Source organism: Rattus rattus, chromosome 12 (genome assembly GCF_011064425.1).
Source record: "Rattus rattus isolate New Zealand chromosome 12, Rrattus_CSIRO_v1, whole genome shotgun sequence".
Lineage (NCBI taxonomy): Eukaryota > Metazoa > Chordata > Mammalia > Rodentia > Muridae > Rattus > Rattus rattus.
Window position 1 is genome coordinate 48,192,018 of NC_046165.1, and position 72,089 is coordinate 48,264,106.

The 72,089-nt window shown below is 46.8% G+C and overlaps 1 non-coding gene and 1 pseudogene across 1 annotated transcript; one reads left to right on the plus strand and one right to left on the minus strand.

The window, feature by feature from the left end:
* The first annotated feature begins 49,381 nt into the window (after positions 1 to 49,381).
* LOC116914096 lies at positions 49,382 to 49,603 on the plus strand (annotated as a pseudogene).
* Positions 49,604 to 59,739: 10,136 nt separating this feature from the next.
* On the minus strand, positions 59,740 to 59,811 carry Trnae-uuc. The gene has a single exon. It is a non-coding gene; the product is annotated as a tRNA-Glu (tRNA).
* Positions 59,812 to 72,089: the final 12,278 nt, after the last annotated feature.

Below are 72,089 nucleotides of genomic sequence, written 5' to 3' on the forward strand. Positions count from 1 at the left end.
TATCTGGGACTTAGTTCCTTGAGAGGTGAGTCTTGTTTTTATATTGGAAGGTATTTCTGTTGAAGAAAAAGTCTGCTTCTCATCAAATGCAGGTTGAGCATCTCTGACCACAACATCATCCAAAATGCTCCAAAATCCAAAACACTTTTTTGAGCATTGATACCACACTATGAATGGGAAATTCCACAGCATGAAACTTTATTTCATGAATAAATGAATGCTAAAGCAATGTGTAGGACTGACACACAGGTAAACTCGCCGAGACGGAGGCAGCAGGCTCGGGGCATTCACAGATCTGTACAGATAGAGCTGAAAGGAGAAGCGGACCCTTGCACCCATCCCTAACCCAGAACTAGCTCCAACCAATAACCACTTGCAAATGAAAATTCAGTTTTCCCAAAGGGAGCCTCCCTGGGGAAACAAACTACTCTTAAGAGTAAACGGCCAACAGAAAACAAACTCAACAGCATCTTTGAAGGTCCCTTGTCACATAATGTCATGTAAAGGCTTTTTTGCTCTTCTTAATTTTTAGAAAACCCTACAGGTCCTTTGAGTATATATTATGGATTCCAGGTTTGTGTGTTTATGGACTTCCTGAGTGTGCACACGAGTGGGTCTCCGTGGTTGTCTGTCTCTCGTGAGGTTTCTTGGGCTCCTTTCCTTCTCTTTGGTTGTTTTGTCCTATTCTGCGGTGCTGGTATCTGTTTTATCTCATTATACTTTATTTTACTTTTGTCCCGTAGAAGCCTGTTTGTCTCCTACAGAGAGACAGAAAGTGGGCGGACCCAGATGGAAGGGGAGGGGCGAGAAGCTGGGAGGAGTTTAGAAGCAGGGGAAATCATGATCAGGCTATGTTCTATAGAGGGAAAAAAAATCTCTTTTCAATCGAAGAAAAACGAACGCTACGCAAACCCATCTTCAGGCTGCATGTATACGTGGTCAATATGAGGTATAAAGAATTTCACATTTACACTTGGATCCTACCCCCAAGATATCATTGTGGATATACTGTGTACATATCTACATGTTCCAAAATCAATAGAAGTCCAAAATGCAAATGCTTCAGATTCCAAACATTTTTAAATAACAGATGGTCGCTCAGTCTTTGCATTAAAGTTTAGAGCCAGTCCCCACTGCTCCATGGGGAAAGTGATGACCACAAGACTGAGAGAAGAACAAACACAAATTCCTGGATCTCTAACTTCATGCAGCACCTTGGGACTCTCAGGGCTTTGTTTCCAAGGCTTCCGGATGCTTAGAATGCTAAGTTTATGAGCCCCACCCTCACTGTAGCTCAAGAAAACAGATTCCCCACCTGCAACCCGCCGGTGCTGATGCGTCCCACTGGGATGATCCCTTGCTCCTCAACCTAATTCAGCCCTTGCAACAGATATGCAGAGTCCCTCTTCTCACAGCCCCAGCCAGCTGACCATGAGCTGGCTCAGTGGCCTGTCTATGACTCTGTTCATCCAACAGATGTGTGAATGGGAGGAGGATGGCCTGGCAGAGGCTGTGCCCAGCCCAGGCGACCCCTCCCCATAGATTTGCCACAATTTCAGGGATATGTTCCAAGGGAGCAAGGATACATTCGAACCTGTCATATTTTTTTTTTTACCCCTTTTGTTATTTCTAAATGTATCTGGAAGCTATTAAAAGGTTTGAAAACATCTAAATATTTCAAGGTAGCTATTACAAATGGAAATGGAAACTGCCCCTGCCCCCCTTCTTTCTGTTTCTTTTTTAATGATTTGGGAGGTGGGACGTGCATGCTGAGGAGTGCACGTGGAGGTCAGAGGTCAACTCACTTTGTGGAATCACTCTTCTCCTTCCACTTTTAAATGTTTCCACCCATGTTGGAATTTCCTGTTGGTTTCCTCTTTGAATATTTTTCCTTATAGTTGCCTGATGTTCAATTGATTTTATATTTAGTAGTGATTCCCAGAAGACCTAGGACAATAGGCATTTTACCAGGAAAAAATAAAGAAAACAAGAGATGACTAACCAGATACTTAAACGGGGAGTCACGGCCATGGGGCAGATTTGGTCCACTGTGACGTCACTCGAAGGACAACATTACATGCTTCCTACAGGGTGGGGCAAGTGACAAGTTTCGTGGGGACTCCAGAATGAAAGTGAAAAGCCGCCTCTAACTGCCAGAGCGAAACAGCACCTTTTGTATCTGAAGTACTTGTGGCCCCGGGATCTTGCGTGGACCCACAGGCTACAGCCCAGTGGTCAGGGTCCTTGGCGCTCACCGTCTCAGAGTTTCTGCAGCCTGCCTTCAGGCAACCGGTAAAAGGTCGCTAGCTGTTCCTGACCACATTCTTACGTAGCCATTCTAGCAGTATCTCTCCTAAAATATGAATGAATCACTTTTCAGAACATCCTGATTTTGTTGCTTCCTTGGCAACAGCGTTACCTTCCCACATGGCAGTAGGGTTCCATGACAGAGTGGAAGGGGCCACAGGTACAGACATGTAAGGCAGGCAGGAAGTTGTGTTTATAAGAAGGAGAGTGGAGGACACGCACTGCAGCAGCTACACAAAGGATGCCACGCAGGAACCGGTGAATTCCCGTGCTCACGTTTCAGATGTAGCTTCTGGGCTGGCGAGGTGGCTCAGAGGGCGAATGGTGCTTGCAGTTTATCTATCCCTGCTGCAGCGCCTCAGGCTCAGCACAAAGTGAGGGGCAGGACACCATTCTAAAGACCCACTTCACTGGCGGGCCCTCCTCTCCTCCAGCAACAGCTCTCCAATCTTCTAAATCCACAGTGGACATGGAATCTCAGCGTGAGTTCCTGTGGATTGCACAACAAACTACCAGCCAGAAGCATTTGCTCATGACACGAGAGGCCAGAAGTCAAAAGTCAAAGTGCTGCTCAGCTGCGTTCCTCAGAATCCCCAGGAGGAGGATTGCTTTCCTTACCCCCCTGCTAGCCCCAGACAGTGCAAATAAACCAGGATTACCACTGAACTGTATGATATAGGAAATGTGCTTTGAAATATTCTAGTATAGACTTTTGGGTGGAATACGGGCAGAATCAGAAGAGTCAGGATGTATATATAAAGAATTGACTGCTCCAAGGAGAGGAAGAAGCAAAGCACCCTAAATCTTAGCAAGGTGGCCAACGCGCAGGAGCGCACAGCCGCAGCTCCAGCCTCACAGCTTCCTCGTCCAGGGACGGGTCGGACCTGCCGACTGTAACACAAAATGAGAGACGCGAAAAGCAGAGTCGCCGGACTTCTCCGAAGGAGCACAATTTCTCAATTACCAGATCCAAAGATTGTGAAATAGGTCAAATATCAGATGAAGAATGCAAAGGTTTACTTGTAAGAATGATAAATTAGTTTCAATTATTTGTATCAATTGTTGATAAACAAATCAAATTGATATAAATAAGCTGATCACTACAGAACACGGAAGTCAATCCAGGACCTAGGTGAGAAAGTCAGGAGCATGCATGAGAGAATCAGCAACATGGATGGTACAGTCAGTAACATGAATGAGACCATCAGTACCACGGGTGAGAGAGGCAACGACATCAGTAACGGATAAGATAACAGAATCAGTGACATGGATAATACAGTCAGTGACATGAATATATATATATATATATATATATACATACATGGATGGATAGATACATAGATAGATGATAGATAAGTAGATGATGGATGGATGGATATATATATACACATACATGGGTGGATGGATGATAGATATTTACATAGATAGATGATGGATGGATATATGTATATATACATGGATGGATGGATGGATAGATACATAGATGATAGTTAAGTAGATAGATAATACATAGATACATAAATAGGCATGTCCACAGCTTCTCTATCATATGATCAAGATACTGTACTTTTCCATAAAGTAAAGTGAGCTGAGATTAAAAACTAAAGGCATAGAAAGTTTATTCTGTGAAATTAAAGCTAAAAACCCCTTCAATTTAGGAAAAGAAATGGATACCCAAGCATTAGAAGCATTTAAAGCCTCAGAATATAAGACTATAGGAAAACTCTGGGACTTATTATAGTCAAGGTGTCAAAGCATAAAACAAACAAGTAAATAATAGGAACCTGGGCATGATGGTGCACAGCACCTGGGGGGGTGTGTGTGATGGTACAAAGCTGTGATCCCAGCATCTGGGGGTGTGTGTGTGATGGTGCACAGCCGTGATCCCAGCATCTGGGAGGTAGAGGCAGGAAAATAAGCAGTTCAGGGTTAACCTGGGCTACATGAGGCATTGACTCAATAAAACAAAACAAAACCAGACACGTTAGAGTAGCATCCAATCTACCAACAGAAACCCCAAAGTCAAGAAAGCTTAGAAAGATATATTTCAAATCTTGAAAGTAAGTATCTGCTAATATTGGTATATCCAGCAAACTTATGGACTTGGCATTAGTGCAGCAGGGAACAGGAGGCACAGAATGCAGAAGGCAGAAAGATTGTAAGAGCCAAAGGGTTTTGCTGTGAGCTTGTGTCTTCTAGTAGCGTCAGAAGCTATCCCACAAGCTCTCATCGGTATGACTGTGCAAGCATGAGCTGAACAAGGGCAACAATAGACAGGCCAACGTGAATGGGAGAAAGCCCACGGGCTGAACCTTCCTGAAGAACTAAGTGACTAAGGAATGCTGGGATTGGAGGAAATAGACTTCCCCAGGGAAAGCACACCAATCGGCTGTCCAATACCAAACGCTCAGCTCTGAAACACACACCGGTAACATTTTATAGACTGAGCAGACTGTATTTATGTATTTAGGAATTTGAGAGAGAGCAAGAGGGGTACACGGCAGAGTTTGGAGGGAGGAAAGAGAGGGGGATATTGTATAATTATATTATAAACTCAAAAATAAAAGAAAATAAAAATATCTGAGGTCAAGCAAAACCTCGGCAGCCCAAAGGAGCTGAAAAATCCGAAAGGATAGGCTTTGCCCTGAGAGTCCCAGGGAGAACACAGACTCACTGACACCCTGATTGCGACTCACTTTGTCACACACACATATTTTCAAAGTAAATATAGAGTGTAAATGGAGCATATAGTGTAGAAAAGTATGCATGAGATGGGTAGAGCTAGAAACAGGGATACATAGATCCGCTTGTCGGAGTTTGCTTCTCTGTTGGGAGAAACGCTAAAACCAAAGTGCAGGGAAGTCAAGGCAGAATGTCAAGACAGAAACCTGGAGCAGAAATTGAAGAATACTGTTTACGAGCCTAGCAGCTCCCTTAGATTGTCCCCCTACCCCACTCCACCTGGCCCTGGAGCTGAGGCTTGAACCTCAAGCCTGGGGCTTGCTAGGCAAACGCTCTACTACTAAGCCAAGTCCCCACACCCTAAGCTTGCTTTCTTATACTACTCAGGACCACCTGCTTAGAGGAAATACCAACCACACTGAGCTAGACCCTCCCACATCATCAATCAATCAAATAAATAAGTACCCCACAGGCGTGCCCACGGGCCAATCTGACGGAGGACATTCTTCAATTGAGATTCCCTCTTCCCAGATATTTTCAGTGTATGTCCAATTGACGGAAAGTAACCAGAAGGTAAGTTTTTATTCTCTGCGGATTTCATACAAGTATACAAGGAAATATCGTATCTACCCTTCATTTCCCCCTCCCAACTCAAACATACCTATAACACACAACTCTCTCCCAATTTCATATCTTATTTTTTTTTAAATAACCTATTAAGTCCAACTCCAATAGCTCCTTAACTAGAGGTTAAGGGCTTCTGAGCTCCTCTCGCCCTGGCTGGACTTTTGGCTGGCTCGATCTCATGTGTGCAACTACGGTTCCGAAGAATTCGTGAATGCAATTTCTGCCCTTGATGAAAGCAAACCTCTGCTGCTTTAAGCACTATCTTTGTGATCATTTGTTATAGCAACCACAGGAAACTAGTCCAGATATATCCATTAGAAACCTCGGTCGGAGAGCCCTTGCCATGGGCACTGACCGAGGCCACTCCTAGCCACTGTGTAACAAGACCAGAGAGGAAGAGGACGGCACCACCCACTTACCCAGCTCTGTGGACTCTTCGCAGCCTGTGTTGGTTAGTATTTTGTCAACTTGTCAGAAGCTAGAGTCTTCTGGAAGAAGGAGACATTGGCTGAGAGACTGTCTCCGTCGGACAGCCTGTAGGCAAACTGCGGCACTGCCTTGATTAATGATTGGTTGGGAGGGCCCAGCCCACGGTGGGCGGTGCCACCTCTGATCACCACGTGGTCCTGTAAGGTATAAGAAAGGTAACAAATGTGAGTATAGAGAGAAAGTCTGTAAGCAGCTTGCTTTCACGGTTCCCATCTCTGCTTCTGAGTTCCACTCTGACTTTCCTCAGTGATGGACTGCGATCAGGACTCGTAAGCCAAAGAGAGAACAGCAGGAGAAAGCAAATGAGAGCAGACCCATCCAGCTCTTGAGGTAGGGCCTTGAACAGGAGCTGGAGGTGGGGCAGGGCACAAATGCTACAAACAAACAAACAAACAAACAAACAAACAAAAAAACTGCCTTGCTTTAGCAGACTGAGCATTCTTTTAGGAGCATTCATACTGCTCTGAATTAAATGTCTGGATTTCGATCAATAAGCAGTTCTCAACCTATGGGTTGTGACCCCTTTGGCAACCCTCTATCTCCAAAAATATTTACATTAAAATTTGTAATGGTAGCAAAATGACAGTTATGAGTTAGCAGTGAAATAATGTTATGGGGGTGGGGGTCACCGCAACCTGAGGATCTGCATTAAAGGGTCATAGCATTAGGAAGGCTGAGAACCACTGCAATAAATTGTGAGGACCCCTGATGTTTTATGAAGAAACCGCATTCCCACGGCAAACCCAGTGTGATGTGAATAAATTATGAGGTGCCATTGTGGTTCTCACCAGAGGTGACATTACAGATTGAGCCTGAAGCAAGGGAAGAAACAAAAATGCAAGGACCTCAGTCTCCCCTCACCCAACCCAGCAGGGTGAGTTGGCTACTCATTCTCATAGCCACCTCCCTCAGAGTCAAGGCTACAACAACCTAAAGCATTAGGGACTATGTTAATCCCACACATGAGGCGAGAAGGACGATGGATCCAAGATGGCTAAACCGATTATGGTTTGTACATGGGCTGTCTCTTCCTAAGGTGGGGTTCAAGAGATCAGCACAGGATGTGAGAAGGATTAGGGGTTTTATAACTCAGGAGAAGGGGGCTCCCAAATGGTTGGCAGGCAAGTAGGCAGGGTTACAGAAGCAGAACATAGGCATAGCAAGTTGGTCATAGCAACCTCCTGAAACAAAGGCATAGTGGCAAGGTGGTCATAGCATGGTGGTTATAACAAGGCAATCATGACAAGGTAGACATGGCAAGGCAGTCATGGCAAGGTGGTCACAGCATGGCGGTTATAACAAGGCAATCATGACAAGGTGGTCATGGCAAGGTGGTCACAGCAACCTCTTAACACAAAGGCATGGTTGTCGGTTCCCAGAACAGGCAGTACAGAACCATTTGTAATTAAGGTTACAGGTGGGACATAGCCCAAATCCTTGAGAAAAATAGGTTTAATCATAAACAGGAATGAACCTAGTTTGTTTTTACTATAATACGGCTTGTATGTTTGAGATAGGGGCAGGCTGATTAATCAGTGACTAGGAACCCTCTTCATAGTATTCAGGAAAGACTCTGATGTTTAAGTTCTCCAAGCATCTGTTCTTTTCTTTTCTGTTTTTTGTTTGTTTTTGTTTTGTTTTGTTTTGTTGTTTTAAATCAAGGTCTGTTTGTATGCCCAGGCTGGTTTAGAATTCATAATCTTACTTCTTCTTCCTCCCCAGTGAGGATTACAGTGTATGCCACTATTCTAGCCCTCAGCATAGTTCTTGATTTAGAATTGTCTTTCCCTCTTTCAATCTATCCCTCCTTCCTTCATTACCCCAAACCTATAGTGTGGCCAAAATCAATTTCTACTGTAAAAATGGGGGTTATCTGAAGAGGTGGTAGAAGGTTAAATTACAGTCTAGTCCAAAAATGTGGTGTCTTAGTTAGGGTTGACTGCCGTGAACAGACACCGTGACCAAGGCAACTCTTATAAGGACAACATTTAATTGGGGCTGGCTTACAGGTTCAGAGATTCAGTCCAGTATCATCAAGGCAGGAGCATGGCAACATCTAAGTAGGCATGGTGCAGGCAGAGCTGAGAGTTCTAAATCTTCATTTGAAGGCTGTTAGGAGAAGACTGGCTTCCAGGCAACTAGGATGGGGGTCTTAAAGCCCATGCCCACAGTAACACATCTACTCCAAAAGGCCACACCAACTCCAATAGGGTCACACCTTCTAATCGTGCCACTCCCGGGGCCAAGCATATACAAACCATCAACTGTAGTTAAAGCTGTTTCTAGCAAGTTCTTTTAAGAAAAGAAAAACTTCTCAACTTGTGAGTCATTGCATATCTTTTGCAATAGGCTACATCCAAGTTGAGTGGAGTTGAGGAGCCTTTAGTTACAGGCTGAGAACTTTCAGAATAGAGTGTTAGAAGCCATCAGACATTTTGTCTCTACTCCTGTTGACGTTCACAAGTTGTCTGAAGTCCCGATGATAGTTTGAATTGTAAACTAAACAACTAAGAATCACTTGAGAGGTGTCTCAGGGGGAGCTGTCTACACTGGGTTGGCCTATGAGGCAGCCACTGGGAGACTGTCTTATGTTAATTAAGGTAGGAAGACATGTCCACTGTGGGCAAGTGTTCATCTAGTTTGTTTCTTGACTACAGATATATTGTGACAATCTCCCACAAGTTCTGCTGCTGTGAATCCCCACAATGATGAGCTATAACTTGGAGCTGTAAGTTAAAATAAACCCTTTCTCCCCTAAATTGCTTTTGTCCGGGTATTTTAACCTCCCACATGACCTATTGCAAATCATTTAAGTTCTGAGTGCCTTTAGCTAAATGGACTGTATACTTCCATTTGAAAGCAAAGGAGCCATCCTCGGAGACACCGTGGGGTCACAGGGTTTGATGTATTATTAAAAATCCAATCCAAAGTCCCATCATTCAGGGACCAAATGGTCTTCTTACCTAGAAAGACTTTCCACATTTTAATTATAGGAGGACAAAGTGAGGGCTTGGTACTCAGGCTTCTACATAATGCACAGTGAAAGAGAAGCCTCGAAGTGTGGAAAGCCAGTGCTTCAGGCGGAAGGAAAGAACACTGAGGTGCACATACAAGCTTCCCTGAGAGGCACTCTTGTGGTAGGTCATGACCCAAGCCAGAGGGCAGGTAAGAATCTGGGGCTCAATACTCAGTTTTATATTTAACAACAAAAAATGATTTATAAGATTCAACAGCACTGTGAGATCTCTTTCTTCAGGCTAGGCAGCCTGGGGCCTCTGGTAGGGGGAGGTCTCCAGAAAATGCTCACATTAATCCCTCACAGTGTGTTCCACCCATTGCTTTGGTAATACAACCTGGAGTGTATCACATAGTACATCGCTTGAAAATCCATGAAGCTTAGTGCTGGAAGGGTCTGCCCACGATTAAGTATAAGTGGGGAGAAGCATATGCAAATATATATGTATATTTCTAATTTTAATTAGAGCTGACATGCATATGTGCTTTATATACCACTATGATGTTAGAAGAAACTACACAAGAATCTTAGAGCACGAAGCTCACACATAACTTTTCAAAACATATTTCCATATACTTTTCTGTACTTTCTAATTTTTCTGCAATCCCTTTGCTTTGATTATCTTAGAAACAAAGATTAAAGCAAAATACCATGTATAACTCTTGCAAGGAAGATCGATGTCAAAATTCCACCTCCTACTTCTTCAGAATGCGATCCTCTCTTCTAACAATAAAAATCAAATGATGTAGAAAAGAAGAGCACAAAGACTCGTGGATAAATTCTGGGGTCGCAGTAGCCAAAGTGTAAGTGTAGTCAATCTGCTCTGGGCCACCATTTTATCCCACTTCCTTCTTTGGGCGTGTGAGCACTCCCCCCACAGTCCTTTGCTGGACAGAGTAGTTATCATCATCAAGGTCTGGATGACCTAGAAGAGTTGACCATAGGGTAGAGAGCCCAAGACCCTAGGTTGGCCAAGTAGGACATGCTAACTATTGTGTACGAAGCATAGACAGGGAGGAGGCTACGGATTATGTTTCCCCAGAGTAGCTGGTTCTATTTAATGGACAAGTGTGGAAGACAGAATGTCCACAGTCACTGGGAACACAGCAAGCTGGGCCATCCAGGTGGCTCCTCCAATGTTCTCCTTCCAAAGACAACACTCCACCCAATCTAAGGATTACTGGATGCCCAACTGCCACCGCAGGTACAGTATAACAGGAACACACTCAAGTCTGACGAGTTAATGTATTTATTGTTCACTATGATGGATGGAGTGGGGTTGTTCACTGGATTTACCTTCAAGATTTTGGGGTTTGGGGCTTTGTTTTTTAGGTTGCTGTTGTTGACTTGACACAATATTGGGACATTCAGGAAGAGGAATCGACAACTGAGAAAATACCGCCATCAAATTGGCCTGTAAACGAACCTGTGGGACATTTTCTTGATTAATGATTGATGTCAGGGGGTTGGGGATTTAGGTCAGTGGTAGAGCGCTTGCCTAGCAAGCGCAAGGCCCTGGGTTCGGACCCCAGCTCCGAAAAAAAGAAAAAAGAAAAAAAAATGATTGATGTCAGGTGTAGCACTAACTGTGGGTCATACTATCCCTGGGCAGATGGTCCTGAGTTGTATAAGAAAGCAGGCTGAGCCATTCACGGTGAAAGAGAAGCCAGTAAGTTTCCTCCATAGCCTCTGCTTCGTTCCTACATTCCTATTCCTGCTTCCCTCAGTGATGGACTGTGATTGGGATGTGTAAAGTTGCTTTTAGACATGGTGTTTATCATTGCAATGGAAAGAAAATGAAGTCATTTACCTTTTAGCTGTGTGATCGGAGTTATTGTTAAGGGGCCCACTTATTTCCAACACAACTCAAACACCAGGTCAATGCAGATGACAACAGTTTATTTTAATCAAGCTACTATTGATCAGTCAAGGACACAAAACAGACTTGAGGGCTGACCTGTGACCTCCAGCCAGAGTGTTTGGAGCTTTTAAGCTTGAAAACCACAAACCTCTATGCCCAGTTATAGTTACATTTTTCCACCAATCAGGATTTAAGGATAGACTCTTTCCTTACACGGTTGATCAACTGATACAGAATGTGGGTTTTGGGCTGGAGAGATGGCCCAGCGGTTAAGAGCACTGACTGCTCTTCCAGAGGTCCTGAGTTCAATTCCCAGCAACCACATGGTGGCTCACAACCATCTGTAATGGGATGCCTCTTCTGAAGAGTCTGAAGAGAATTACAGTGAACTAACATAAATAAAATAAATACATCTTTAAAAAAAGAATGTGAGTTTTACAGACCAACCAATAAAATCCATCTGTTCCCTTGTAGTTAAGGACAGTCATTATGTTTCGGGAAACAAAAGATGAATAATGGTTAGCTATTGAGGGGTCTTCAGTGCCCCAGTTCCCCTAGGGGTTGGGAACTAGAACCTAGTTTCACCCTATAATTAAAATGGAGTCTAGAAACAAAATGGCAGTACTTAGGACAAGTTTCTTTGGCTTGTTCCCAACATTATCACTCCATTTTCCAGGCCTGTGTTCATGTCTGTAAAACCAGGAACCACATAGTTATTCCACTGAGTAGCCTTGAGTGTTAAGTCAGGGTCTGTATGTTAAAGCTGTTTTATAATTTATAGTCACGTGCCATTTTCACTGAAGATGGGAGCCTGTCTGCTATTGAAGCAAGAGTCAGTGCTGTAAGCCACCTGGGTAAGGAGTGCTCTGGCCACTTTTGCATCCTGTCTGCCACCTCTCCCTCCATCCTGCCATCTTCTAGTGACCACCCACTCCCAGTCCTCCTTACTAGTGACGGTGGCTGACAAGTGTGGGGGAGGGTAGGTGAGAAGGCAGAGCTCCGATGCTGTCTTAGTCCCTGCTCTGTTGCCGTGAAGAGCAACTTAGAACAGAAAGCATTTAACTGGGGGCCTTGCTTACAGATTCAGAGGGTGAGACCTTGGCGATCGTGGTGAAGAGTGTGGTGGCAGGCAGTAGCTGAGAGATCATATCTGATCCATACATTGAAGACAAAGACAGAGGGAATGTGCAAGACTGGGCCCGGCATGGGTTTTTGGAACCTCAAACCCACCCCCAGCAACTCGTCTCCGCTACACCTCCTAATCCTTCCCAAAACAGTTCAACCAATTAAGGACCAAGCATTCAAACAGGAACCTAGAGGGCAATTCTCATTCAAACCACCAAAGACACTGAGTTCAACCTGGAGACTTGGATAAGAGTGAGACACCTAGGGCTCTTGGAAGACTTGCTGCCTCTGCATACAGGGTGTTGGGAGAGCTATGGGAAGAGGTAGCTTGGAATATCACTGGTTTTCTGAATCAGTCCCCTTTAAAGAGGAAGAACCAAGGATGGGTCTCCCTTTACCTCCAGAGAGCAAAGAGAGCTTTAAGATCCCTTGAAGGTGAATGTGAGCTCAGTACAGTTGGGAGACAGAGCTGGGACAGGCTCTTGGCAGTCTTCAGATGGGAAACCCGAAGAGTGGAGGAAACCTGTCTGGGAGCTGGTAAGCCTGGAAGAGGAACCTGCCTTGGGAAAGGGCTGCCCTTCCAGAGTTGGTAAAGCACCTTGTCAGGACGGGTAGAATGACAAGAAAAGGTCAATAGGGGAGGGGGTGTCTCCAGATGCTCTCCACCAAGCCGGTCAAGTGGGCTGCTTGACCACCAGGATCCTTCAAGGGGAGAGCACAGATGCCTTCTCCAGCTCCAGGGGAAAGCAGGAAAGAATGCCTGGAGATACAGTGGTGAGCAGGAGGGAGATTTCTGAAGAACCTACAAGAACACGCATGCCAGCAAGCCAGGTCTGGTGTCTGCCAGCACAGAACACAGAGCTAGCTATGACAATGACAGATGAGTCTTAAGAATATTCTACTGTCCCGGGGTTGGGGATTTAGCTCAGTGGTAGAGCGCTTGCCTAGGAAGCGCAAGGCCCTGGGTTCAGTCCTCAGCTCCGGGGGAAAAAAAAAAAAAAAAGAAAAGAAAAGAATATTCTACTGTCCCATCCCTCCCTCCCCATACTCATCCCTGGGAAGAAACAACAGCTCAGGAGAGCATCAAAGAGAATGCAGGTGGCAGCCTCCCCCCCCTCCCCCCTCACTAGGGGGAGGTGCTGTCCAGTACATAGGTACAGATCTTCCAGTTTCTGACCATGAACTTGACTTTACAATTCCATGTTTCCTCTCTTACAACGTTGAACGCTTACAACCTTAGGTTGCTTAGCCAGCATCTGAATGTGAGCAGAACTTGGTCACAATAAATCAGAGATCAGTCTGTCTTCCAGGTCTTACCCTCCTCTCCGTCTCTCAATGTGGTCCGACTGGATATCTGCTTTATGCAACCATAAAGGAAACAGCAGATGCACCCACTCGACTCACCCCGTCCACTGACCCCAACATCCAACATGGCCATCTGTGCAAAAACATACCATGCTGTGTCTCCACAAAACTCACGCCTGCCTGTCCCACACCCAGCCATTTGAATGACCGCAGAGGCCTGCTGGGTAACTCCCTGGTCCCAGCAAAGGCTTCGACCAACAGGCACCTCTCTGTCTTCCTCTCTCTTGCTCCTGACTTGCTGCTTGAGCTTGCCTATCCCAGGTGGCTCCTGCCTCATCCCACAGGCCCTGAAGGATGCTCTGCCTGCCCTCCCTGGTACATCTATAGGAAACACGATGTTCCTGTTATTTTGTGCAGTTTGTTGGGCCACCTCCTCTCTATCTACATGACCCACCACAAACCCTAGATTCTTTGCTGGTCAGGAAAGGTCAGCTCATAGCAATAAACTGGACGCAAGGCAACTGGGATGTAAAATAAAAAAAAGTATTGGTGTCTTTTACCTCGCTAGGTCCAGCACTGCAGTGTCCCAAGATATCTGCTAGATATCTTGGTGGAAACACATCCCAACTTTGCCAGTGTCCCCTGCTGCCGCACACTTTCTTACACTCAAACCCTCACATAAAAGAACACACAACACAATAATCTTTGACCCAATTGGTAAGATATAATTGCCCACCTAAACATACAAAGCCAGGTACCATCCATCCCTTAAGAACATTGATAACAACCTGTAAATACACAGAGCGAGATCTTTACGTCAGCCTTCATTGTCCTGCCACAGCTTCTCTCTCCCTCTCCTCTCCTCTCCTCTCCTCTCCTCTCCTCTCCTCTCCTCTCCTCTCCTCTCCTCTCTGTTCTAGTCTCCTCCCCTTCCTTCAAACTTCTCTCCCACCCGTCCTTCCTTCTCCTCCAATGACAGGCTTCCTTCTATCCTGTACCTGCCCCTCACCTGTATTTTACAAATTCAGTGGGGAGAAGTCTCTGGTGCAGTCACCTGATTCTTGAATAAGTGACTAGGCAGCTGTCCTTGGGGCAGTGGAATTAGCATCGGAATACAGATAACTTCTGGGCAAACCACAACTCCTCCCGGAGGCACAAGGGAGTCTCCTGCTATCAGCTAGCTTTCTAGGGTAGGGGCATCCAGTCATGGATCAGAGCCTTCAGCCTACTGCAGTGTTCAGGATAAAAGAAAGATCCCATGTGGAGTATGCTTTCAACTCCCATAGGCACCTCCCTAGGAGCTCCAAAAGGGCAGGCCTAGAGCTTAGAGTCCTCCCCTGAGACAGGCCTCAAAGCCAGGTTTGAAGAAAATCTAGCATCTTGAGTGAGCCTGGAAATTCTGCGACTCCATCCAGCATCGGAAGTGAGAGGAAAGGCAAGGTGCTTTCTGACTCCACCTCCAGAAGGTGCTCATCAAATCACGCCCGTGCCTCACACACAGTGTGAGCATACTGCCGAGCATGCGGTGAGCCCTGCTCTCAGAACCCGATTCCATTAACCATCGAGCCTTTACCAAGACAGCATAATGTGGCACTCTCGTGTTACAATTGAGAAACTGGGCAGAGAGAAATGTAATCACTGGCCTCAAAATTCTTACGTGTAGAAAGCTTTCAGGAGACCTCCGCTTCAGTTCTCTGGCCTGGGCAGGCTCTCACTCACTTATACAGAGTCCTATGGCAGCTCTCCTCTTGCCGTAGCTTTCTATTCAAATGACAAACAGCACTGAAACGTCTTGTTAGACAGTGATCTGTGAAGGAAGAGGACACCCTCAGAGGCTCAGGAGTAGCAACCCCATAATTCCAGTACTTGAGAGGATGAGGCAAAAGACCACGTGCATGTTTCTGGCTAGCCTGGGCTACGGAGTGAGAGTGTGTCTGAACGTGAAAGATGCTACCCCAGCTCATGTCTATATCTCCCCACAAAAGAGAGCCCTCGCTCTGCATGAGCTGGCTTGACCCTGCCCCGGCTGACTCTCCTGAGAGAGGGAAGGTACAGTCCTGAGAAGTGAGGAGGTGAAGAGAGGTGAGATGCTTCAAGAGGAAGGATGGTATTCCACTCAGAGCGTTTACAGTGGTGGCGACAGTGGTAATCTTTTCCCTTCCACCTGGGCTTCTAGGCTGACCTGAGTCTTGGCTTCTCAACATGGCTCCATCTATAGTCCTAGGACATAGTGCCTGGCTTAGCTATTGGTGTTTAGTTGGTGAACATTTGTGGAAATGAACATTTTTTAGAGTGTTATTACATGTGAACACGCACCATGGAGCATGTGTTAAGGTCACAGGTCAGGTCTCTCCTTCCATATGAAGGTCCAAACGATTAAACCCAGGGTGTCAGTCTTCCCCTGCTGAGTCATCTCACTGATCCTGTTGAGATGAATTTAAGCACCACGCAACAGGAAGCCTGGCTCTTTGCTTCACGATAGAGGAGAGGCAAAGCAATGCTGGGAGCCACACTCAGAAGTCGCTTTTGGGTGCCCTGATCCTGTTAGGAACCCAGGAAGGAACTGGTGTGTGGTTCGCACTTGGGTTGAGGTAAATCAACTGAGACCTAGGCTAGTGCTCAAAGACTCAGAGCCTGAGCGCAGTGGGCAAGTGTAAGGCACCCATGGACCCCAGCCTAGGGTTCAGATTGCTCCTTTGGGTGGTGTGAGTTGGAACCAGGGTGGGAGGTTTGACCTCCCAACAATCCTGGCTTTGTCTTTCACATTCTCTTGGTAGGAATGTGTCCTAACTTATATTTATCTTTCTCCTCTTTTAGCTGACCTTTGATAGTCCCCACTCCTTGAAATGATCTGTCCACATGTTCTCTTGAGTATTTCACAAAAGAACCTTTCTTTCCACATGTGCCACCCAGATGGGTGCAGGAATTTCGCTAGAGGAGCCGACCTCAAAATATCAAGATGACATATAATCAAGACAAGACCGCCGTTCAATCTTCTCCCACTTGATGGGACAGTTTTTCAGACCCTGGAGCACAGAAGAGGGCCTGGCAAAGAGACGGTGCCCTTTACCAGGAGTTCAGTCCAAGGTCTTATCACTGCCAGACTCGAACATAGAGCCGGTCTCCTAGCTGGCCTGGGACAATTGTACCACTAAGGACAGATATGTATTAGCCAGAACTCTCTGACAAGGACCACAGATGGTATCCTAAGACCATGTGAGGGAGTGCTCAACAGAGAATTGAGGAAAACTCCTGAGAGACTTCAAGCCACCCCGACATCATCAGCTCCAGAACAAACTCCCTTTTTGAGAGTGATCAATAGCTCAGAGAAGACAAACATGATGGAGGCGAGGAAGACATTAGACCCAGGCTCCCCTTGCCTCCTGAGAACATTTTCTCTCCTGCATATTCTCAGGGATCCCAGGACTTATAATTACACCAACAAGGGGCTCACTGCAATCCCAAAGGTAAGAAAAACACTGTCTTGGAGAGGCATTTTGCTGGCCTTTATTAAATGGTTTGCCATGTTTGATAGAGGGAGGTGATAAGTCTTTGCTCTCTACTTGGCGTACGTCCGACAGGAGGTTTGTATCTATTTTTCCACTTAATCTGGTTCTTAGCACAACACAGTGTATTTTGAGGAAAGAATATGTCCCTTCTGAAAAAGACACTTGTGAAAAGGCCAGCCCATGCCTGGAAGGTCTCAGACACACTTAAGGGGTGGTCCCTTAAGAATCATATCTCATGTCTCTTAGAAGATAGATAGAGCCCACAGAAGTTGTATAGGACAAGTTCTGTCCAGAGGGAAAGAGACAGTGGAACCATATATGGCCAGTCATACACAAAGCCCTGAGCACTAAGTTTGCCTTATATGTTGGTCAGTTTTCCATTCCTGTGATAAAGTGCCCAAGATAATCAGCTTACCAAAAGGGAATATTTATGTTGGCTAGTAGTTCTGGAAGTTTCCATGCATAGTCACTTGGCTCTATTGACTTTGGACCTGTGGCAAGCCAGAGAGTCAAAGCAGGGGTGTGTAATGGAGCATAGGTGTTCATCACATGGCTCCCAGGAAGAAAAGAAACAGGAAGGGATCAGGGCCCCAAGACCCCCTTCAAGGATGTCCCCCCAGAGATAGAACTTCCTCCTACTAGACCCTCACCTCTTAAAGGTTTCACTACCTCCTAGAAGAACCACAGGGTAGGCTCCATGCATTGAACAGACGGTCCTCTGGGGGCCGTTTCCACACCACAGCATCTCAGTCTTCCCAACAGTTCTCTAGAAACAAACGAACGGGTTCCTGTGACAGTGATTATCATACCAATCATGGCATAGCTCAAATGCGGTTCCTGTGACAGTGCATATCATACCAATCATGGCATAGCTCAAATGCGGCTCAGCAGAAAATCCAGGAAAAGCTGTGTGTAGACCTGTGTCAGTGGGAAGACAGAGAGGTGCGCAGGTCAGGCATGTAGCATCATGGCGTGTCTGTGGGCATGATTAAGTATGGACAAGGCTAGGCAATCCGTGTGAAGTACCTTGGTGGAGCTTGATACTGAACAAGGACTGAGCCTGTCACTTGTCACATGCCCACTGATGCCCCAGCAGTATCTTGACTGATTGGGTAGTCATTTCATGGAGGATCGATGTGTGCAACATGAATCCTGTGCCTCTGACAGGAACACCAAGTAGCAGCTGTGAGTGACTGACTGAGGCTCTGATCAGCTGATACAGAAAAGCTGAATCCCCCTGCTAAGTAAAGCATCCACACAGTGGCCCATCCCAGTTACATCCGTCCCAGTTACATCCATCCCAGGGCCAGCTCTCACGGTTACTATGTGACCATGTGACCAGCTGTGTGAAGGCTCTGGACTGGGTTGATTGGCAGGTTACTTAGTATCTCTAAATTTCTACCCTCCCAGTAAAAGCTGAACTCTCCTCAGGTGGCCTAGTGAGTATAGAACAGGAAGTCTCCCTGGGGAAGCTAGAGCAACAGTGTACACACTGCTAGGGAAAGCTACAGTGTACACACTGCTGGGGAAGCAACACCTACCCCCACCAAGCTGACAAAGGACCCAGTGTCATCAGGAGCCAACTGACTGCTGTATAACTTCTGCCCACAGTAGTAAAACGCTGTGACCCCTAACTGCACACTTAGTCCAGCACCCCCTCTCTTCCTTCCCTGATTCTCAGAGGACTTAAACAACATTCTCATGCATTTCTCTTGGGATGGGAGTTTTATTTCCTGTGCAAAAAGAGCAGGGCACTCACAGGTCCAGGAAAGCACAGCATGGTTCCAGTGGGTGACAGTCGGGTAAGCATAGTGACAAATGTCACACATCTCTTTTTCCTGTAAAGTAGGAAAAAAGCACCCAAAAGGAAACCAAGAGGGCCGGGGTCATGTCAGTCACAAAAAGAAGCCCACTTTGAAGGGTGCTCTGAAGAGAGAAGTGGGCCTGTGAGAATGAAATGGGAAAGGATTTGAAGTAATACAGGCCTCCTGGCTTCCAGCTCTGTAGAGAGAATATTGTGTGTATCGTATGGATACATCACCTGTCAATCAAAAAAACAGTGGCCTATAGGGAAAGGTAGAATAGAAGGTGGGACATGTGAGGAGTCACCAGGGAAGTGGGAGGAGGGCAGACCTTTGGTAGCTGAACAGAGGTAACCAGTCATGTGGCAGAATGTAGATTAGTATAAATGGGTTGTTTTAAATTATCAGCTAGTCAGGGAATGAACGGCCTAGGTATTTGTAAATAGATGTTGAGTCTGAGTCATTATTCTGGGAGCCTGGGGCTGGGAGGGAAAACAGCCGCTCATACAACTCCACTCCATCTCAGTGACTTGCCTTTAACCCAAATGTGCAAAGTATTTGTTGGTGCAGGGGCTGGGCTATCTCGGAACATTATGAATGGCTGTCATGTTGTGCTTTCTCCCCGTGTGCCTTCACCTGAACCTCCCGAAGGCAGATCTGAAGCAGAGGCCTGTAGCCTTGAAAGCCAGTCAAGTAGGAAACAGAAGCAGAAGGAAGCAGAAGAAGGAGGAGGAGTGCCGTAAGGAGGCCAGTTACTGAGCAGCTTCCACCGCTGAGTGCCAAGGATGCGCTTCGGACACGCATGCAAGATGGATTCTCCAAGCGCTTGTTCTGTGCTCTAACTGCCAGGCTTGACAGAGGAATCATGGCAATGTCATCTGAAGTCGGCTCCCGCACGTAGGAGGAATTTCTCATCAACCTGCTTCTACTGGTCACAGGTTCACCCAAAACACCCTAATCCACATCCACACACACACACACACACACACACACACACACACACACACACACACACACCCCTGTGGGTGTTAGGTGGGTCGCAAGGAAGCAATGACAGCTGTCTTGGTGGGGCATTAAAAAGGTGACTAGTACCTAGGCAAAGCCTGTCCCACCGTGCACAGGCAACTGGAGCCTGGGACTTGGGGCTGGAGAGGCCAGAGAATCATCCATAGGAAGAGTTAGAAGAACAGGAGCACAGCAGAAGTCCGTATCTGCATGTCTAAGCAGCAGTTAGCCTAGTGCAAGGGACCTAGAGAAACTAAAGTGTCAGCCAACATTTGCTCAGGTGATCCGCAGATGGGAGTTCAAAGTCCCCTGTGGACTGCCCTAATTCATACTCCATCCACTCATTCAGCCTTGCAAATCCCAACCCTTCTCCCAGAGAGGCAGTCACCATCAAGGTGATAGATACACAGTGGTCAGCCTGTGTCCGAGTCCTAAGGCTGCCACCTACTGGCTATGTTAGCTCCTGCAAGATTCCTAAACTTACTGTGCCTTGGTGTGCTATTCTGTAAAATGGGAATGTGATATCACAGGCGAGCACAGATATCATGTTTAACCTGTTGTCTGGAACCCGATGATTCTGACAGGTAGAAGCCGTGGTGAGGATTGTGCCAGCAGACCCCATGCCTCCCTGGAGAGTGCTAGAATAATATGATACTAAATAAAGCATTATGCATCTATTTTAACACCCCCTATGAGCAAACTGGAAGCTTGGTGGTAGAAAAATAGCCTAAAACAGAAATAAAAGCAGATGGCAAAATTAGCTTCATGTTCTCCTGTCTTTGCTCTACGTGCCAGGTTAGGAGTGGGTCGGCTCAGGCAGAAGGGAAGTGAGCGCTGGTGTGCTCTGCCCTGCTGCCCCATTCGTGGGGACCAGAGAGGATACCTAGGGGAAATGCCCCAGATGTGTGAGAGCCCCTCAGACAGATCCTTCAGCAGCCAGTCCTCACTTGACAAGAGGCCCTGCTGTTACTGCTGCTGCTGCTGCTTCCTCTTCTTCCTCCTCCTCGTCTTCCTCTTCCTCTTCCTCCTCCATGTGTATTACTGTTGTGGTTGTTATTTTAAGACAAGATCCAAGGCTAGTCTGGCACTCGTGATGCCCCTACCTCAGCCTCCAGATGTATTGAGCCCTACACTGACCTTGAGGAGTAATCGCTGAACCTCACAGGGAAAGCTGCTCGTAAGGGACACACATCCCTAGGCGAAGGCACAGTGGTTCAGGCATCTGCTCAGCAAACACTGAATACTTCCTAGGTCTAAGCACTGGGCCAAAGTCAAAGGCTTTGTATATATGTGAGATGTCATTGTCTCCCTCTTGGTTGACTATGGAAAGGACTTCCCATTCTTTTGGTAGTTCAGTAGACTGATCTATATAACTGCTGTCCACCTCTCCCTCAACTGTCTTCCACAGCTTCTCTTCTCTCTCTCTCTCTCTCTCTCTCTCTCTCTCTCTCTCTCACACTCTCTCTCTCTCTCTCTCTCTCTATCTCTCTCTCTCTCTCTCTGTCTCTCTCTACTCAATATCTCTCTCTCTCTCTCTCTATATCTACACTCTCTCTCACACACACACACACACACACACACACACACACACACACACACCAGTTCTGAAAGCCCCCTTCGAGGGTAGTAGCACCGAGATGACCTTTGACCATTCTACAAACGGGATTCGGAGAGCTATAGCTGCACACTACTTTCCTTCTACAGCCCTGAAAAGAAGACTGCATCCTGGTTGATTGGATGTCAGCTTGACACAAGCGGGAAGAGGAGGCTGAATTGAGAAAATGCCCCTGTCAGATTGCCAGTAGAACATTTTCCTAATTAATGATTGATGTGGGAGGGCCCGCCCATGGGGACAGACAGACACCTAAGCAGGTTGCTCTGAGTTGGGTAAAACAGCAGGCTGAGCCATCCAGCAAACAGTGCTCCGTCCACGGCCTCTGTTTCAGTTCCTGCCCTGCGTTCCTGCCCTGCCCTCCCTGGAAGACAGATTTATAATCTGTAAGACGAATGAACCCTTTTTGGCCGTGTTTTATCACAGCACTAGAAACCCTAAGACGAGCTACTTCTCCCTTACACAGTGACCTAGGCCAGGGGCTTGGCAAGGGCTGGGGGTGACAGAAGTCATTCCATTGTGCTGTGAGACTCCCTGTGTCTCCAGCCCACGGCCAGTGAAGTCCCATCTCTACTAAGCCTTTTGCATGCACTCCAAGGGCCTCGTTTTGGTCTTTGTCGTGTATTTTCTCATAGACCACCGCCCTGTACTGGCCCTGGTGCCCTGTGATCATCTATGATTCAGACAAAATGACTGCACGGATTTCTTCAGTACCAAACCCAGCGATAGGGGATACAGCCATCAGTGACAGATAGCTATTCGCCTAATGTTCCCTCCCTCTTCTTAAAGTTACCAGGAGCTTCGTCTCCTAGTCTCTCAGTGACAGGTACATGAGATGGGGCCATGTGACCGTTTCTTAACAACAGCAAATAAACACGACGAACGTCCCATAGGAGGCTAAATTTTCAGAAGCATGGAGTTCTGGCTCTCTTCTCCCTTAACCACAGGCTAATTCAGAGGACTCCACGGTCGTAAGCATGGAAAAACCACACAATGAAGAAGTCTATTTCTAGTGTGGAAAGCCGCTAAAGATGGCAGATCACAAGAGACTAGCACTACTCTTAACTGTTCTGAAATTGTCTCAGTCACTGAGAAGGGAATGTATAGAAAACAGACTGAAGGGATACCTCTTCAAAGTGTACGTGTGTGTGTGTGTGTGTGTGTGTGTGTGTGTGTGTGTGTGTGTGTGCGCGCTCACTCATGTTCTATTGCTGAGGAGAGACACCATGACCAAGGCAACTTTAAAAAATAAAGCATTTGGGTTGGGGATTTAGCTCAGCGGTAGAGCGCTTGCCTAGCGAGCGCATAAGGCCCTGGGTTGGGTCCCCAGCTCGGAAAAAAAAAAATTTTTAAAAAAAAATAAAATAAAGCATTTAATTTGGTTGTGGTGGCACACACCTTTAATCCCAACACTTGAGAAGCAGAGGAAGGTGCATCTCTGATTTCAAGGCCAGCCTAACCTACAAAGTGAGTTCCAGGACAGCCAGGGCTACACAGAGAAATTCTGTCTCAGAAAAACAAAAACAAACCAAATCAAAAACAAAAGAGCACTGAATTAGGGACTTGCTTACAGTTTTAAAGGGATAGTCCATGATCACCACTGCGGGAAGAGGAAGCAGACAGAAACGGCACTGGAGTAGTAGCTGAGACCTTTACATTCTGCTCCTCAGGTAGAGAGAGAAATGCTGGGCTTAGACTGGGCTTTTGCCCACCCCCAGTGGTACACCTCCTCGGAAAAGACCACACCTCCTGATCCCTCCCGAACAGTTCCACTAACGAAGTACCAAGATTTTAAATATGTGAACCTGTGAGGGCCATTCTCATTCAAATGCCCACAGCATGCATGCTATTAACTTGTTTTTCTAAACCAGGACTAGTTCAAGCTACACTGGTTCTCTTCCTGAAAGACTGAAAGAGGGAGACAGTCTCTTCTTCTGGGTGAATTACTGAGGAAACAGTGTGACTACAGCTCACAGAAGACTAATACTGAAGGAAGAATGAAGGAGGAAAGGGTCCTCGTGGCTCGTCTGTGGCCCACTCCCTCCTGGTCAGGGCCATCCCGGGGGAAGTAGGAGGTAAGTGATCTGATCTGATCTCTGTAAATTTGATATTGACTGACATTCTAACAACTGGCTGTCAAACTTACAGGAAGGAAAATCTTAGTTCAGACAAAATGTCCCTGATTGGATCCAACACATCCAGAATTTATAGGTGTTGAGAACCACAGCTCCTTTGAGGATATGACTTAAGCTTGGTACATCAATTACTTCCATGTCGTGTGTGGTAGCCAACAAGAATACAGAGAAGACAAGACTGAACTATAGGTGGATATGATGTTTGAAAGCCACCCCTAAGGATAATCTACTTCTACAAGTATGGCTACATAATCTTAAGTCAGTATAACCTTCCAAATAGCACCACACACTGGGCTAAGCCTTCCAAACAAGGGCTTACTGAGGGAGGGTTTCAGATCCAAATGATAAGGCTAGGTAAAAATCTTCCTAGAAAATGGAAGGACTTCAGAGCATAAGGATTCTCTACCGTGCCAGATGACTACAAGCATTTCCTAGGGGTCTCCTCTCACTACCCTGGACCAGAAAGCTTGTCCTATGCACAGGAAGGACCTGAGGGGCCACAGCAGATGCCCCACAGCCCTCTCTGTATCCTGTTTTCTATTACTGCACAATAATTTTCTTCATTGGCTTAAGCAACATGGTTTCCCGGACAGCCAGGGCTACATGAAGAAACACTGTTTCAAAAACAAAAACAAAAAAACCCAAAAGAACAGAGTGAGTGCCTCCTGAGGGGAAATGTGTGGACTGCAGTGTACAGTGCTTTGTAAAGCATTGCTTAAGTTTTTCTGTCTTTTATAAGCCTCCTCTCTCTCTCTCTCTCTCTCTCTCTCTCTCTCTCTCTCTCTCTCTCTCTCTCTCTCTCCCCCCCCCCCCCCCCTCTCTTCTCTCTTCTCTCTTCTCTCTTCTCTCTCCGAAATAATTCTGAGACTTACTGCCTCATCTAAGCTGTGGGTGGAGACATTTTCCACCTGAGTGCGTTTGAATGGCCCGGCTTGTACCATGCCAAGCCCCTGGGGGCCAAGGTGTGCACCTTGGAAGCTTTTGTCCTCAGATCCCTTCCCACAGCAAGTCACTAGGTCAAACTTTCCCTCAGCCAAAGCATTGTGTGTGTCTTGGGACATGAAGGGAAATGGTATTTCCTTCTCCCCAAACCCTGTTGTTCCTTTGCTCAGTTGCTCTCACAGAACAGTTCTGATCTGCAAGTTAGAATCAAGGTTTCCAAGGTTATTAACAGAGAATATAACCCAGCCAAGCCCAGACCCCAGATCTGGTGAACTCTGACAGGCAATAGAACTGAGATCAAAAACACTCACTGGATTATGGTGAGGGTGTCTGTCTGTCCAGCCCTTATGTCACACAGACAGAACAAAGATTCAGAGACTCTCCAAAAGCATGTCCAAGTACACAGCTGGCTGATGGCAGTGCTAAGGTTGGATCCAAAAATCCACATCCCCAGACCTTGAATCCTAACACACATCCAAGCTGTCCTCTCAGACTGAGTCATCTATGTAAGGCAAGGGTAAGTGGGACACACGATTTAAGCAATGCTGCAGAGGGACCAAGAACAGCCTGGCTTTGGGGACTGGCACGGATGGGTACATAAACATCTCTGTGGCATCCTAACCAACATTTCCCTATGGGCTAAGTTTTGAATCGCCATGCCTAATGGCGTATTTGCGAGACATTTCACACTCATAGCCAACACTCTTTGCAGGACCTACAGGCCACTGTCCTCCTTGACGTCTGCCATTTTACCAGGAACAGAAAAAGAAATATCCTTAACGAATGCAAAAAATAAACAAAAACGAAAAAATAATAACCTTAAAGTGATCACTTCCGTCTGTTTGCCTCCCGCCTGAAGACTTAATCCTTTTGTGACAGGATAATTAATCCTTTCCAGTGGCGACTAAATCTGACTGGATAAACAAAGGATTACCACAGTAGCCAAGGAATAAACAGTGGGGAGTGGGGAAAGACCCTGTTTTCTCTGTGAAAGTTTCTAGAAACTTCTTTTTAGGGAAGGCACAAGAGAGAAAATTAGGAATAAGAATAGGAAGAATCTCTGATGTCTCTAAGAGACGGTCAACTACTTTGTCACATGTGTGAGCCCAGTTAATGAGTATAAGGACCCTTCAGAAGAGGAATTATTCACAAGTTACCAAAATGGTAAAGCCAATTTAGAAAGGTTAAGTAATTTGCCCTCAGTCTTTATAGGCATTGAGTGACAGAACCGGACGTTCTTACAAGGAAAGTGAAGGACGAAATCAAATATTCAAAGTGTGTGATAAACCGTGAGATAAGAACAGGGGACATCAGAGACCCTGGAGTTCAAAAAAAGCAAATCTGCAAATGGCAGAGAAAAGCACTGTGAGTGAGGGGTGAGCGGGGGGGGGTGTCGGTGCCCCATGCCCAAATCCAATAAGGCTCCCTACATGGGGGTGCACATGGGTAGGGGTGGAGCTGGTGGCACAGCGGCGTGGCGGTCAGTGGGCTCTGGTGATGCACAGCTACACTGCAGCTACCACAGATCCTGAGGAAAGTGAATCAGAAGCTTGGAGCCTGCCCGGGCTATGGGGTGAGCGCAGGGCCAGCCCGAGCATCTTACTGAGAGCCAACTGGATATAAAAAGTCAAAGTAAAGGTTGGGGTGCAGCTCAGTGGATGGATGTTTGCCGAGCAAGCAGAGGACCTAGCGTCAAACCTAGTGCTACAAAAAGAAAGGAGGGGAGTGTGGGTCGAGAGAAAGAGGGAGAAAGAGAGAACTATGGGTCCTCTGGCCCTGCTGTGAGCCTCCTGAGGCCCGAGCCTTGGGCACCTGCTCTCTCCTGTAACTGCATGCAGGCATTGGGCATGCAAGGCTCACAGTCCATACCTAACGCACCCTGCAGGCATCGGGCACGCAAGGCTCACAGCCTATGCCTAACACACACTCTTTCTTTCACTCAAGTCAACACTGCAGCGTGAGGGCCACTTAATGAGGTGAAAAACCGAAGCTCTCAGAAATAAAGCCTTTTTAAGTGTTTTCTCTCATTCTTTCCCACATACTCTACATAGTCTGGTTTAATTCCTTTATCTCTACAGGCCGAAAAGAAGAGAGGACTCTAAATAGTAAGTACCACTATCACACCGCCCCAACTCTCCTCAGTATTTCTCCTGGAGCGAGGGACAGGCCAGTGAATTATTTCATGCACTGGTTTAGAATCATGAGGTTTAGTTTTATTATTTGTGTATAGCTATGGCATATGTCCGTGTTCTTGTGTTTGGTATACGGTATGTGAGTATATGCGGTGTGGGAGCCAGAGTTAACTTTTGAGTGTCTTCTCCCATTAGGCTGCACTTTGAGCTCATAACGATGCCTGGAGCTCACTGATTGGCTAGGCCAACTGCCAGGGAGCTCCAGGGACACTCCTGCCTCCACTTCCCAAAGCTAGGGTTACAGACTCTTATGAGCACCATGCACCTGGTTTTTTACAGAGGTGCTGAGGATTCGAACTCAAGTCCTCACATCTGTATGACAGCTTTGCTGATCTCCCCAATCCTAGAATGAGGAGGCTCCCTTTAAAAAAGATTTATTTTTATTTTATGAGACGTTTTGCCTGCATATCTGTGCACCACATATGTCTCTGGTACTCAGGGAGGACAGAAGAGGGTATTGGATCTCCTGGAACTGGATTTACAGACTGTTGTGAGCCCCTATGTGGATGCTGGAAATTGAAACTGGGTCCTCAGAAAGAATAACAAGGCCTCTTAACTGCTAAGCCATTTCTCCGGCCCTGAATTATGAGATTTAAATAAAGCATTTCAGAGTCATCCACCTACAATGCAGGAGCATATACCTGAGACAGAGAAGACCCGTGTTGTTTTCATTTAGTCCTGTTACAGACTTGCTGTGTGACCTTGAGGAGATGATTTTCATATCTCTGAGTCTTAGTTTTCAATTATAAAATTGGAGTCTGGACTTAAAACTGTATAGGAACTCTTAATCACGTAATGAAGGCACTCAGCCTAAAATTAATTCCAGACTATTTTTAAATGCTTTGAAATATTTAAGAGTTGGTTTCAAATAAGTGGCAAGTGCAGCTTTGCAGGGAGGAGCTAGAATAACAGCTCACGACTGAGTGTGGATGCGGCCAGGAGGCCAGAGCAGGGGGCAGGGCTATGTCACCTGACTCTTGATCTACATGTAAATTAAAAATGCATGCCCGGCTGCAGGAGGACACCTGGTGAATTAGTGATGGCCCTCAATGTCTTCATTGCAGAGTGGACAGGGATCTGGGCAGGGGGAGGGGCCGGGTAGTGAGGCCCCAGTGAGGAACAGCGTAACCAGAACCCGGTTAGAAGTGGGAGCACACCCGACAGTGGGCGTCACCATGGCACAGCGGTCTGCGGCCGATTATTGGATAAGCATGTTTCATTTAGCAGATGTGGGGGCTGAGGCTGTGTCTCTCACACCACCAGAGCATAGGGAGGCCAAGCCCTGGCCTTCTGACTCACTGTTTCTCACAGAAAACAGAAACTCAATGGCCAGCAAGGGCAGACCCAACCAGGGAACCTCTACAGGCAGAAAGGAGAATGGAGGAGGGGTATCTCCCTCCCCTCTCTCCCTCTTTCCCTCTGTCCACCTCTCCCCACCCCAGAATAACCTGACTGACTGTGTTGTCTTGAGTCCTCCAGGGATGACTCTGATGGATCCCCATGATTTGAGAACTAGAAGTGTAGCCTAGGAGGAGACACCTCAGCTTGATGGTGAAGTGGCTGAAGAAAGCCCACAGGGAGAAGCCTCTTCCTGCCCCTTCCTACCCTTTCCAGCCCCTGCCCTTTGCCGCATTACTTCTCTTCCTGCCTCTTGTCCACAGAGTCCATGTGAGACTGCAGTGGCTTCCTGCTCTGCTCCTCAGAGTCCTAGAGAAATACCAAGTCTCAGCTAGATGAGGACAGGCCTTGGCACTTGTCCTATCGATGGGGACGCAGCCCTGATTGGTGGAGACACTGAGATGACTTGGCTTGAGGAGGTATGTGCAAAATGGACAAGGTGGAGAGAGAGTTGTAGCTTAGCAGCCATGGATAAAGAGGCTAGTTAGTTTTTGTCAACACAAACTAGAGCCGCCTTTGAAGGGGGAGCCTCAGTAGAAGAATTTCCCCTATAGAAGATTAGTCTATAGACAGGTCTATGGAACATTTTCTTAATTAATGAGTGGTGTAGGAGGGCTCAGGCCACTGCGGGCAGCACCATCCCCTAGGCAGTGGCTCTAGGTTGTATAAAAAAGCAAGCTGAGCAACCCATAAAAAGTGAGCACTAAAGCAGCATCACTCCACAGTCTCGGCTTCAGTGTCTGCCTCCGGGTGCCTGCCCTGACCTCCCTCAGCCATAGACCACGACCTGGGCCCTGTAACATAAAATAAACCCTTTCTCTCCAAGTTGCTATTTGGTTATGGTGTTTCTCACCACATCAGAACACGAACTAGAGGGGACACTGCAGAAAGAACTAGAAACTTTGAGAGCACATGACTAAGAAGTCTAACAAAACCTGTCATTTTATCATTTAAAATGGCTCTGCCAGGCCAGCTCACTTTCAGAACACAGCAACAATGACTGTCACATATAAAGTTCCCCAACATTTAAAGAAACGGCTTGATCAACTGTTGGTAGGATGAAGCAAGTTCCACCCGAGTGACCCAGTCCTCCTATGTTATAACCGTGGAGGATGGAAATCTTCATTCACTTGCCTTTTCTTTTGCCTGTGTGCACATGTATTTGCATGATCATATATGTGCAGTTGCCTGTGGGTACATGTTTGATTGGGCTCAGTCTCACCAAGTAGGCCGAGACGCCTGGCCCTTGATCCCAGGGAACCGCTGTCTCCACGTCTGCAGTGCTGAGGTCTCAAGTGGCTCTACCTCGTCTGCTTTTTGACCCCTCTAGGGTCACACTTAGGTCTGCATCCCTGCATGGCAAGCACTTGACTGACCAAGCCATCCCCATAGCCTCATGGTCTCCAGCACATGAGAAAGACTTGGTGACTATTTGATGAATGAGTGAGCGAAGGCACTGATTAAATCGCCAGCCTTCCTATTGAACAGTAATAGATCCTTTCTAAAAAAAAATAATTTCCAGAGCAGGTAAGAAGACTCAGCAGGTAAAAGTGCTTGCTGCTAAATCTGGTGACTGTAGTTTGATCCCAGGGTTCTCGTGGTGGAAGAGAGAATGACTCCTAAAAGTTATCCTCTAACCTCCAAAAATACACACACACACGGACACGGACACATACCAAAAAAAAAAAAAAAAAAACAAAAAAAAAAAACCCCAAAAAATTAAGAGATGGATTGTCCTAGCCACTTGCCTAATCTTAAAAAAACTTACTTCCATCTCCCCGCCTGCCCCATGGTAGGTCCTGGATAAAGGCTTATTGAGCAAAGCAAACATATCCCAAGGAGCTGCAGGCTGTGTTTGCTCTCTGGCTGCCCCAGAGATAGTTTGCTCTAACCCCCACCCTCTCCAACCTCCCAGTCCTTGCCTGAAACCTAAATGAATTTCTCAGTTGTTCTCTTGACAAGCAATACATTTTCTTCTTTCCCTTCCCAAATCATGGGTACAAATCCTTTGTTTTGGCCAAAGTTCAAGCCAGGCAAGTGTCCAGCCCTCTCCGGCAGCACAAAAATAAACATGGGACGGAGGAAAAAGAGGGCTTAAGGAAAGAGAAAATGTCCACCTCTTCCAGTCAAGCTGAGGAACTTTTTTGTAAGAGGCAGAGGATTTATAGGCTCATAAGTGAGACTTCCCAGCCCTCCCAGCTCCCTGTTCATTCCTAGAGAGGACATGGCTGGCAGGACTGATGACCATGACCACCGCATCTGCATAATAAGCCTAATTAGTATCTTTAGGGAGACAGGGGCACTATCATTAAAAATGTCGCATAAGTTTACTCTCCTGTTTTTGCCTGTGGTAAATTAAGGTTGTCTCTACATCTTTGTGAGGTTTTGACCTCCATATCTACGTTAGAGAGAATTTCTATTTGTAGCCTTAGGGGTGAATACAAACTGTAAATGTAAGTTTCTCATTGCTTTAACTTTAAAACATTGGTTGATTTGTGTATGAAAGGATTCAGCTGTCCAGCCTCCAGCCTTCCTCCCTCTCTCTCTCTCTCTCTCTCTGTCTCTCTCTCTACCTCTCTCTCTCTCCCTCTCTCTCTGGTCTCCTCCGTCCACTCCCCTGCCCTCCCTTCTTTCTGCTTCCATTTGTAATCCCAGCACTCAAGAGACTAAGGCAGAAGCATTGCCAGGAGTTCAAGGCCAGCTCTGGCTCCAGACCAGCCTGGACAATAGTATTCGACCTTGTCTCAAATTAAGCAAGCAAAATACATACAAATTAAATATATATGTATAATTTATTATTGCTAACCCTTGATCCTTCTTCTAGCAAAGTTTTTAGGGGCTTCTTTTTCTTTTTGTTTTTTTAAATGTGACTTCATCCAGTTAGTTCCTCTGCAGAGACCTGTCAGTCAGCCGTCTCTCTGTCTCTGGATTTTGCTCCCCCAGGGTTCACAGAAGAGCTCCCACTATTTTTCAGCCTTTGCCATGATGTCCTCCAGTCTGTTGAAGAGGTACTCTTCTACTTTGTCCCTGTTCCTCTCTCTCTCTCTCTCTCTCTCTCTCTCTCTCTCTCTCTCTCTCTCTCTCTCTCCCCCCTTTCCTCTCTTTCCTCCACTCCCCTGCCCCCCCTTCTTTCTGCTTCCATTTCCATAAACACCACAACCAAACACAGCTTGGGGGCGGGAAGGCTTTGTCTGGCTTACAGGCTACATTGCATCATCAAGGGAAGTCGGGGCAGGAACTCAAGGAAGGATCTGGAGTGGGGAACGGAGGCAGCCACTGTGAAAGACGCTGCTCTTCATCTCTGGCTTGCTCAGCTACTTCACTTAGACGCCCAAGTCCACCTGCCCAGGAATGGCACTGCCCACAGTGGGCCAGGCACTTCTGCACAAACTAATAATTAAGAAAATTGTCGAGCAATGTTGGACCTTGCCTTTAATCCATGTACTTCAGAGGCAGAGGCAGTCCCATCTCTGAACTGGAGGCCAGTCTGGTCTACAGAACAAGTTCCAGGACAGCCAGGGCTACAGAGAGAAACCCTTCTCAAAAAACAAAATAATAATAAGGGGACAAAGTATGGAACAGAGCCTGAAGGAAAGGCCATCCAGAGACTGCCCCACTTGGGGATCCATCCCATATACAGACATCAAAACCAGACAATATTTCGAAGGCCAAGACAGGAGCCTGATATAGCTGTGTCCAGAGAGGCTCTGCCAGAGCCTGACAAATACAGATGTGGATGCTTGCAGCCAACCATTGAGCATGGGGACCTCAATAAAGGAGTTAGAGAAAGGATTGAAGGAGCTGAGGGGGTTTGCAACCTCATAGGAAGAACAACAATATCAACCAACCAGACCCCCCAGAGCTCCCAGGGACTAAACCACCAACCAAAGAGTATACATGGAGGGATCAATGGCTCCAGCCCCATATCTAGCAGAGGATGGCATTGTCTGGCATCAATAGGAGAAGCCCTTGGTCCTGTGAAGACTCAATACCTCAGTGTAAGGGAATACCAGGGCGGTGAGGTGGGAGTGGGTGGGTGAATGGGGGAGCACCCTCATAGAAGCAGGGGGAAGGGATATGGGAGAGGGGGGTCCTGGAGGGGAAACCACAAAAGGGAATAACATTTGAAATGTAAATAAAGAAAATATCCACTAAAAAGCAAAATAATAAAAATAATTAAGAAAATGCCTCGTAGATGTGGCCACAGGCCAATCTGATCTTGAGTTGAGGTTTCTTCTTCCCAAGTGGCTGTAAGTTTGTAGCAAGTTGATGGCTGAAGCTCACCGTGACAGGAGCTGTCTCCTGGTACATTCCCGGTCTTAGTTCCATGGTTGTAGAATTTGATCCAATTAAAGGCCACATCACCCAGATGCCTTTACAACTTATGTGTGACCATCAGACAAAGTTCTGGACAACAGGAAGTGAACCAAAGTTATGTTTTCCACTTCCCAAGAATGAGCTTGAACAATGGCAACCCTTTCCCTTTCAGCTCTCCAGAGCCAAACGCCAGCACTGAGATGCCCACCATGCAGATGAGAACAATGTCCAACAATGGCAGAAGCAGAAGGCATCAGGCAACATTGGCATAGCTGCCATGAGTTCAGAGGAGGGCAGGAGAAGGCTCCACCTCTTCCCACCTTTTCCTTCTCCATGTTGCCAAACTGAGGTTTGGAAAGAAGGAGTTTGTCCACTCTCTTCTGTAAAACCCCTAGGAATATGGAGGCTAAGCCAGTACCTCCTGGGACCATTTCCCTCTGCCTCTTCTGCCAGCCAAGTTTCTTTGTATCCACCTGCCTTCTCTCCAATCCAGCCTTGACCGGGTCATGGACACCAATCAGGCAACAACATCGCCTGGGTAATAGCCATTTTGTAGCAATAGCTATATCAGAGGCCCTGTGCAGGCTTATCTGGCTCCAGTAGCGCCTTTTCACATTCCCAGAGGGAACTTACCGGGCTTCTTTTTCTCAGCTTTCCCTGGGGTGTCATTTACTGCACCAAGATGGAAGCCCGGCTTTAGAGATGTCTCCAGAACCTGTGATCTGGGCTGCTCACCGACTTGTTTTCAGGTCACTAGCGTCCCCCTGAAACATTAATACTCTTTGCTGATATCAAAGCCCTTTGAAGTCATCTCGGTTTGCTCGCGACTAGTCCCCATTTGTTGTAAACAGATGATTTTCGTGTCCCTAAGTAGCCTGAGCCAAGGCAGCCAAAAAAGCAAGCTAGCAGTCACCAGCTCAAGCAACAGATGCTTAGAGCCCGCTCAGGTTCCCCGAGGCACAGGGGATACACAGGAGACTGACAGAGAAGGACATGGCTGTCCTACTTTAGTTGGAGGGAGACATACAGGAGAAGGGAAGGGAGAACAGAGAAAATCACCCACCTCAGACTGTGATGTGTACTGTATAAGAAAACACAATCTGGGCTGGAGAAATGGCTCAGCGGTTAAGAGCACTAACTGCTCTTTCAGAGGCCCTGAGCTCGATTCCCAGCAACCACATGGTGGCTCACAACCATCTGGGATCCAGTGCCCTCTTCTGGTGTCTGAAGACAGCTACAGTGTACTCATATACATAAAGTGAACAAATTTAAAAATAAAAGAAAGAAAACACAATCTTCAGGGCTGGGGAGATGGCTCTGCCACACAAGTCTGAGGGCCTGAGTTTGATTCCCAGAACCCACGGAAAAGACTGGAGCAGTGGTGCACATCCATACTCCCCAGCACTGGGGAAGCAGAATAAGAGGATGACCCCTGGGGCTTGCTGGCTAACAAGTCTAGACAGATCAATGAGTTCCAGGTTTTGTGAAAGACTTTAGGTCAAAAAAAATAAGCTGGTTACAGCACTTGTTGTGCAACAGAAAAGACCAGGGCTCAGATTCCTAGAACCTGGGTAAATTCTGGCCAGGCGTGGCAGCCTTCCACTCCATGGAATCCCCGCAGAGGCCAAGGATTGCTGGACAAAGAGCTGAGGATGGGCTTGCTGAATCAGCAGTCGCTGGCTTCAAGTGAGAAACCTCGCCTCAATGTATAGTGTGGAGAACAATCCAGAAAAACAACTGATGTCAACCTCTGGCCCCCACATGCATGCACATGCATACGTATACAAATGCACCTTCACATGTATAAACACACACACACACACACACACACACACACACAAATGAAACCATAGTCTTCCACAGCCAGGGAGACTCTCCAGAGACACTCACTGTTCTGTACAGAGGCTCTGCTAACACAAGGCCAATCCTTGTGATGGCCTGGGGCAAGGAGCAGATGCCGATGTCCTAAGTAATACTGAGGGACAAATAGAAAATACAAGACTACAGTGAAGTAACTATAAGGAAAGAGCATAAGACCCTCAAGAATACATACAGAAATAAAAAGGCTGCCTCCAACTTCCCAACAAGAAAAGAGGAACTGAAGAACCTTCTGGAAAGCAAGGTTCATGCCCACATCCCTGTATCACTTAGAGTCCTCAGCCAATACTTTACCAACACAATTCAGGCAAACACGACAGTGAGTATGGACTGGCCGCCATGCTGAACTATACAGAGTTGAATGTGTGCTTCTCCGTTGCTAGGGAACACCCTTCCTCACAGCACCCAGTGTAAAACTTCTCTTAAGATGCCCAATGTTTAATGTAACAACTTACCCAAGAAGCAGGCCTGGGAATCTGAAAGGGGGCATTGCCCCCATCCTCTTTCTCTGGGCTTTCATCACAGCCTAAAGTCCAACAGCCGCTGTGAGTTTCTGCCAGATTTGTACCATAGATGAGAGGAGTTGTGGAATTCACTCTGCATCTCTGGACTTTAGGAGAACCTCTGAAAGAACCAGAAATACCTCTGGGACTAAGATCAGTCAGATGGCACGTGGAGTCTAGACTCTACCTTCTGTCTGTGTGTGCTAAGTCAGGACAACGTCACTGTTTCTTGTGGCATCGCTGCCGTGTCACAGCCATGATTGCTGGCACATTCCTGGTCAGTCTGTGCTGTGGGTGGGGTTCCATGGAGGAGGGACCATGGCTCCTCTATCCAAGAAACTTAAGGCTGGTGAGTAACAGAGACACCAAGCGAGTAATTTCTGGATGGATGGAGCTATGGAAGTCATAGAGGGAGAAAGCTAGGCCTTGGATGTCTCAGAGTGCTCAACACTCCTCAAAAGACTTGCTGAGGAGGGATGGGGAAAGGGATGTGGGACTAGAAAGATGGCCTCGTGGTTAAGAGCACTGGCATCTCCTCTAGAGGACCCAGATTTGATTCCCAGCTCCCTCATGACATCTTACAACTGTCTACAACTCCATTGCCAGGAGATCTTATGCCCCCTTGAGGCCTCCGTAGGCACTGCATGCACATGGTACACAGATACGCACAGACAAATACGCATACGCGATAGTTTTACTTCCTGATGAACACTGAAGGGAAAGATGGGAGCATCCCACTCCTCCTGGGGCAGGTCCTCCCTCTCATGCTTCTCACCCAGAGTCAAAAAGAGCCTTTGAGCTACGTGGCACAGAACATAACGCACGGCGGTAGGAAGAGCCTAAGACGTGGTTGGAGATGATCTAGACTCCAATCCCAGCTTTGCCACTGGGAAGCCCCTACAAGCTCAGAGGATAATGACTCCCATCCCCACTCCCAGGGTCATCGTGAGGATGCATGAGACCACTTCCGCGAAGATGCTTCTCGGACTTTGCAGCTTTATTCTCCCCGCAACTGCTCTTTCACAAGGCTTTGCCCATTCTGGACCTGAGCGGTTTCTGACACTAACACAGATCCCTGCTTCTTGGACCTTTCGCTACCTACCGCGCCCTCCCATCCTTTCATCTTAGCTTGTGTTTGTTTAAGGTTGGTCTCACGTATTGCCCCGGCAACACGCCGCTTCCTTCACTGCTTCCTCCCAGTGCTCTTTGGTTGGGATTCAAAGAGGTCGCGATACAGGTTAAGGCATCACCCGAAGTTCACTATGTGGAAGTCGACTTAAAACCCAAACCTCGGTCTCTTTCCCATTTTTACAAAGTCCATTTAAGCCAGGTGAAAGCTGTCTCTACGCAGCTGAGGCCAGAAGGACTAGTCTAGCCCTTAGCTTTTCCACGGAGTCAGTCTCACTCAGGGGTAGCCCTAGAAGAACCATCTGGAAGCTATGAGGATCAGGATTCCCCTGAGGGTCAAAGACGAACTTTCAAACCCTCAACAGCGACTGGTCTACTCATCTTCTCCCTCCAAAGCCACCTTAGTGCTCTCAAACCCACCTCAAAACAGGTCTGGCCAAGGTAAGATTGCCCCTTCAGTGCGGCTTCCCTGGCAGCCATCTGTCTAGGCGCTGTCCCCTCAAGGCAGCATGAGCTAGGCCCCCAGGGCATTTGCACCTGGATGTGGCAACTTTGGTTGACTTCCACCTGGTCAGCGTGGTGGCTGATTTCTCCCAGACGGCCAGACGCAGCACAGTTATGACCCTCCGATGACTGGAGTGGGGGTGGCAAACACTGTCACCACCCACTCTGTTCTAAACTGCACAGAGGGCTCTGAATGGGAGCATTTGGAGCAGGACAAGTGTCTTATTGTCCATGTGAGCGCTCCAATGATTGCCAGGTGGCATAATAGTGGAGACCGGGGAGGACTCTTGAGGCTGGCAGCCAGCAGAGGCTGAGAACTAAGCTGGTGTCTACATACAAAGGTGTGAGAACTCAAGCACACAAAAGGAAGTTAGCACCACCTTTTCCTCACTCTAGTTCAGAAGGTCCCTGGGTGATTGCGGTTCCTGACAGGGAACTGGGAGGCAAGGAGGATAGATGGCAAAGGCTGGGTGTTGAAGGGAAAGGAGGGGCAGCCTCCTGGTGTTGGCCACAGAACAAAGCACTATGGAAATGTCTTCCATATGAAGACATATGATGAGGGGGGTGCCAGGGATCCAGCATGCCTGGTGTCTTCATCCCAGAAGCCTCTGCGTCCCCCCGACCAAGGCAGCATGGTCTTCCGAAACATGCTACAAAGAACAGTCCCCTAAGTAATGCAAAGTTTCTTGAGCAAAGACCCAAAACATAAAGGAGTTAAGCCTGCATTTGGGCTCCTGGCCTGTGACCTCTGCTTCACCAAGCCACAGTCTCTCCTCTTAAGTGACTTACGAGCCACCCAAGGAGTGCACACATCGTCACAGACACATGAGTTGTTTGGTTACAATGCAGAACCAAGAAGTTTCCATTTCTTTCAGAGCTTCTTAAATCCATCTGTCCATCTTCCATCACCATTATCAAATGTCACCAAATCCCCAGAGGCTGGAACACAGGTTCATGTATTGGCTGGAATAGGACATATATCAATGGGTTAAAAACAATCTGGAAAATAAGCACTGGCAAGAAAGAAAAAAAAAAAAAAAAACAACAATGTAACTTTTTATTGTCCAAAACAGTCGAGGGGGGCGGAATACAATCATTTCCACTTCCACCATTAGAACCATTAATAGAATTTGTCTTTCCAATCCTGAACACTTGTTTAAATCATAGATCCCTCTAGGTTCTGGCCATGAAAGTTTGAGAATTCTGCTGGTATTCTGGCCATTATTTGCAACTGTTTAAGGATTTCGTTGGAATTATTTAAGAAAATGTCTTTTTCTTTCTATTTTTTTTTCTTCTTTCCAGTATTATGGAAATGTTGACCCGTCAGGATTTACTTAAATCCTCCTTGCTTGTGGGCCTCCAAAGACAAAGCTGTATCCATGGCAACCACAGGAGGACCCAGCAGAAGAGAGCTGTACCCAGACACTAAGCATTATAGCTGTTTACTGATGACTAAGGACTTAAAAGCCTTGAGAGTGGGCCAGACTCCAGGCTGCCCCCATCCTTCCAAGACCAGCGGCTATAATCAGAGACCAAAAAAAAAAAAAAGACGTTTCCCAGCCTTGGGGTTAGAGATGGGCCACTTGCTCCCATGGCTTGGGACAGTACTGCAGGAAATAGTGGGCCTCACTGAGAGGAAAATGGATTAAAGAAAGTCATGGGGGACCCTGGGGCCCTAGAGCACAGGAGCTTTTCCTGCTCAGCTCCAACTAGGGGACAATGGCTTCAGGGGCAGGATCTTCTCCAGATGTGATCCCTTTGGACCTGAGAGGCACGGACAGCCAGAGCAAGCTTAGCTAGAGTTTATATATCCAAGTGGTTTGGGATTTCCCCAGACTCCATGCAATGGGAGCCTTATTCAGTCAGTCTTTTCCATGGGCCAATATAAACCTGGTAATGGCTCCTTGGGCATCAGGAGGCCTGTCTGGCTCGGGATAATTCATCTAAACATCCCACTTGAAGTTCCTTGACTTCCAAACCCTCATAACCAGCCTTACAGAAACTTCCAGACTCAAGCCATATAAGTCATTCAAAGTTAAGCTCCACACACATGTGAGAATTTTGATCCCAGTGTCTGCTACCCAGACCAGGTTGGAGAGAGGGAATCCCGTGTGCAAGTCCTGGGAAGGCTCTTAACTGCCATTGCGTGGGGCGTTAGATGGGAAAGAACCAGTGTGTGATCTCTATAAACTACAAGGGGAACCTGGGGTTTTGTTTTTACTTTTGGTTCGGTTTTTGATAGCTTCTTCCATTTTTCAGGCTAGCCTAGGATTCACGGTATAGCCAAACATCTTTGGCTTGAACTCCCAGGTGCTGGGATTACAGTTACAAGCCACCATGTTTGGCTTGGCTTTTTTTTTCTCTTAGTGGAGAAGGTCGAATACAAGAAAGAGCGGAGGGCAAATGGAAGTCCCTCTGGATACTTCCCAGCTTGCGATGATGGCTCCTAAGGAGGACTGTAGCAACTGGACAGAGTGATACACACCTTCTATCCCAGCACCCAGGGGGCAGAGACAGGTGGATCTGTGTGAGTTTGAGGCCAGCTGGGTCTACATAGTGAGTTCCTGGACAGCCAAAGATACACAGTGAGACCCTGTCCCAAAAAAAGAAAACAGAAAAAGAGGACCGTGGGTCTGTACCGAGGCTTCCAGAGGCTCTGTCACTGCTGAAATTCATCCCTGAGAATGACTCTGGTTCTGAAGGGACAGTCTCAACAGGCCCTAGCTGGTAATTTAAGATTGTCATAACTATCTTGGTCAATAAACTCATAGTGATGGTTTGTTCCCTTTGGCTGTGGGGGGTGGGAGGTAGGAACCATGATAAACACACAAACCCAAGCCAGTTACTTCGTGTGCCAAGTACAGAGTCAATCAAGAAGCAGGAACACACGAACAGTTCTCAATAAATAGCTGAGCTCTGTTTATACCCAAGAAACAATGCTATCCATTTCCTCATACTGCAGATATCAGGACAATTTCCCAGTAACCGATATGATGTTTTCACCTTTAAGTGTAGCACTGACAACCAGGGACAAAGTCACTGAATGTGTATTAGAGACAAACCGAGCCATTGGTCCAGCCTTCTTTTGCTGAGCTAAATCCATATGACGTGAAGTCTGTGTGATGCCAAGGTCCCACACATGCTCTCAGCCCTGAGCAAGCACAAGGGTGTGCTGGGGCCAGCTGGGGTCATCAACCCTGTTGGCCTTAGTTTGTGGCTCTTGCTTTGAGACTTGGGTGGCCAGGCAGATCCTCGAGCGGCCAGCACAGGCTGAGGAGGGGTCAGGCTGCAGGCCAGTTAGCCCACACCACTTTTCCTGCACCCAGGGGCGGGCAGGTGGTCCATCTTCGTATCCTGAAATAAAACTTGCTTGCTGTCTGGCCTGGCACAGGACATGCTGGTTTTGTGATACGCAACTTTCTTACTTAATGGACGTTGCCCAACATTCAGTAAATGCTCTAGATTCTGAAGACGTTTTAGTGCATTACCCTGGTCACCTGGAATCTTTTCATCTAAGTAACTAACTCTTTGTCAAAGTGTAGTCTTTTCTTTCTTCTTTTTTTCTGTTCTTTAAGAAATGAAATCAGGTGGAGCGCTACCGTTCTTCAAATCTTACAGGAGGATAACCAGCAAGGTAACCGAGCCTGGCGATCTGAGTTTGATTCACGGGATCCACATGGTTAGGGAGCTGAGGCCCACAAATTGTCCTCTGACTTCCACATATGGGTCATGACATACACGCATGTGCATATGCACACACACACACACACACACACACACACACACACACACACACACAGGCATACACATGAACAAAAAATAATTGCTGAGCAATGGCTGTGCACATCTTTAATCCCAGCACTCAGAGGCAGAGGCAGGCAGATCTCTGAGTTTGAAGCTATCCTGGTCTACTGAGTGAGTTCAAGGACAGCCAGGGACACACACACACACACACACACACACACACACACACACACACACACACACACACACACACACAAAAACCCCTGTCTCCAAAAAAACAAGTAGTAGAAGTAGTAGCAGTAGTAGTAGTAGTAGTTGTTGTTGTTGTTGTTGTAGTAATTTAATAATAACCTAAGTTATTAGAAAAGGGAGCTTTCGATGTAATTCTTAGGTTTGGAAAGCCTTGGGAAAGTTCATGAAAATGAATTTCTATGTAGAAAATCAAGATCGTTTTACCTCTTACTTAAGTTGTGGCAGAAACAGTGGCATCTTTCACAGACTGAAAAGAGACGGATGTCAGGTAACACAAGTAAAATCATAAAAGGGGGAGTGAAATTCTGTCCACATTGGCTAAGCAGTCATAAAAGCATGATGAAAAGCTTGGCTTCTCAGAGGCAGCCCTTACCCTCCCAGATAGGCTCTCCTGGAGATAACAGAGACACGTGGAATCATTCTGCCGCCAAGATTTCAGACCCAAGAAGTCCGTGTCTGGCCTACTGCTGGATTGTATTCCTCTTTCCTCAAGTTTCTCCTCATCAAAAAAAAAAAAAAAAAAAAAAAAAAAAAAAAAAAAGGCCTACTAGAAAACACACAGCAAGGCCAGGGCGGGAGAGATGGCTTGGTGGTTGGTCACGAGCACTTGCTGCTCTTCTAGAGGACCCAGGCTCAGTTGCCATCGCCATATGGTGACCTCTCAGTGATCTGTAATGCCAGCTCCAAAGGACCCCTCTTCTGGCTCTGCAGACACCAAGCACACATATGGTACACGCATATATGTAACATAAAAAGAAGCAATATTAAAAGTGTTCGCAGCCAGGCACAGTTTCTCTCCTTTAACCCCGGCACTTGGAAGGCAGAGGTAGGCACATCTCTGTGAGCAGCAGGCCAGCCAGGGTTACATAGTGAGTCTTTGTCTCAAAAAAGAAAGAACCCTGGGCTCTATGCTACCTGGGAGTTTGTCACGGTCCTCTTAGTGGGACATGCTCCAGGACAGGAATCTGGTCAGGAGCTAGACCGAACCTTCTGTTCTCAACGATGAGTTTTATCGGGGTTCTGAACTTTGCTACGACGTTATCAGTTGTTCTGTCTGGTGGCACAGTTCACCGCCGCCATGAGTGGTCAGGGCCAATATTTCCAAGCCCTTGGCCCCTTAGCCAAGAAACTGAAATAAAGGCTCGCACCATTTGCAAAGTAGCACGAAAACTTACTCCAAAGCAAAGTGACAGTACAGATCAAAGGGGGACAGGCCATCAAGAGTGACAACGGGTCCGAGAACGAGGGCACTCGGTAGCCCTGATCATTGTTTGGAACTCCCTTTTGTGGGTTTCAAGAGAAGTTGTGTCACCACAGGCTTGGATTACATAAGCCTCTGTTCACCGCACGAGACTTACGAGTTTAGCCATAAGAATGCCCAGATGTACCTGGGCATAAAGACAGTAGGCAGGGAATTCTCCCTAAGCATCACTCAAAGGACATAGTTCGCTTTATTGACCATGCACCCTAATCTAGTTCAGGCCAGATCAGCCCATCGCTCTTGGTTTCTGTGACACTTAATAGACATGAGGCACTGTCAAAGGGTTACTAAAGGCAGTAACGTATTCCCATCGTTTAAAGTAGGTATGTACAGGAGCTGGGGAGAGGGCTCAGCAGTCAAGAGCACCCTGGATGCTCTTCCAGAGGACCTGGATTTGATTCTAGCACCCAAATAGCAACTCACAACTGTCTTAGTTCTATGGAATTTGATGCCCTCTTCTGGCTTGAGTGGACACCAGACACACACATGGTGCACAGACATACATGCAGGCAAAGAATCCATCCCCAAAAATAAGTAAATGCTTTAATGAAAGGAAAAAAGCAGGTATATATGCAGGGGTCCTAGTTGCCAACAAGTTCCTAAGTGCATTGTTCAGAGAGGGGAATGTGTACGCAGTACATGCAGGCGAGGGTCCGAAGTTCTAAACATGCTGTTAGAAAAGGGGGTGCAGTGTGTGGCTTAAGCCAAGCTTTGGTTGCTAAGATACCCCCTATGCTGCTGTGTGCTTCAGAAGGGCCCTACAGACCAGTCTGTATGCAGCATACTGACCACAACAATTTACCAGTGTCCGTGAATGCAGGACAGGAAGCCCACATCAGCCTCCCTGCCAGAGAGAGCAATTGGCTTCCTAGTAGGGAGTAACGGGCTGCAAAGGGCCTGTAAAGGGGCCATACTCCATGGCTCCCTTGGCATACAAAGGAAGACCACAGTTGTCCACCGGGTTGAGCATCCAGACCCATACACCTCAGGTGGATCCCAGTGTGAGCTGCCTGGGTGCCCATCGGTTCCTGTCATTGCTTTGGGTGATTTGTTTCTTTGTCCCTAGCTCAGGTTTAACAGCTGCTGGAGAGATTCTGAGGATGGAAGGTATACCCAACACAGGAGGCTTTTGCAAGTTCCTGTCTTCGATTTGTTCTCCGACTTTTGTTTGAGCCGTAAGCTACTGACTCAAGTAAATTAAGCTCAATGACCAGAGGCTGAGCAGAAGGCAGGGCACTGGGGGGACTGTCATGGCCCCTGATTCTCTCACCCTGGACCTGCCAACTGAATACAGCATCCCTGGCAAGAGTCCCAAACTGCTGGGCTTTTCTTTTCTTTTCTTTTTTAAAGCAATCGGATCTAGTCCAAGACTCTTGGCTACATCCACTAGGCCTGTAGACGCACAAAAGCTGGTCCTCATTGTAACTGGTTGCTCTGCACTGGGCTCTGGGCTTGGAACCCAGCCTTCAGCACTTGGCCTTGTAACCTGAGCTCACACTCCCTTTCTGGCAAGGAAACTGTGGAAAATTCCCCATCTTCTGAGAGCCGGCTAGATTTCCTAGCATTTCTATGAAGCTCTCTCCCTGTAACCATTTTAAAAACACTAACCATCCTCAGCTCTGACATCTAATCCAGTAAACCCTGGGGCAGGGAGGACAAAGAACCAGGCCTGTATCTCAGTGGGGAGCTTGATTTAGGAATTTACAATAAACTTGGCTTAAGTTAAAGTGAATGTTTCAACTTGGACCCTGTGCAGACATTGGCAGGGTCGATTTCTTGGGGAAACTGTAAAGCCCACATCACCTTTCTTTGCATCACCATTATAATTAGCTGTGGTTATGGGCAGTCACTAGTTATATAGAGAAATCAGTTGGGGAAAGGAGGTGTCCTGTAACCTTGGAGCAACCTCACCTTTTACACAGACTTTCGAGTGAGTGTGTGTGTGTGACTGTGACTTTGAGAGAATTCTGCGCTTTCTTCCAAAACTTGTTTTCCTCTTCCAATCTCCTTTCCTCTCTTCTCCTCTTGTCTCTGCCTTCCCTCATGAGACAGGGTCTCTCTACTTAGCCCCGGCTGTCCTGGAACTCACTTTGTAGACCAGCAAGCTGGCCTTGAAATCATAGAGACCCTCTGCCCCTGCCCCTGCCCCTGCCCCTGCCCCTGCCCCTGCCCCTGCCCCTGCCCCCTGCCCCTGCCCTGCCCCTGCCCCTGCCCCTGCCCCTGCCCCTGCCCCTGCCCCTGCCCCCTGCCCCCTGCCTCTGCCTCCAGAGTGTGGAGATCAAAGGTGTGCACCACGATGCCAAGTTCAATCCATTTCTTCAGGAAAAGAAAAAGAAGAAGAAGAGAAAGATGAGAAGGGAGGAGGTGAAAGGGAGGCTGAGAGAAAAATATGGAAGAAGAGAAGGGAAAAGAGAAGGAAGAGGAGGGACAGGAGAAAGAGAAACCCAATAGCAGCCATGGCGTCTCCTTGATAGCCACTGTGAAGATGGTGATGCAGGGGCTGGAGAGACGGCTCAGTGGTTAACAGCACTGACTGCTCTTCCTGCAGGGCTCAACTCCTAGCACCTCACATGGTGCCTCACAGCCAACTGGGGCTCCGGTTCCAGGGTATCCATTGCCCTCTTTTAGCTTCTGTGAGCACTGGGCATGCACATGGCACTGGGCACGCAGGCGGAACACTCGTATACATAACGTAGTAAAGTAATGAACTGAAAAGAACTAAGCCAGTAGATCAGGCTTCTTTGCAATGGGCGCACGAGGGTTCCTACCTTCCCATTCACCCGCCCAGCCCTAGTGTCATCTCCTTTTCAAACTAACCTTTGGAAATTTAAAAAAATTCAAATAAATATGTATATAAAAGCCAGATCCAGAAATAGGTAAAAACCCAAATGGCTACAAAAGAAGTACTGAGTTTGGCCCTTTTCCTCCTCTTGGTGGCAATTTAAGGACTGTAGAGAGAGCCTTTCGCAACCACTGGAAAAGCCTTGGGGAGTCAGGCATGCAGGTTCCACCCCACCTTCCCTCGTTCTGCCTTCTAGGCCTAGGCTGAACACGGGCTCCCCAGAGCAGAGCTCTTCTTTCTGGTTTCTTTGATAAACTCACTTCCCAAGGAATGGCCAGGCTGGCTGCTAGGATTCTCTTCCCAGCCCAAGACCTGATTACCTTCATCAGCACTGAATCAAGTGAACGATTTATGTCTCTTATATTCTGTTGAAAACTGACCCCTGGGGGTTGGGGATTTAGCTCAGTGGTAGAGCGCTTGCCTAGGAAGCGCAAGGCCCTGGGTTCGGTCCCCAGCTCTGGAAAAAAAAGAACCAAAAAAAAAAAAAAGAAAAAAAGTGACCCCTGGATCCTTGAACCAAAGCACAACGACTGCAAACATAATTACCTATTCATTTCCCCAAAGCTGGAAAGTTAACCTGAGTGTAAGGGAGAAATTACAACTCATGTAATTCTGCCATTTTCAAATGGCCATTCCTGCCATTTGGGTGGATTTTCCTTCCTGCTTTTATTATGGGATGCTTACTTATAAACACATATTAATAAGTAACATGAATCTCCATCTAATTATGCAAACAGTTTAGCATCCTGGTTTCCCCCATGTAATTAAGTGATTGACTATAAACAGCCCTGGCCAAACAACATTTTGTCATCTAGAAGTACCTGCCGTTCATCCACTACAGGTCCTACTGTATTAAAATACTGCTGTACAGGGGGACTGGGGGCGGGCGGAGAGTACTTATCATTGCTAACATTAGCTTGACAGGAACTAGACTTGCCTAGAAGACAAACCTCTGGGCATGCCTGTGAGGGACTTTCTAAACTTCATAATGGAGGTGGGAGAACCCATTCTAAGTGTAGGCATTCTGTAGGTTGAGGTCCTACTGGCTAAGCAGGAGAGAGGGTGGTCACTCATCTCTCTCTCTTCCTGACTGGGAACACATCCTTTCCCACCATGAAGAAATGCAGCAATGGTTCTCAGCCTGCGGGTCGAGACCTCTTAGGGGTGGCAGATCAGGTAATCTATCTACATATCAGATATTTACATTACGATCCATAATAGTAGCAAAATTACAACAATAAAATTGCAGCAAAATAATTTGATGGCTGGGGGTTGCCCCAACATGAGGAACTGTATTAGTGGATCACAGTGTTGGGAAGGAAATGTTGGATCCATTGAACTATGTACACTCTGGAGCCATGAGCCAGAGGGACCTTCTCCTTCTTTAAGTCCCATTTGTCAATATTTTCTTACAGCAACTAGAAAGGTGATAGTGTTCCTTTGCAAATCTATATCTTTACCCTCGGATACTTGTGTATCGAAGATGTCAATTCTCGAAGTAGATGTCAATTCTAGAAGTAGGTGCAAGCCGGAAACATGATGGCTCTCGGCGAGTACAATATGTTCAACGCGGGTGAAATAATGAACACGCAAGGATCTGTGTCCCAGCATCAAAGCTCCTGGCTTGCAAAACTATCACTGGGTCTTTAGTGAGTCAAAGGTTCTCATACAGTATAACAGGATCAGAATGGACTGGAAAATTTGGTGTCTCAATTACCCAAGGCTTGTTTAAAAAAAAAAAAAAAACAAAACAGAAAAGCCAGAGCAAAAACAAAACCAAGCAGAACAGAGATCCTGGTGACTCATGACACTTTCACACAAATTATAAAAACTCACACCTTCCTCCGGATACTCGCCTGCTTCTACACATAGTCACGATAAAGGTCAAATCTATAGTGGGTGTGATGGGACTGGAGGCCACCCTAGCTCTGGGTGTCCATTCAGCCCTCTAAGGTGACTGCCACTGCGAGTCACCACGTACAAGACCCCATGGCCAAGAGGTTGCTTCTCACTCCTGCCGCTGCACAGATTCCCCGGCCTCCGCCCACCACCACCCACTGCTCAGAACAGCCAGCGCTGTTCAGTTAGAAAACCCCTGAGCTTCCGAAGCGCCGGGCAATTAGGACGCCGGTAGGTGTCTGCTTTCACAGGTGTCCCAGCCTGTATTTCCTGTTCTCTAGCTTGCTCCATTTACACGGCCCAGCAGCGCCTCGGATGTGTCAGGGAGAACAGAGCTCATCCTCTCTGCCCCACTTCTCTGCCTCTCTGGGGATGCTTATCATTTTGGGGCTGTCAACAATCATGCCTTCCCTTCACACCCCACCGCCCAGCTGTTGCCAAATTCTGATTATTCCTCCTGCACCTCCCACCCCGCGCTGCTCTCTCTGCCTCCCCTGAATCTATTAACCTCAATCAGGATGTTAATGGAAAATTACCCCTGCTTCTGATCACTGTCAGGTTTGCTATTCCTACACAGAACTGAGTGGACGCGTTTGATGCATACACAGTCTCCCATCCTGTTCTACGCTCCTACCTCCCCCTTCTTAGACCTCAGACAGAAAAACAGCATCGAGGGGAGAGGCACACAGAAGCCAGACATGAGTGTGAACCCATTGTCTTTGCCGGGTAGACTTGCTAAGCCTAGGGGAGTCAGGGCGAAAGGTGATGCCTCGGGATTGGTTGTGGGAGTCGAGCGGATGCAGGTAAACACCCCCTCCCCCACCACCACTCCCGCTAACAAGGCAGGGTCCCCAGGTGTGCTGTCCAGGGCTGCAAAATTCTGACAAAAGCTGGACATTGTCACTCAAAACAGTGTTCCAACTCTGGGACTTTGCTTTTGTGCCTCTAGTGGAAGTGACCCTTCAAACTAACCTGTGCTCCGAGGGGACGGAAGTTCCCACAAGGCACCACTGCCTCCATTGTAAGACTCAGAGGATGTCACCGTGAAGCAGCCAGCTACATGGCAATTGCCTCAGGGGGAAAAATCTGCTATTCTTTCCCTTCTCGCCCCCTTCAGAGACTTCCCCTTAGAAAGCCTAGGGAATAGATGAGATTCAAGGGTGAGCATGTCCAAGGCCTTCGTTGAGCTACTGTCCTGCACACTTGCCTTCCTCTCTCTTCTGTGTCCCTTAAGAAGAAATCTAGGGGCCAGTGAGATGGCTCAGAGGGTTAAGGTGCTTGCCACCAAGTCTGATGATCTGAGTTCAATCCCTCAGACTCACATGAAAACCAACTTGGAGGAGCAAGTTGTCCTTAGATCCCAAGACAGGTGCTCCAGGGTGCATACACACAAATGCATCCACTCCCTAAATATCCATATTACAGCTTCCAGTAAATTCTGAAACATCACCAAACTGGGAGGTGGTTCTAGGATCCTCTTAAAACAGCAGTTGGTGCCGGGGGTGGTGGCACCCAGCCCCAAATCCCCTGTGACCCCAGACTTCAGGAGGTAGAGGAAGGCAGACCTTTGTGAGACTGAGAGCAGCCTGGTCTACACAGTGAGTTCCACCCTACCCCTACCCCACCCCCACCCCTACCCCTACCCCTAACCCTACACAGAGTGAGTTCCAGGGCCCCGATACCTGGAGAAACCCTGTCTTGAAAAACAAAGAAACAACAACAATAACAACAGCACAATCTCTCCTCTTCCCACCAAAGGGTGACTTAGGCTGACCACAGCAGGCAGGCCAGCAGATGCAAGCATGCTGGTGCCCAGGGGACGTCGTCCTGGCCCTGGAACTGTCCCCACAATCCTGCTCCGAGGGTTTCTTCCACCTCCAGCCCTGCAGTTCCCACTGGTGTCACTCAGATCGGCACCAGCGTGTGATTCGTTCACTGCAGTGTGGGTTGAATAAATGATCACCCGAGCATAAAGAATATTCAAATGTGTGTCTTCCCAGCACCAGTTATCCAGCTTATTGTTCCCCACATTATTTTTATTGTGCTATAAGTCACACACCATAAAATCTGTTCTTAATTCAAGGATTTTTCTTAAGTGTCTTTAAATCGCCACTCTATAATTTCTCTGGCTTACTTTAGTTCCTGTTTCTCTTTCCCCTCCACCATGGGTTTCGATGGGAACTGCCAACCACAATATCCAGCATGAAACAAACCAGGAAAGGTACAGGACCCAGTGAGATGGCCTTCGTCTGCAGACCTTTGTTCTCAACAAAAACTGAGAAAAATAAAACCTCCTGGGAGGGCAGCCTACGAGTCCTGGGACAATGACGCGCTGAGCTCTTGCTGTTAGAAACTGGTCCGTACTGTGTGGAGGACTCTCAGAGAGGGAGGGAGGAATGGCTGTCTCTGGTCATTCCCAAGACTAGCCATAACTTCCCAACCTCCATTTATTAATGTAAACTAATGATTCTCTCTCTGATCAATCTAGTCCCAAGGCTTTCTTTAACCCAGAACCATGAATAAAAACCCCTGTCTTCCTCACCCACTGCTTAATGCACAGTTATTAGGACGTGACCTTTGATGTAAAACCTAGGCTTAGACGAGATGAGCATGGGAAGAGAGGTACCGGAGACACTAAAGGCGTCAGAGGAACTGGGCTTTGACTGGAGAGTTAAGGAAGCATCAGGAAAGAGATCATGTTTGTCTTAGGATGGATATGCCACAGAAGGAGAAAGGGCACAAGAGAATTCTGGACGGTGGGAAACTGGGCAAAGGTCAAATACAGGAAACAATGTGAAATCAAGCAGAATCTGGGTGCGAGGAGGGGAGAGGTAGATCCTGGGTCACCTGGGAAAGTGACCGTCTCCCGTCTTCCCAGAGCAGGGAAGGAGGAATTGCAGGTCGATGGAGCTAGGGAAGCCAGTGTCGCAGCTCTTGCAGCTGTGCAGGGAGGGCATAAGGGCACAGTTAACAGGGGAATCAAGATGTGAATGCTAGCCTTCCTTTGCCGTTGTGCTGAGCTCACTGAAGATTCGCCAGGAGCAAAGCCCACCCTCCCGAACTGAAGAAGTTTATGGACAGGAAGTTATCACTGAAGTTAAACGGCGTCAGGCATGTATGAGGAATACTGCGGGGCTGTGATCCCTTTATGAACCTTGTGATTGATGAGTGTGTGGAGATGGCAACCAGTGGGCAACAGAACAACATCAGGACAGTGCTCATCCAAGGAAACAGCATCGTCATGTTAGAAGCCTTGGAAAGAGTCTAACCAGTGTTCAGCAGTGTGTCCACATCCCTCCCCAAAGGCATGCTTGATTGTGATGTAGAATTAGGTCATGTACATTTTCATATGAAACTTTTTGCTAAATAAACTTTTGTGATACTCAGAGGGGGGGAAAAGATGTGAATGCTATCAAGAGGTGGCAATGAAAGTGTCCTCCTGGCAGCAGATCAGTGTGATGGTGGTGATGGTGGTGTGATGGTAATGGTGGTGGTGGTTATGGTGGTGGTGGTGGAGGTGGTGGTAGTGGAGATGGTAGTGGTGGTTATGGTGGAGGTGGTGATGGTGGTAGTGATGGTAATGGTGGTGGTGGTGGTGGTTATGGTGGTGGTGGTGGTAGTGATGGTAATGGTGGTGGTGGTGGTGTGGTGGTGGTGGTGGTGGTGGTGGTGGTGGTTATGGTGGTGGTGGTGGTGGTGGTGGTGGTGGTGGTGGTGGTGGTGGTGGTGGTGGTGGTGGTGGTGGTTGGTGGTGTTGGTGGTAGTGGTGGTGGTGGTGGTGGTGGTGGTGGTGGTGGTGGTGGTGGTGGTGGTGGTGGTGGTGGTGGTGGTGGGTGGTGGTGGTGGTGGTGGTGGTGGTGGTGGTTGTGGTGGTGGTGGTGGTGGTGGTGATGGTGGTGGTGGTGGTGGTGGTGGTGGTGGTGGTGGTGGTGGTGGTGGTGGTGGTGGTGGTGGTGGTGGTGGTGGTGGTGGTGGTGGTGGTGGTGGTGGTGGTGGTGGTGGTGATGGTGGTGGTGGTGGTGGTGATGGTAGTGGTGGTGGTGGTGATGGTGGTGGTGGTGGTGGTAGTGATGGCTGCTAGCACTCTCTGGCCTTCAACCAAGCCAAACACATATTATCTCTTTAAATCCTTAAAACCCATGGAGTGAATCCTATTAGATCCCCACTTTAGAGATGGAGAAAATGGAGGACTGAAAGATGAAGAAGAACCCAGATGACCTCTTGAACAATAAGGAAAAGGCCAGGGGACACTGAGGAGGAAGGTGACTTTTGAAGCTGAGCTTCTTGTCTGCCACACACACAGGAAGGACCCTTCCTACACTCGCTTAGGGACAACAAGACACAACACCCCAGGCTTTCTTAAGTCAGGGTAGGAGCCTTGCCTGCTCCCCACATCCACCATGCCTGTCCCTCTGTGACAAAAGGAAATTAGATTCATCCAATAACTTTGTTTTTCATGAAGTAATGGGGGTGATTACCCTGTGGCCTTGTAGGTGTTTGCAAATTGAATTTTGATTATTTGTTCCAGTGATTTTCCAACTATTCAGTGTTTTTCCTAGTCAGAGTCCCCACGTTAGGGAGTTAATTTTCATATGCATCCTCCCTTTCCTGTGCCTGTGTGGAGTGTTAATGCTGTGATTATATAGGATGCTTGTGTGAGGCATCAGGCAAACTCTCAGGGAACACACAGAGGATACCTTTAAGTCTACTTATTGAGGTGTATAAAACAAAGTCCCTCAGAGTTTGTGACTATGTGCAAAAAAGCAAATGTATTGAGAAATACAGTTAGCTCAAATGCCCCAAATCAATTTGGTTCATTAATTTAAAAAACAAACAAACAAAACCAACCAAACAAACAAAAAACAAATATCCTGATTTGGGAGCTCAGAGTCCACTGGTAAATTCACTACTATTATTTTGCTAAATGAACAAAGCATCAATCTGCTGTCTTTTTTTTTTGTTTGTTTGTTTGTTTTTTTGTTTGTTTTTTTCCCCGGAGTTGGGGACCGAACCTAGGGCCTTGTGCTTGCTAGGCAAGCGCTCTACCACTGAGCTAAATCCCCACCCCCCAACCTGCTGTCTTAATTCTTATCTGTATACTTGTAGATTAGCTCAGACCTCATCAGAGCAGCTTCTTGGTGTGGTGGACAGTGTTAGTGCAGAAACTCACGACTGGTCAAATACAGAAGGTATTTGTAGAGTGCATCACCACAGATGGGACATTGACAGCACAGCCTCTTTCCACAAGGCTCAGAGAACATTTTAGAAGAGGGGCCAAAAGATTGTAAGAGCCATGGGCTGGAGAGATGGCTCAGAGGTTAAGAGCACCCGACTACTCTTCCAGAGGTCCTGAGTTCAATTCCCAGCAACCACATGGTGGCTCACAACCATCTGTAAAGAGATCTGATGCCCTCTTCTGGTGTATCTGAAGACAGCTAAAGTGTACTTATATATAATAAATGAATAAATCTTCAAAAAAAAAAAAAGACAATTAAAAAAAAAAAGATTGTAAGAGCCAGAAATCTGGGAGAACCAGAGCTGGTGTTTTCTGAACCACAGATCCATGAACTATCAGCACCTGTGGTAGCCTGCACAAGACATATACAAGGTCAGGCCAATCAGCATTCCAGCGTGGATGGGGGAGGGGATCCTGAGTCCTCGCTCTGAGCTGAGGAACTACTGACAGTTTATGGTTTCTGGGGAAGGGAGAGTCTGTGTTCCTTAAGCATGTGGCCCCTGGTAGGCTGGTCATGCTCCAGTAGATGTTCCCACACCCATGAGTATATGGAGACCACAACTGGACTTTGTAGGTCATTTAAAAAATAAAAAGACCCAAAGTTGGGTAGGGGTGACAGGGTGGGAGTGGATCTGGGAGGAATTTAGGGTATGATTAGTGGGTACATATGATCGAATTATAATGAATACATGTATAAAATTCTCAAGGAATTAATAAAATCTTGTTTTTAAAAATAAAAAAAAATTTAAAGGCCAAACAAAAAATAAAATTATCATGTCTGTGTAGTTACGGTGTGACCATGGACCACAGTGTGAACATGGACTGAGTAATGGTCATGTAGTTATTATCGTGTCGGTGTAGTTACAGTGTGAACATGGGCTGAATGAAAAATTCAAATGACTTCAAAATTCATCTTCTGTGGTACTCAATCATGTAGGAATTCGAATTTGGTGGAGTCTGCCATGCTTTGAGAATCTTCTCTTGGGCTCATATATAATCCAATGCCTACTGCCACGTGTTAACTTAAAACAACCACCTTGATTAAAGGTGGGACCTTCAGGGGACAATTACAGTTACAGAACATCATCAAAGTAGTGTCCCCTGACAACTAGTCTCATCTGATCTGGAAACCAAGTAGATCTGGTTAGGCCTGGCTAACACTTGGAGGGGAGAGGCAGCACCCATTATTGGAGACAGGCTGCGAGTGCAGTGGGGAAGGGGCGAGAAGAAGCGAACACGTCTCTTGCTGTGCGCTAGTCTACATCTCTTGGACTCGGTTAGCAAGAAGGCCAGCTTAAGGGAGTTACTCTACCTCGAACTTCCAGACCCCAAAACTGAACTGCATAAATCACATTCTTACTTATGCTCCACTAACAAAGAACAGAGTAATATACAATCTACAGTCTAGTACTGGCTGGATGTGGTGCACACACCTTTAACCCTAGCACTCGGGAAGCAGAAGCGAGAAGATCTGAGTTCAAGGACAGCCTTGTCTACAGTGTTTCAGGACACAGGGCTACACAGAGAAACCCTGTCTCAGAGAGGGAGAGAAATAAGGCTAGTTCTTGAGAATCATATCATGAGCCAAACGTAGGGCTTAATTAAAAAATACAAAAGGCTCTTCCACTTCGAAAAATTAATGAATTCAAAGATTGGTTTGAGGATGACTAATGGAAATTATGGCAAAGTTCCTGCAAAACAAAAGCCCATAAAGATGCCAAACAGAACTTAAGTAGCCATCTCCCTGCAGGGTGAAACCCCTTCGTCCTATTAAGTGCTGTGGCAAGTGTCACCTGTGCTTTGGGTCCCTTAAACATTACAAGCATCCAGAGACAGTTTTTCCCCCTAAATCCGCAAGGCCAAAATAGTGTTTTATGGAAATAAGTGGTGAATACAAGGGGCAGATCTATCAGTGTTGTTGGAACAGAGCTCACCCACCTTTTGAAAGCAAGATTTAAACCAAAACGGTTCCTACCACAAGTTCTTGTCATCAACGATTGTTGTCCCCTCCCTCTGTGCCCAGGAACACTGATGACTTTTGTATCAGGCAGGAATCTCTGAAGGAGCAGAACTAATTGTGAGTGTGTGTGTGTGTGTGTGTGTGTGTGTGTTTGTGTTTATGTATATGTGTATCTCTATGTGTTTGTATGCATGCATGTGTCTTTGTGTATGTGTCTGTATATGAGTTTATGTTTGTATGTGTGCGTGTGTGTGTGTGTGTGTGTGTGGTATCTGTCTTTCCGTCTGTCTTTATATGTCTGTGTGTATGTATCTATCTGTGTGTGTATGTGTCTGTGTGTGTCTCTGAGTTTATGTCTGTATATGTATGTGTGTCTAAGTATGTGTATGTGTGTCTGTTTTCTATATATGTATATGTGTATGTATGTGTCTGTTTGTCTGTGTAAGTGTAGGTGTAGCACTAAATAATGAAAAAGTATGCACCATCCCACAGTAGCGCGGGCTGCTCTCTGCTGCCTCCATGGCTAGCTTCATGTAGCGACCGCCCATCTCATGGTTAGCTGTCTCAAATCCCTGAAACCCAGTAGAATCAAAACTCTAGAGACTTGTAATTTATCAGTCAGATTCATATCAGTAAACTCTCACCCCACAAAAGGCCCAAAGAACTCAGAGTCACCTGATATTGATATAAGCTGTCCCCTTAGATTAGACAAATTATCCTATAATAATCCATCCCTTATATGATATTCATAGCTACCTGTGGCTATTTAAAGCCACACAGATCCGGGTTGTTCTTTTCTTCCTCTATTTTCCTTCTTCTCTCTCTCTCCCTCCTATCTCTCCCACTTCTCAAAAACTCTCAGCCCACCCTCCTTTTCTACTGTCCCATCACAGGCTCTAGCCTTGTCTTTCACCTGCCCTCACCTGCTTCCAGACAGCAATCTATGTGTAGGTACATGAGTTTATATCTGTATGTGCGTGTTTGTCTGAGTATGTGTGTATCTGCGTGTCTGTGTATTTCTGTGTCTATGTTGAGGAAAAGGAGACATAAATGGCCTCACACAGTGGAGGCTGAGCCATTTGCAATAACTGGATACACAATGGAGAAGCAGAGACCATGGTAGCTGCTCAGTCCATAATTTGATGCCTCACAGTCCCTGTCCAGCAGCAGAGGCCTGAAGCTCCCAGGAAAGTTGAGTCTGTGTTGGAAGGCCAACGGGTTTAGTGTCAAATGTTACTGGGAGAGGTGCAGGAAGAAAGGTGTACACTGCCTTTTCCTCAGACCTCTGATCTGGGCCACCTATTGAAAGGTGCCACACACTTTAAGGGAGAATGTTACTACCTCAGTTAATCCTTTCTGGAAATGTCCTCACGGACATTCTCAGAAGTGCGTCTTCCAGGGGATTTTAAACTTGTGGGGTTGACGATCAAGACCACCATAACAAGTTCACTTGACACCCAATCGCAGCTTCTGTGCTGCTTAATTTACAAACAGAGACAATAGCGAAGACTCTAATTCCACCTAACTTGATAGGTCTGTCCGTCTCCTGTACAACTCTAACCGTGTCTGCTCTTCCCCAGAATAGCTAACAGAAGGCATATCATGCCTTGGGGGTAAACCTGCTTCTTAAATACCCTGTATTAATTACTTTTCTGGTGCTGTGGTAAAATACTATAACCAATAGCAACTTTAGGAAGACAATGTTGGTCTGTTTCAAGTGGGCTAAAGTTTATAAGGCAGGGGCATGGGGGGAGGAGCAGGAAACTTCCTGATCACATTTCTGTGCACGTACAGGAAACAGAAAGCAAACTGGAAGTGCAATGAGGCTACAAACCCTCAAAACTCACCCTCGGTGGAGAAGCGACTAGCTTTCCTGATTGGATCAGCCATCTCTGCTAACACTGTAACTCCACTCTTAGCTTATTGACCCAAGGGTATACCATAGCTCAAAGTGGCCAGAGGGAAGGCTTAGCTTTACTGAAATGTTTGCTGTGTTTCTTGGCAGGACCCTCCTTCTCTAGAATCAAGATTTCTAGGCCAGCAGGACACAAGGTCCCAGTAATAGAAAACAAAAGTGGGTCAACTAGGCGTCATGGTGGAACCATTCCCATTCCCACTTCTCGATTCCTGGACTCTTGGACCCTGGCTGTTGGAGAAACAGTATCTATCATACATTGTACACTGACCCAGAACATGCACCCCCTTCTAAAGGCCCTTGTACCATTGCTACAAGCTATTGCCACCAAGTAGGTGCTGTAAATACCTTCAAAGGCCATTCCACAGTTCTAGCAAGCCAGCTGCTTTTGGGATTGAGGGAAATACAGTAAGACCAGCAAATTCTGTGACCATGAGTCCACTGCCATACCTCTTTGGCTATAAAGTGAATTCTTGGATCAGGAACAAGGGTTTGTGGAATTTGTTAATGATGGCACCGTGTAAGTCCATAGATGGTGGTTCTGGTAGAAGCACTGTGCCCAGGTAATACATCCACAATCAGAATAAGAATCTATCCCACGAAGGACAAGGGCTGCCCTTCCACGATGAACGGGACTTAACGTAATCAACCTAACACAGTGCTCCTCTCTGCTACTGAGAGATTAGGCACTCGGCAGCAGCCACAGACAGGTCAACGTTGGCAAACAGAAAGCCGTGTTGCTGACCCCATGCATATCTCCATCCCTGACACTTTCTCATTAACCCATTGCCCAATGACAGGCATGGCCAGAGAAAAGATTGACCACTATGCACAGAAGGGACTGTCCTGTGTGCTCGATTGTCCCCCTCTGCCGAGGTCACCTTCTGATGGACACTTATACGTGACACAAATATCTTCACGCCCTTAGCCCATTTGGAGAGGTCTGTCCACATCCCTCTTCAATCCCCCATCAATTTTCCAGTTTTGCTGTTTGCAAGCCCTGCACTGTCAACCATCAGCTACAGCCAGTGAAGTAGTGTATAATTTACCATGTTTCCTTCCAAGTAAAATGTACGATGTTGGATGCTGCCTAGAGTTCTGCACACTACACAATTTTTTCCTTTATGACTGTCTCCCAGGGGTGTCCCAGGAAGGGGCTATGATGCTGCCACTCTCCTTTTCCACGTGGTACCTGCATAGCTAGTGTGTGACACTATCTGTGACAAGGCTACAGATTCCTCTTCCTCAGTCACTGGGCTTAGGGTCCACTCCATGAAGCTACAGGACTTGCGTGGGGTTGGAAGACTCCATACCAGGAGTATGAACTGTAGGCATTTGGGCCACTTCTTTATGTGACTTACCCATGCCTTCAGGAACTGTTCAGGCCCGAATCACCTATATGCCACTTCGATTTAAAGGTGGATCACCACACATCCAGTTTTACGACTTGGAGGATCAAATCTTGTCCAGTTCATGGTGGCAGACCAGGTTGCATGGTAACTTGGTGTCCTGTTATCAGGTGTTAAGTTTCCACCAAGGCCCTGCAACAGGCCAGAAGTTGTTTCTCAAAGGGAGGATATGTGTTTGCAGATGACAGCAGGGCCCTGTGAAGAGTTTTGTGTCACATGTAAGCGTCCATCAGAAGGTGACCTCAGCAGAGGAGGACAATCGAGCACACAGGACAGTCCATTCTGTGCATAGTAGTCAATCTTTTCTCCAACCATGCCTGTCATTGGGCAGTGGGCTCATGACAAAGTGTCAGGGTCTTGCATTCGTAGTGAGTCACCTATGAGGCCTTGCCAAAGGCTGCAGACAGCACTGCCACCTGTCCCTGACAAGTGACAAAACAGCTGACACTTGGTGCAGAACCTTCACCCCTGCTCTGGGTCCCAGTCAAAACTAACAGCATTTTAGGTAGAAGGGGCCCTGTATAACGACTTATTCCTTAAAGGAATGTATTTGTATGACCCACACGACAGGACCCATGGACAGTTTTATCACATTTATTTAATTATCACATATATTTATTTGCACACACCATGGCATCCCTGTGAGGGTGAGAATATTCTCTTAGGAGTGGTCCTGGGAACAGAACTTGGGTCTGTAGGCTTAGCAGCAAGCTCCTCTACCTGCAGAGTCATCTCTCACCAGCCTGACTCCCAGAAGTTTACTGTGGTCAAAGGTGCATGGATCTTGTTTGAATTTACTTCTCATCCCCTGACATGAAAATTCTTTATCACTAAGTCCCGCTCACTCAGCCCAATTAGTGTGACGTCATCCCTGTAATGGGCTGGAGTTATACCGCTCCACAATGGACCAGTGTTGGCGTGCTTGTTTATCCAAAACTGTACATAGCACATAGCTTCAGGGCTGAGGAGAAGGGTCTGTTGGTAAAGTGTTTGCTTCTAGCACAAGGATCTGAGTTCAACCCCCAGAACCCACAAAAGCCAGCAGACGAAGCCTGAAGAACTACACCCGTGATTGCACTCTGGCCCCCACAGGCACTCATGCTAAGCTCCTTTATTAAACACTCCACTATGAATGTGCCACCAAATCCCCTATATGGGCCCTGACAGAAATAATGCCATCTAGTAATAACAAAGCGTGTAAAATTATCCTTGTTCACAGTAGGTGTTCAACGAATATCACCTGCTATTGTTAGGATCCGAATTTTCCAGTCGGCCCTGTTCTATCTAGTTCAATAAAAACTGAACTGTCTAATCTATTGTTTTCTCCTCTGCCGTCCTGTTAGAGATTTTGGTTTTTTGTGTGAGAGAGGGTCTCACTGTGTAGCCCAAGCTGGCTGAGAACTGGTGACAGTCCTCATAGCCTCCCTGATTCTAGGCTCACAGGGATGAGCCACCCCATATATTGTGCCTTAGGTCCTCATGAAGGATCATGTTTGTTTCCCTTAAAATCTGAAAGAACTTTTGATGGAGTGAATTTCACAGCCCTGGGGAGGTCAAGTCGTTTTCATACACATTTCTCAGTGTAGTTGATAGTCTAGAAACAAACTGGGGGTTTCAAAGAATTCAACCCTAGTGGAGAGAAATGGGGACTCAAACCCTTGTGGAGTTTCCTACCTGCACATGTCAGGACACGTGAAGGGGCAAATGACTAGCGTGGAGGGATGTGAGACACCTCAGCGCTGGCCACACCGAAATACTGAAATTTCCAATTCTAGTCAAACACGAATGCTAGAAGCATTCATTCATTTATTCGTTCAGTCAATCAGTCAAGTATATTAGAGAAGAAAGTGTGTTTTTATTGTTGTTGGTATCTCCTTGCCACTAAGTATTTCTGGAAGCCTATTTTTCTTCTCTCTCTCTTCCTTTTTTTCATAAATTCAATTATTTATCCATTTTACCTCCCAATATCCAGTCCCTGTCTCCTCCCAGTCCACCCTACCATAGCTCCCCCACCCCGCCCATTTCCCCCATCCCCCTTCTCCTCTGGGAAGGGGAGGCTTCCCTGGGTGCTCTCCCCACCCCTCACCCCCTCCCCAGCCCCCGCCCCCACCCCGGCACCGACCCGTACATCAAGTCTCTGTGGGACCAGGCACATCTTCTCCCTTTGAGGCCAGACAAAGCAACCCAAAATGCTATTATGTTGCAGACAGGAGCTTAGCATAGCTGTCCGCTGAGAGGCTCCACCCAACAGCCCATGGAAACAGATGCAAAGACCCACAGCCAAACATTAGATGGATCCTGGGAGTCTTGTGGAAGATTTAAGGGAAGAATTGAGGGCCCGGAAGGGGACAGGAACTCCACAGGAAAACCAACAAAAGTTAACTACCCTGGACCCTTTAGCCTCCCAGAGACAGAATCACTAACCAAAGAGCTAGCACAGGTTAGGCCTAGTCTCCTCACTCATATATATGTAAGAGATGTGCACAGCTTGGTCTTCATGCGGGTCACGCAGCAAGAGCGTGAGCTATCCCTGAATCTGTTTCCTGTCTCCCCTTTTAACACCAGTTAAGTGAGATGTCTGAACTGCAGGTCTGGGACTCTTTGGAGAAAGGAGAACGCAGCCTCAGAGTTTATAATACCCTGCAGTTGCTTCTTTTCTTTCAAAGAGCACGATCTCTTCGAATAGATCCAACTGCCAGCAGAGGGGAGTGCTGTCTCCAACCCTGTATGCTGTCATTCTTTGGTTTCCTTTAAATCCGTTGCAGCTCAGAGAATAGGATATAAACTCTAAAAACTCTCTTCTTGAGTCAGGCCAGTGTGAACCCAGTGGCCTTTGTTAACCTACTAGTTTCTTTAGGATCTTTAAGTTTAAAAGACATTGGCGTTCCCACACCGGGAGTCGAACCCGGGCCGCCTGGGTGAAAACCAGGAATCCTAACCGCTAGACCATGTGGGAGACGACAAGCACACCCTCCAGCTCAGACAAATTGAGTCTCTTTGCTCTGCTCCTCCCATAACCTGCAGACTCCACCCATGAGCATAAATTTGGTCCTGCGCATGCGTGAACCACTTTAACACATTGTGTCTGTTCTCTTTTCTGGTCCCCGCCTTTTGTGGCTCCATCCGATCCACTTTGTATAGCTCTTCCCCGATGCTGCTGGTCTCTGTGGGACCAGCACTGTGCAGTAGCTGCTGTGGAGCGCAGGCCACCCCTACTGCTGCAGCCACGCCGAGCCAGAAGGCTGCGCTGCCATTGTCACCACAGTGCCCAGCCACCAATCCTCTTTGAGACGCCGTGAACCCGGTGGCCGGGAGGCGGCCTTCCTTTTCTGGCATTTCTCAGTGGGTCGGAGCCGCGCATAGAGACGAATACTCAGCCACTCAGTTCTTTCTGTTGACGTTGGATCCCCTTAAATGTCCTGCCTGACTCCGGTCCCGACCCGGGGGACTTGAACCGGCTTGGGGCGGGTCCTCTACGGCTTCCGAGTGACACCCAGAGGCAGGCGCGGAACAGATCCGAAATAGAAAATGTTGGCTGTGATCGCCCTACAACGATAAAGATCCTTGGCTAGGAGAGCGCGGGATCCCAGCAACCAACAAAGAGGTTAGCAGCTACGACTGCAAACCTACTGTGCACAGGAGAAGCCTCTTCCGGTTTGCTTTGTCCACCCACCACGCGCAGTCTTCTATACTAGCTGCTTTGAAACTAGTTGCTTTGAAGTTCCTTCCTTCCTTCCTTCCTTCCTTCCTTCCTTCCTTCCTTCCTTCCTTCCTTTCTTCCTTTCTTCCTTTTTTCAATCCGTAAGGTAGCTGTTTTCATGTTTGGTGACACCTGTTTGGGAACACCCAGAAAACTCTCCAAAGATAACCTTAGAGAGGCCTATAGAGAGGCCCGAATCCTACTTTTGCATTTAGGGAGTGGAGCAGGCAGAGATTTCATGGTTACTTTCGAATTTTTAGTCTCGGGATAATAATTACTGCTTTTAGGTATCTTACAGTTTTAAGGATATAAATAAATCACCAGTGCTACCCATTCACTGGGTGGCTGCCACCCATGGGATATAACCAAATGCAAGTTTACTTCTTTAAAAAAACAAAGAGTTTCACTGTACAGCCCGAGCTAGCCTGTAGCTCATACAAATCTGCCTCTGAGGGCTGTAACTAACAGTGAGCATCGCCTTGCCCTGCTGAAAGTTTACTGTTCAAAAGTTTTATTATTATTTATTTAACTGTACAGTGATGGGTTTCATTGTAACATTTTCACACATGCGTAATATATTTTGGTCATATTCACCCAATACCCTCCTGACAGCTCAGATCCTGCGGGTCCTCTCCCTCTTTCCCAACATGTTTTTCAGAGTGTGTGTGTGTGTGTGTGTGTGTGTGTGTGTGTGTGTGTGAGAGAGAGAGAGAGAGAGAGAGAGAGAGAAGAGAGAGAGAGAGAAATAAACTTAGGGATAGTTACAGACACTGGGAAAAGGTTTACAGGTACATGGGCACTTTGCCAGTAGCTACACCACTGAGGAAAAATATATTTCCCTTCTCCAGCAGCCATTAACCCAATATTTCCTCAGGAATGGGTGCAGACTCCTGAGTTCAACACCCTCCCATCTTAACTATAAATCACAAGGTAGAGGCACCCCCCCAATCCGTCCCCAACAAGTTTGCTTTTGTCTCTCTACTCCCTAAACTGAAACTCCGGGGTTGTTGTTGTTGTTTGTTTTAACCACTGAACAGTAATTACCAGAAACCTTCTGGGCTCTTTAAGTAAAAAGAGCAGGCAGCAACTCAATCGATTACAGTTTTCCACCTCTATCTGATTCTTGGTTTGGGAGTGATTGCTGACTTCTGCTGGTTCTCCATTTTACTGTGGGCTTCTCTTCCTGACTCTGTGTCAGGATATCACTTTGGTAGTTGGAGACAGCCACACTGAGACCATGGAAATGAGTAAACATCACAAACTGCTTTCCTCAGAGAGCAAACAAGCTAATTAAGAACTAGTGATGTGCTAGTTAAATACCACACCACGGTCAGGCAGCCTGCTTCTCACTTCTTCCCGTGGCCTTCCTCCTATGGACGATTCAGGGAAAGAGGGAGAGAGATGGAGAAAAGAGAGAAGCCAGATGCAGCCCAGACGCACTGCTCTCACGCCTGTACTTGCTTTAGGGCTGGCTGTCACCGGACATGGGTTACTTGAAGGCAGCCCTGCTTGTCTTGGGCCGGAGAGACAGTACCACACAGGGCATCCAGAAGACTTTTCCAGGGACTTTGTTAATCCAGAGTCCCTTCTTCATTTACCTGGATTTCCAAAAGAGTGCTTCAGGGAGCGAGGGTGGAAGTGGGAACATTAGCAAGCACCTGCCCTTGTGATGTCCTTCGATTTTTGAGTCTCACCAATGTATAAAAATAAGCTGCCTTTTGCCTCTAAAAGTAGGTAACCACTGAAGCCCAGAAACTTGAGTCCCCGTCCATTTCTGTGGTCTGTAAATTCCCAAGCCAAGCCTCTCAGCTTTCCATACTGTGCCCTGGCACGGCCTGCTCCCCCTCACAGAACAGCCTACCTGCTCCGCCCTCCTTGTCCCTCTACCAGGCCAGCCTCTCCACTCTGAGCCAACGTTGAGGACAGTTCAACTCCAGGAAATCTCCCCAGGGCTCCCGATCACAAGGCGCTCCCATTTTCTCAGAATCCCAAAACACGATTTTAAAAGAATTGCATCAATACCAATCCCTCACTGCCCTTAAATTATTCAACAATGAGTTAAAGTCAGATTCCATAGTACCCCTGGGAACCTAATCCCATAGTCAATCATTTGGCCAAGCAGTCTCTCTTTTTTATCTAACTTAAATACTTCCTGCTGTACTTCTATGTAAAAGTTGCCTTTTAACCAGCAGCAAGAACAAAACGGTGCCTGGGAGGAGGACAAACACACAAAGCTTTCTTGTTGACACAGGAACAGTTATTTCTGGCCCAGTGATACATGGTCGGCTCTCTCCCATTTTATCTACAGTTTGATACTGGGGGAAAGCCCCAAACATATTGTACTTGCCAGACAGTAGCCAGGAGCATGGTTGTGCCAGCCTCTCAGTTGCTTTTCGTCTCAGGAGGCTGGAGTGTTAACCTTCCAAACAGTAGAAATACGCAGTTGTTAATTCTGATCTTCAAGTCCCTGCCAGTGACTCAGGCTGGACCCCAAACTAACCTTGGGGCTCTTTGGAGCACACAGCAAATTAATCTCTGTAGCCTGACATCACCGGGTCCAGCTTCTAAGACTGGGTCTGATCTCAAAAGGCTGCTGGGGTGGCAAAGCTCCCCCAACAACTTGTTCAGATCATGTAACTGCTTCTCACCCCTGCTCCAAATCTAGCAACTTCTCCATGTCCCACGACTCAGGGAGAAACATCCCTGAACCTCGTACTGGGGCAGGTACTCATTGTGAGCTAGTCCAGCCATCACTACCTTGAACCTATGTTCCTGCTTCCTTCTGGCTTCCTGGCTGGCCCTCCTGTTGTCCTAGCTGCCGCACGGTGCTTCATCTACTCAGTCCCTAGTCGACTCCTAGTCCACCTCCTCATCCAGATGTCTTTTGGGGGTTTTCCAATAAAAGCTGCCTTTCCCATAGATCAACCACAAACATACACATACATATATATGTACACACACATACACATACATATATGCATACATCTATCTCCATCCTCAGTTGCAACTATGTCCATAGCATGGGACCTTTCTTCTATATTGAGTGGGTTTTTCCCACCTCAAATGAGCCAACCAAGAAAACCCCCTCCCAGGTGTGTCCAGCTGCTTGGATTTTAAGATATTCCAGTTGAACTCAGGTTGACAACCAAGATTAGCCATCACAAGTCCACCCCTTGGTGTTTGAGTGACGGTCCCCTCATTTATTCACTAATCAGTTTGAGACAAACGGTCTTGGCTTCCACACATACATGATGAACAGCTAGAGTAGGGGCGTCTAATTCTGAAAGTGCGTGATGCCGTAGCTTCGAATGAGAGCCAGAGGAAAACAATAAACACATGTAAAGCGTGAGAAGATATTTTAGGTGGGGGAGGGGCAGTCCAGTTGTGGCGTTCTCTAGCATCAGTTTACAGGTGATGTCATGCAAACCAAGTATACATGTATTTCTGATGTTTACACAGAATGGTTTCAGTCTCACGGTGTGAGTGGCTTCCACCGTCCTCAAGAGCAGTTGGACTGGCACCATCAGATGCTCTAGGTGAATTGGCAAGTGATACACCAATCCTTAGTAATGTTTTAATGTCCCAGTGAGAATGACAGACACCTAGTGTTGTTTAGTAGACAAAGCACTAGTCTTACTTGATTGGTAAGGGCCTTTCCACACCTCAGCCAGGCCTCACACATTCTCCACTGCTGCCATCAGCCCTCTGGTTTGCATTCCTCCAGCAACCGCGATGTGAAAGGGTCTAAACTTCATTTTCTGTTTCCCTAAAAATTAATGTTTATGGTAAAATACATAGAATCCCTTTTCTATTGGTATGTTTTTAATCCCAGTATGGCTTCTTCAAGGAAAGGAAAACAGAACCCTAAAAGAAGAGTCATGAGTGAAGACAGATTGTTTTCTTCTCAAGGCAAATGATAAGATTCTCCAGTGTCCAACTGTAGCAGACTGATTGAAAAGGTATCTATACAAGGACAACATGGCAGAGCCCAGAAACGATCTGTCTTTGCAACAAAACAGTGTGTTTGTTTCCTAACACATTGTGATTTTGTGCCACATGTACAAGGAGGCCAGAGTGTCTGGAGTTACGGACACTGTGAACTGCCTGGCCTGCCCGGATTCTGGGAACTGAACTTCGATCCTCTGGAAGATCAGCAAATGTTCTTAACCCGAACCATCACTCGAGCTCAACCCTCTTCCCCAATGTTTCAGAAATTAAGACTGGGAAGGATTCCACTGTAAAAGCTATGAGGGGTTGGGGATTTGGCTCAGTGGTAGAGCGCTTGCCTGGCAAGCGCAAGGCCCTGGGTTCGGTCCCCAGCTCCAGAAAAAAAGAAAAGAGAGAAAAAGAAAAAAAAAAGCTATTATGAAGGGGCATATCTGATGGCAAAAAAAGCCATTTACCGATAGCGAATTTATTAAGCAATATATAGAGAGAAGGGTAGACAGATATACTATGCCTTGAGGAGAAAAGGGGTGTTTCTAAAATGAGTCTGTCTCACCAGACAACAGCCAAACAAATGAAAGAATCTAGGAAAAACCTATTCAAAGAAGTTTGGAGAACAGAAGCACTAATTTTAAATGGAATCTTTGGTGATGGATGGCAGTATGAACACTCAGATAATGTCTTCACCTGCCACCCTTACTAATGGTATTGCCAATGAACGTGGCGCCTCTGGAAATGGCCTCAAGAGATTTATGGGAAGAAGCAAGAATACATGCTCTGGACTTGTCTTTGTCTATTGTCAACATATTTGGTCCAGTTACGGATGGTGCTCCAGTGATGGTAGGTAAAAGAGGGGGACTTAGAAAATTAATAGAAGTCAGTGCAATTGCTGCCCCAAATCCACCTTTAATGAAGAATTCTTGTAAAGAGCACCAGTCTATGCACTGCAGAGTTAAAAATGGCTAACATTGGGCTAAAGAGATGGCTCAGTGGTTAAGAGCACTGACTGCTCTTCCAGAGGTCCTGAGTTCGATTCCCAGCAACCACATGGTGGCTCACAACCATCTGGAATGAGATCTGATGCCCTCGTCTGGTGTGTCTGAAGACAGCTACTGTGTAGTTATATTTAATAAATAAATAAATCTTTAAAAAAAAAAAAGGCTAACATCATGCAAATCACCATCAAGACCATGACTGTTGCAGGGACCTAGAGACTAAACATTGCCAAGCCAAGGACAGACTTCTTAAAAGGGCTGGTGCTGAGTTGAGGTCACATGTTGAAATTTGATACTCCTAAGAATAAAATGTATAGTAGCAACAAAAATCCGTGCCAGAACTTGATGATGAACACTGCCTCAGAGGCTTAGCATTTTAGTGGCTTTAACCACTTAACTTAAGTGAGTTGAACGTGAGTCTTCAGAGTGAAAGCTGTCTTAGCAATACAATGTTTCAAATCATAACAATGTTCGGAAGGAAAGTGAGATCACAGCAAGCTTCGACTAAAGCAAACGGTATTATGCGTCTAAACACAGCCCTGTGAAGAGAGAAAACACATAGGCTCGCTTTTCAATTTGACACAAGAAATTTAAAACATTTCAACATCTCTGGGAAGATGATAGCTTAGCATATTTGCCGCTCCACTTTCAGTTGATATAAATAACCTCCCAATTTTTAAATTTAATTTAAAAATGTTGACAACACCATACAGTGTACTTTCTTCCGTTCTCACAGCACCACTCCCTCACCCCCTTACCCCACCCAACCTCCTCTTACTAACTAGGCCTCCATCTTCCTTCCTTTAGAAATGTTTTTCTCGGAATTACATATGTTTTACCTGCACGGGATGTATGTTTACCACATGTGTGCTGGTGCCCAAGAGGTTAGAAGAGGGCATCAGATCTCCCAAAACTGGAGTTACAGATGGCATCACGTAGGGGCTGGGAACGGAACTCTTTGGAAAAGCAAGCATCTCTCCAGTCTCATATTGTCTCTCTCTCTCTCTCTCTCTCTCTCTCTCTCTCTCTCTCTCTCTCTCTCTCTCTCCTTGCCTCCCTCCCTCTCTCTCTTCCCATGCAGGCAGTCATGACTGCTGTGTGTTCATGGGTACAACCTCCGTGTTGCATTCAGAAGACAGCACCCCACTGCACTCCCCTCCCCCAACCTTTACTTCCCACAAGCTTTCTACTTCCTTCCCCAAGGCTCCCTGGGCCTCACAGTGGGTGATGCTGACACCCTATTGGGGCAAAGCATTCAGCAGTTTCTGGTCTTCAGCACTTTAACCAGTCTCTGTGACCTGTCCACTGTAAAAAGAGGCTTCTCTGACCAAGACTGAAGCTACATTAGTCTCTAGGCACAAACAAATATTTAAAAGTGTAAGACTCTCAGAGAGAATCTTCCTCTCAGGAGGGAGATCCTCAAGCCCAATGACCAGTCCGAGTCCACAGGCTGCAATCTGCAAGAGGGTTTATTTTGGGGTACATAGGTACCTGTGGGCGTCCCAGTCAGCTCGAGAGGACTGGCGCGCCTAGCAGAACCAGGGATGGGTTTTTATAGGGTATTGGGGAGCAGAAGCAGGCTTACAGAAGCAGATGCATGGTTGATGGATTCAAGTGAGGCACGGATGTATGGTTACACCCAATTGGCTATTCAAATGAGGTTGTCACACAGCAAGAGAATACGTGCAGGTTGGGGCGTCCGGAATGTCAGGGGCTAGGGGCTTATCTCTTGTTAGGTGGCCCATAAAGCAATACCAATAATTTAGACTGGTTTCTGTATTTTGTTTTCTTTGATGGTCTGTTTCATCTAAATGATGGGTCAGCTTGTCCCACAAAGCTTGGACACATCTGAACTTTCCCAGGCTTACTTTAGTTCTGAGTCTGTGTATCTAAAAACTTACTTTTTACTTCTATAGTTGAGGGCCTTGGGCTTGTACAATTCCCTTTCTGGGAGGGGGTCTTTCAAAAGGAACTTTAACAACGTGTCTATCTGGCTTGCTAGTTTTACAAGGAATGCAGGGAGCTACCGTCTGATGTTCATCTTGAAGATAACTTACTAGCCTTTATGTCCTATCTTAGCAGAGACAGAGATCCCTCACTCCACTCGCACCCTACCTCAGCACCTTTGGGCAGCATTGACTATTCTGAGCAATTTTTTTTTTCAAGAATGAAGGACACTAAGACTAAATCTGAGCTAAAATATCTGCAGATGATTTTGAGAAATCACTGGAATGAAAACTCTGTCAAACCAGCCAGTGATGCATTTGCAGCTCACTTTATAACCATCTCTCATTCCCATGAGCACTCGGCCACAGACTTCAGTGGCTCTTCAGAACTGTGCACTCCTGCTTTGATGAGAAAGGAATTATAAACTGACTAGGAAGTTGGCGGGGAGGGGAGAGGGAAATCAGAAGGTCCAGGAATGTCCTTGGTTCTCCTGGGAAAACTCCAAAAGGGAGTTCCAGTTTCTTATCTCCAAAACGAATACCCTTGCCCAGAGGGAGTTACTCAAGGATGTGACCAAAACTCCAGTCATATCTTACCTCATGGCTTCTAACCCTTCTAGAGATCAAAACTGATCTCCTTGGTAAAAGCGGACTGTATCTATTTCCCAATTTCAGTCCAGTTCCCAATGTCTCCCGTGGTTGTCGCATTCCTCTTCAGAGAGGAATGTTCCAGATCCTGATACGGGGTCTGTGAGGGCTCACTGAGGGAAGCTATTTCTCTAACCTGGTGTAGCCTAACGTTAGAAGCTACCCTGCTTGTATTAATTCAGCTGATCAGCCAATCAGCAGGCTAAAATACCACACCTCAGGAAAACTGTTTCACCTTTAGCCATGGTAAATAATGAGATAACGTATTTTTCCTTCCTGGAAAACTCACCCCTGGTGCAGTTCGCTGTGAAGCCTGATGTAAATATTTGTAAGTTTCCCTTTTTCTTCTTTTCTGTTTCATCTGCTGGCCAGAGTCTAAGTGTGCCTTTTGACTCTTCCTCTGAGGGTCTCTGTCTCCTCCCCATCCTTTCCTGCTCTGTGGTTGCTTACAGATGGTATGGTTCTCTCTTTGTTCTTCTCTGGGCAGCTGTGAGATTGCACTTCTGATTCTGCTGCCTCCATCTACCTGGGACTAAACCCAGGGCTTCATGCATGCTAGGCCATCGTAATGGCTACTTGACTGTATCTGGAATGAACTACAATCCAGAATTGGAGGGCACACCCATGATCCAGATATTGAGGCTGGAAAACACACGTTTCTAACCTGGATCTTGGCATGGAGATTTTGAGGCATAGTGGTTATGAATCCCTGGAGACTAAGGCAAGTTCTTGGAGTTCAAGGTCAGCCTGGGACAAAGCAAGTCCCAGATCCAGGCGTGGTGGCACACACCTTTAACCTGAGCCATGCCTTCTGCTGGAGGCCCACACAAGGACAATGGAAGAAGGAAGATTCATCCTTTTTCTCCTGCTTGCACTTACTTGCCAGCACATCTGTTGGAACCCACGTCTACAGAAGAGCAGCTGAAACAACTATCCTTGTGGGACTGAGCAACTACTAGATTCTTGGACTTCCCATTCACAGATGCCCATTGTTGGGTTTGTTGGACTACAGACTGTACGCCATCACAATAAATTCCCTTAATATAGAGAGACATTCCATATGCTCTGTGTCTCTAGAGAACCCTGACTAATACAGCCATCACTACCAAATGAGCTGCTGCCCTTGGCTAGTGGTTAACATTCTTTATGTAGCAAGAAACTGTAAGGCGTGAAGTGAGTCTTAACTACTGGGAGCCCCTTCCCCCAAGTGAGACATGAGAATGGAGTTCGATGCAAACACGAGAGGTTTATTCTCCAGCTCATGGGGGTCAACCTTCAATCAGCCCCTCGTGGTGGGTGACTAGAAGGTGACCCCGAATGGCTATAACAAGCAATTTTTATACTTTTTAGGGGTACAGGTTATAACAGCAAGGTTACAGTTTAAACTTAATGGCTAAGCATATTGACCTTTGAATCTATTGGCTAGCAAGCATATGACTTACATTAGAACTCTATCTGGGACCAGAGGGTCAGGTGACTATCAGTCAGTACATTCTGCGGGTTTTCAAGAATGTCCCTGTTCCTCCTGAGAACTGTGGGCGGAGAATGGAATTTTGCCTAGCCTTGACCAAAGGCCGGAAGCTGGTTCTTAGCCTAATCTTGGCCTGAGGCGGTGGGTGTAAAGCTGGCAAAAGCCCTTAGGGTCCTTCACAGGAACTCCATAACCTACCTACTTTCTACCAGACTAAGCCTCTTAATAGCTCTTACACTTCAGTAAGAACTAGGGTCCTTCAAAGCCACCACACAGACACTGACAGCCAGGTATAGTGCTGCACACCTTTGATCCCAGCACTGGGGAGGCAGACACTGTAGGTATCTGTCAGTTTGAGGCCAGCCTGATCTATACAGAAAGTTCCAGGTCAGCTAGAGCTATGCCATTGAGACTCTGTCTCCAACAAAACAAAAACCAACCTGGAAAGACAAAAAACAAAGCCAGAAGAGTATCTTTATTGCTGGCCGGTATTATATAGAAAACATGCCTGAGTCATGTAGCACCGAGCCTTATGCATGAAAACCAAATCCTAGTTGTCATAGTTCAGTTATCAAGTGGGGGAGCTACAGCAGCCAAAGAGCAATGGCTATAAGTAGAATGGTTAACCAGGGAGGGTTGAGGTGGGGACAGGGGCTATTACCAGTTATCAGATTCTTGGTGTCTCTTTTCTTATCCCTTAGCCTTATTTCTGACCATGGCTAAAGTTTATCTAATTTCCCTTGATTGGTTGTTTTATGGGAGTTAGTAGCCTTTCCCACGAGGATACAGAGAAAACAAAACAGGACTATCATAGTCATAGGGCCTGTGTTAGTTTTGTCTTTAGGAGGTCAGAGGACCTGGTGACAACCCATCTATCATTGTCCTCTGTTTTCTTTTTTTTTTTTTTTTTTTTTTTTTTTTTTTTTTTTTGGGGCTGGGGACCCGAACCCAGGACCTTGATTTTTGCGCCTAGGCAAGCGCTCTACCACTGAGCCAAATCCCAACCCTCTCTGTTTTCTCCTTTAGCTAGGTGTGGGGGAGAACACTAGAGACCTTCCCTGCTGCAGGGGTGGCAAGGAGAATGGGGTATGGGTCTTTCCATGTTGGCTCCAGATCAGTATCCTCACACACCATACATGTATGCAGGAAAATATTCAGATGGGAAGCACGGTGTCACAGCCATATCCCTCAGGTTTCTCTCTTTTAACTTAATTTCTTATGTCTATACAGTGTTTTGGCTGCATGTGTGTCTGTACTCCATTTACATGCCTGAGATGTTGAGAACCTTTCACTTTTCGGGGTTACCCCCCCCCCGACACACACACAGCATCACCATCACAGACCACCCCCTAATTCTCTGAAACAGACTTTAAAAAATTTATTCATGTATTTTATGTATACGAGCACTCTGTCTTCATACACATTGCCAGGGGGACTCAGATCCCGTTACAGATGGTTGTGAGCCATCATGTGACTGCTGGGAATTGAACTCAGGACCTCTGAAAGAGCAGCTTGTGCTCTTAACCACTGAGCCATCTTGTCAGCCCCCTCTGGAGTGGGGGTGGGATTTACAGTTCCTAGCTCTGAGAGTGTGGCCTTGAAATCTAGCATAGAGCTTGCTCTCCAGGGGTTACGAACCACTGTAAGGCTAAGCTGACTGACAGAAATGAGAAAAGGTACCACCCTGGACTTGCTGGGGAGACCAACAGTCAAAAGTTCCAGCTATGCTAGGCTCAGTCAGCAAGAGGACGGTCAGTAGGAGGACCGAAAGCAGAGAAGGCCCTAAGTTCAAAGCCAAGCAGTGGGAGCAGGAGGTGGTTTTATGCCTGGTCCTTAGGATGCAAAGGCCATCCCTCCTTTCATGAAAAGTACAATTTTCCAGAAGAAAGATCTGAGGTAGTAGTATAAACCACAAATACCCCGTATAAAAAACGCATGTTGGTGAAATGTTAGGACTCCAATCGCACGCGCACACCCACAAACCCTGAAAGTCTTCACAACAGGAAAAACAGGCTATTTATCAAACAATAAGTAAGGAGGTTGATGTCTCACAAACAATACTGGATACAATAAGCAACTAGAAGGCAGAAAACTACCCTCAAAATTCTGAAGGAAAAGTATTTTTAGCCTGAAACAAAAATTCAAAGACTTAGGACTCAAACTTGATTATGTGAAGATAGGTTGCGACAAACTAGAAAACTAGTGCTGAGTTGTAAGGAGAAACAACAAGGCAAAGAGGAGGAGGAGGGACAGGAAGAGGGGAAGTAAGGAGGGGGAAGAGGAGAAAACAAAAGAATGAAAGAAAAAAGGCCGAGAGGAAACATTAAAACTCAGCTAATAAATATCTATATGACTTATAACACACAAAAGGTAAGACACTGCAGAGCCCGGTGATAAACTCTTAGTCCCATAACTTGGGAGGCAGGGCAGGCAGGTAGATCTGAGTTTCAAGGCCAGCCTGGTCTACATAGGGAGTTCTAGGACAGCCAGGGCTACATAGAGTAACAGATTAACCTGAAGCTAGAAGTC